This window comes from Rhinolophus sinicus, chromosome 17 (genome assembly GCF_057876585.1).
Source record: "Rhinolophus sinicus isolate RSI-liver-muscle chromosome 17, RSI-T2T, whole genome shotgun sequence".
Lineage (NCBI taxonomy): Eukaryota > Metazoa > Chordata > Mammalia > Chiroptera > Rhinolophidae > Rhinolophus > Rhinolophus sinicus.
Genome location: NC_142517.1, coordinates 131,536,669 through 131,608,757, shown reverse-complemented (window position 1 = coordinate 131,608,757; position 72,089 = coordinate 131,536,669).

The following is a 72,089-nucleotide window of genomic DNA, read 5'->3' as shown; positions in this document are numbered from 1 at the left end:
CTTGGTCTAGAATGGCAGAGGGCTGACTCACACCACTTTGTTGCTGCAGGGTAGAAGTGAAAGCTCAGCTCCTCACTGGTTCCCTTTGAGCCAAGAGGAGGGGGTGAAGCAGATTGTCAACTACCCTACTTCTCACCATCTCCTTCTGCCTCCTTATTGTTGGATAGAGGTGGATGCTCCGCCCGCCGCTGCACACGGCCAGCACTCTCCCGGAAGGGGCATCAGAGCATTGACTATTTCTGCCAGGTGGGGAAGGAAAGTTAGTTCTCTGTTCCCTGAGGACACCACTCAGTGGGAAACTCTAGTGCACCTATGCTTCCACTGATATGAGTAGAAGGTAAGTTTTTTGCTGGGTCAGGTGAAGTCTTGGAGAGGGGAGGTGCAGTGTTAACACTGGTCATTAGTTGGAGTAAGGCAATATTGCCAAAAATGTTTTCTCTTATTAGCTCACTTTTGTATCAGTTCTTTGGCCAGGGGAACTGGATTTTCATGGACTTATTTTAGCCTGTGCCTCTTGGCAGTTCAAAATATGTGGGAAGCAATAAAGAAACCCTAGAGAATTCACTGCTTTGTCATTCCTCCATCTTTTAGAAACTTACTATGCTTTTTAGTTACAATGGGGAGGACCTGGGAAAAATGGGCTGCCCATTTTAAAAGAAACTCTTGAGTGATTTTAATGAGCAGCCAGTATTAAGGACCTCTGATTTAGGCCAAATGGTTATTATGGAAGGTGTGTTTCCCATATAATTGTTTGAATATGATGAAATTCTACAGATATTGATTAAATAAGTTATCATTGATTTCTTGCTACATGCCCAGCAGCTGTCTAGGTGCTGAAAATTGAGAAGAGGGAAAAATCAAGTCCTTTTCACAGACATTATATGCTACTGACTGGGATGGTTGGAGGGTGCTTGGAAGATAGAACCATCATCCCAAATGCCATCCGTGGCTTTCAGTTAATTGAAACCTCCTATTGGAGCTACTGAAATTACCACCTAACAGATCTTTCCTTCTTTGTACCTCCCTGTCTGAAGGAAGTCAAGAAATGACCACATCTGTCCCCAATCTAACACACTCAACTGACTGCCTATCACTACAAGATAAAATCCAAGGTGCCATTGGCGAGACTTTAAAGTACCTCCATGGTGCCCAGAGATGCCTCCTGTCACAATTTCCAACATTTGTGACTCCAGTATCACGTGGTGTCCCACTTCTTGAGCCTTTTTCACATGTTGCTCTATCTGGTACTCCATCCTCCTCCTGGACTGTTGGGTGAACTTCTGTATTACTTTTCAGTAGCTCCTTTTCTGTAGTCCTGGAACTTTGGGCTCTTCTGTCCTTAAAAATAAGGACAATCTGGTTTAAAGGAACTTGGAAGGCTTTATTATTCATGGTTACATGTGCCACAGAGACTAACAGTATCTGCCTATCAGAGGTAAGCTGACACTTGATCAAAGGTCCATGTTTTTAAGCTCCTTATTGAGGCAAAAGAAATCTCTCTGCAGAGCACCAGGCTTGCATAATCTTTTTTCCCCAGGGCCAACCACCTTTCCACACAGCAGTTTAACCATCTATAATAGTGTGAGGGGGATAGATGAAGCATTAACAGGACAGAGTGAATCACTTCACCATTGTAGCCTTCCCTCTCTCTCATGGGAGAATTCTCCCATCTTTCCTGAAAGTTCTCATCAGTTTCTGCCATCCACCCAAAAACACAGATGGACCTGAGCTTTCAAAAATTCTTAACATTGGTTCCCTTCACTATGTCAGTAGCTATACATCAGCAAATGAACCCTATGATAACATAGATCTAACATATCAACTAGAGCAGCGGTATCCAAACTTTTTTCAACGTTTTCCACCGAGGGCCGTATGGGGTAAAATACACAAACAGCCAGGCCACTCACTCGAGGTGAAGTACGTATTTCCTCACCTGGTTTATTTAAGTAAACTAAATATATTTTTGGAATTTGCTGCAAGCCAATTAAAAATGGATTGTGGGCCGCAGTTGGCCCATGGGCCGCAGTTTGGACACCCTGAACTAGAGCATGGTTTCTCCATGGGTGAACTTTGAGATCCACTGACTTACGTATTAAACAGAATCACCTGGGGCCACTCCTGTTGTCTTAGAATACTTCCTGCTTTTCCCTAGGCCGGTAGCCTATGTCAGCATCAGAATGACGCAGAGAAATTGTTAGAAAGGTGATTCCACATCCTCATTCCCACATATTGGATGCATTAGTTCTGGGTGTATTAAAAGAACAGAAAAGAGTATAACAGAATAGAATAGAAATATAAGACTAGATCACAAGTAGTAAGGTTAAGAATTGTTTCTAGAGATTGTATTTCTGGGAGTGTGTATAGGCACATACAGGCATACCCTAAATGTAAAGTATATTTTTTTAATTGTGGATAAAGGCCAAAAAGTTTGAAAATACAGAAATATTAAGTTTTAAAAAAATGCAGGCAATAGGGATGTCTTAAATTTAGAGCAGCTAGGACATAATAATGTATAGGGCCCAGAATACACCCTCAGCTCTAATTGGAGACATTTCCTCCAGAAATTGCCTCTTCTGTTAGGTCATCTCTGACCTCTTCTCTCCCGACAGAGTTTGTCCTGACCTCTTCTGAACTACCCTTCCCCTGTCCTTGTTGCACTTGTTACTCTGACTATAATGTATTTCTTCACGTGTATGTGTTTCTAATAGACTGAGGTTAGAGCCTGAGTTATATTCATCTATGTGTCTGGTCAAATAGCCAAAACATAGTAGAAAAATATTCATTAAATTGGTCATTCAAAAATGAATAAGGCAAGAATCATGAACGGATGCTCAAATTACTGAGTGAAAGCTTGATGAGAAACAGGACATTTATATATTGTACTGTGCTTATGTTAGAGAATGCTATTATTTTTAAGAAATACACACTAAAATATTTGAAGGGGGAAGAGACAGAAAACTTAACTTCTATAAATCTACAATTATTTCAAAATCAGTTAAAAATGAATGAATAAACGAATTAATGACAAACTTTATTAATAAGTAGAAAGCGTAATGATGTTTTGGCTACTTGGTCATAGAGACACTTAGTCTGCATTTACATAATTCCACACAGTCAGCTTAGGTGTTTTAGGCTCCTAGACCACAAGGCAGGAACAAAGTTCAGATTTGCTCTGTCCATAAAATATCAAAAATAGAGTGGATAAAGAAGTTGTGTTATACATACACAATGGAATACTATTCGGCGGTAAGAAAAGATGAAATAGGACCATTTGTGACAACATGGATGGATCTTGAGAATATAATGCTAAGCGAAATAAGTCAGACAAAAAAAGCAGAGGACCACATAATTTCACTGATAAGTATATATAAAACAAAAACAATAAAAGAACAAGACAAACAAATGAGAAACAGAAACTCATAGACACAGACAATAGTTTAGTGGTTACCAGAAGGTAAAGGGGGTGGGAGGTGGGAGATGAGGGTAAGGGGGATCAAATATATGGTGATGGAAGGAGAACTGACTCTGGGTGGTAAACACACAATAGGATTTATAGATGATGTAATACAGAATTGTACACCTGAAATCTATGTAATTTTACTAACAATTGTCACCCCAATAAACTTTAATTAAAAAATAGTATATATGTATATCAAAAATAGGAGCCTTAGCTATGCCTACATGAGGCACAAGTCCATCTGGTGGTGAAAGTAGAAAATCCACATCAGCCAGGTCATTTAGAAAGAATTCCCTTGCAAAATGTCCACCTAAGTTTATGTACATATGCTTTATTATGTCATCAAAACTGTATGAGTGCAAGGCTTGGTTTGGTGCTCTGCATGTATTGTAACAGCACAAAATTGCCAGACTTAGGGTCCTATTCAAATTGCCAGATGTTCCAGACACTAACAGATTCAGCCAATTTGGGTTTTATTCAGGGATTTTACCAGGCGACCAAAGAGCATAAATCTAGTGTTGTTTCAATACTGGGCAAACTTAACTACCCAATGACAAAAACTCCTCTTGGCCTAGGATGTCTGCAAAAAGATGGCCTTCGGAGGTGAGAACAGAAGACCCTTTGGCAATTATATACTTCTTATGAAGCAGAGTAACTGTGTTGCACAATTTCTGGCTGGCTCTGATACACAGGGGGCAATGGGGAAATAGAAAAGTGGGAGAAAATGGCGATTGTATGGTCTTCCTTCACCAAAGCCTAGGGAAGGGGTGCCTCTGAGTAGATGCAGCTCCAAGTCCGTTTCCTGCTTACCATGTTGAATACGTTCCTTCTCACCTGTGAGACTCTTAATTCTCTGTCTCTGTCTTCGGTGTCCCTGGACACTCTGTGGCCCTGGGAAACTTCAGAGTCAAACATGATCATTCGTAGCAACACCCACAATAAAATGTTATGGGATGATGATGTTAAACTCTAATTTTAATTTCTCTCCAAAAACATGGTATTTCCTGCAAACAAAGATACACATAGGGAAGATACTAAGGGACACAGGGGAGGAATTAAAATGGAAATTAGGAAATCCCTCAGCTGCGATCGCAGTTGAATCATAGTGTGTTGGATGATGTTAAGCTAATTCCATAAGTTTTATCTTCTTAACTACAAAATAAGAGTTCGCAATTAGCTTCTATGTCCAAAATTCAGTACTTCTAACTAAAAGATCCTCTTTGTATAAATAACCCTTTCAGGGGACTGAGTAAGCCAAACTGACTGTGTTCTCCCACAGGCACTTCATATTCCAGGTTACTTTAGGGTTGTTCTCATACCTAGACCTCAGGACATAGCCCTGTGTGTAAGGTACATGTGTGTGGATGTGAATAGATGGATGGATAGATGACACATACATAAATATATGACACATATATATAATACACATATATGCTATGTAATATATACTAAGTACTATATATATATATATACAGAGCATGCCAAAAAAACATATACACATTTTAGGAAACGAAAACTCTATTAAAATTGTAATACTCATTATATACTGATAACAAAAGATGAATACAAGTCATGTTTGACTTCTGCAATTACAAGGGGTGCTCAGAGTGGTTACCATCAGCATCCAGACACTTCTGATTATGGCAAACTACTGCTTAAGCAATGTTGACAAAAATGTCCACGTGTATACATGTTTTTGGCACCCCCGGTATATGTGTGTGTGTGGTATTTTTAAGTGTCTAATCACATACTGCTTTACAAACAAGAGAAATCACTCTTCATTAGTACGAGGCCAATTTACAAACACTGCAAAGGTCACATTTACACAAAATGTACAGGACCTCTGTGTGAGTGCACTGACAAGAAGCAGAGACAGGCAAAAATATCCAGAATTGGGAGGACAGGAAGCTTCAAGGAAGACATCAAAGGCATCTACATGTAGACCACACCTGTCTGTGCATATGAAATGGGAGCTCAGACACACAAGATGGTGCTAATGTGGATAAAATATGGATAAGGAGAGACCAGATACCAGCTAAATGAATAAAATTGAGACATTGGAAAAATGAAACACAGCCCTTCGAGCCAAGTGGCCAACGTCAATATCCAATTCGGAAAAGTTTGGAAAGGTGATGTGCAGACTACCAAACAGAGCAGAAACTCTGAATGATTTTAAGAGTCTGCTACTTGCTGTGTACCCATAGACAGATAGGGTTACAGAGCCCTACTGTGTGAGCCTGTGTGGTGGGGCACACTAAGGGCAGGGCTGTGGGCCAAAACCTGGGTCCTAGACTTGGTTCTACCATTACCTACAAGTGTATTACTTAATTTCCGTCTGTATCTCTCTCCACAAAAGCATGGCTATGAGTAGTACTTCCCTCACAGAGCTGTTGGAAGGACTAAACAAGAGAATGGATGTGAAATCCCTTTGGAGAAATGTATCATCTACAATGTATACAAACGTAAATAGTTATTTTTATTGAATCACTAGAATCTGATTAAACTGCATTATTCAGAGAGGATGTCAATATGCAGGCAACAGTCTCGTCTGGAAGGAGTTAGGGCAAGAAGCATCTTACATCAGCAACCAGAATCCCCAGTGAGTGTTTGATATTATCACTTCCAAGTGTACGATCCATTCTCATCCCCTTCACCACCACGGCCCTCATGACAAAATGGAGCATGTTCTTCTCACAGAAGTTGGCTCTCTCTGACGCTGAATTCTAAAGGACAGGGAGTCCACTTCATTGCACAAACCTCACTGATCAACTCCCTCAGGGTTTCCCCACAGAAGCGCTCTGTCACCTTTGTCATGGACCCTCTGTCTTTCTGCTCTCCTGATGTCTCTGATGTCCCCTGCCCATCCACCCTCACACGGAATGGGTCTCATGAACAGTAACTTCCGTCTTGTACCTGCTGCCACCCTGGTCCAGGTGTCTACGGCTTCACTCTTGGCTGATGACACCAGTTTCCAACCTCTTCTCTGCCTGCAGTCTCTAATATTTTCAACTTATTCTAAGTCTACCACCAGATCCACCTTTCCAAGGAGTTTTATCACATTATTCATTTTTGGGTTTTTTTTAACTACAAGTGTAACACACTTCCTTTATAATTTATTTTTCTATCAATTTAAAAATATATGAGGAGAAAAAATCATAAGGTCATTCTTCTCTTGCCCTTGGGATGAACAAAGGACATAACCTCGACATTGCAGTTTTGCCTGAGCTAAGCTAAGTGAGTCCTGGTTGTAGCTTTCTGCTGTATGTTTACAAGGGCAGAACTTGAGGAGGAGTGAAGACCTTGCGTTTCCCTTAGACCCGTGGCTTCCAAACTGCACTCCTTAGTGGCAGTGGGGCCACATGCAGGTGCTTCAGGGACCAAAGAGGAGCTGAGGACTTTCAGGGCCTTCTCATCTCTTCAATCAAAGCACCTCCACTTTTCTCCATTTCCAACACTGAATTTCCAGAGAAGATATCATTGGGGGGAAAAAATACCTATTGCAAAAAAATAAAAAATAAAAAATAGTTTGAAAACCATTCCTTAGAGACTATCTTCCTTTAAATATCTCTTCTCAGATTGGATTCTGATAAGGGCTAGAGAGCTGACAATTTGAGGTTATTTTCTCTGATAAATGTCTGGACGGCAGATGGTCTATGTTATTGATGGAACAAAGACTGATACTTTTAAAATAAAAGGCAACGAACTAATTGGTTTAATATTGTTATGAAGTCCTCAAAACTGTAGTGTGAGATCCCTGGGGAAAAGGATGGTATCTTGTACGCCTTGTCCCACACGCCCCACAATCACCCAAAACAGTGTCTTGCAGATATTTAATAGGTGCTCCTGATCAAGTTGAACTGTAGTGAATCCATTTTGGCCAAAAGGCTTGTTTTTGCCTCAGTTTTCCATCTGGGTTTATGCAGGGCCTCTGTGTGTGTTTTCAGGGCTACTGATGTCAAGGTAGACCCAGGAGTTTTAGCCCATCTTAAAAATTTCCCAGCAGAGTGCCAGGTAAAATTTGATATATTTGAAGACCCCTCCCTTCAGCCTACATTCTCCTGGCTCTCCAGGCAACTGACTGAAATGTTCCACCCAGACCTGCTCTGCCATGACAGCCCACTCCACCTCGGTCAGATGGCCAGCTCATCTGGTTTCAGCCCCCACGGAACTGTCTTCCTTTATGCTCATCCTACACTGAGAACCAATGTATAAAAATTCTCCTTTCTTCCTCATCTTTACCAAAACCTAGCCATCCTGTGTTCCAGGCCCACATATTATTTCAACTGGTCTGATGTTAAAATCAGCAAGTCCGTGGCTTATGAAGAATCATCATGCCTCTACCCCATGATATACATTTTCATTTTGATAGAAGCTGATAATGACTAACCCAAATGGTGAGTGGCAATATTTTGGTGAGTCCACAAGAGCCTTCTAATCAGAATAAGTAGGTGACACCATAGTCATCTCTTCTACCTGGGTCTTATACAGACATAAGAAAATAACTTGCACCCTTATCCCTCTATGACAGAGGAGATAGAAGACTCTTCCTTCCCATGGCCACAGTACATAGCCGGCATACTCTCAACTTGGCCCCATTTATTAAACAAAGTGTAAGCCTCCAACTGGCACAAAGATTTTCTTCAAACAGTATAAATTTATTATTTCATGCAAATAATTGCTGAGCATCTGCTATGGGTCAGACACCGTGCTAAGTACTAAGGTTCTAAACAGGAAGAGGCCCTGCCTTCATGAGTGAAGAGTCTAGTGGAAGAGATAAACATGAAAAAAAAAAAGCAATTACAGTAAAGTATACTAAGAGATTTTATGGGGGAAAACAGGAAGTCCATAGCGAGAACACCCATCCCAAGGTAGAATACCCACAGCAGAGGTTTAGTGCATTTTCCCTCTCTCTGCCTTCCACTACATCACCAGTTTCCCCTCTATACCCACTTCCTATTCCATGGGGAGAAGACTGAGGCTTGTCACCATAGAAACTACTAACACACGCCTTCTGTGTACGGAAGACAGTCCCTAGCAAAGAGATTTTTAAATATCTAGTGCCCAATTAATATATTTTGACTTAAATAAAGGTATTAGTGGGAAAGAAGAGTCTAAGCATACGAAATCCCAGCAATATCCTCAGGGATCTATAGTCCTCACCAAAAAGAGGAAACTCACTCGAGTCATGCTAAGGAGGTCCAATCAGAAATTAAACAACACAAGGAAATTTGTTTTGGTCTTTACCAGCGGGATCTTCTTTCCTCCACTCATCAAAGCTTGGATCCAGCCCCTCAGCTTCTCCCCCTCTGATCTAAACCCAGGTAGAGCTCAGATATGCCTCTGGGGCATAAGGGAAACCAACTGGGGCCACCATATTGGTCACACTGGACATGGAACTTCCGGTTGAAGGATTGAAGTAGGGGATAGGGGAGGAGGGACGTCCTCACTTGTTTTCAGATGACACACTTTAGGCTGGGGATATCTTTTCCTGGGATGCCCTCAGTCTAAGAGGGCCAAATAAGGACTGGGGTAGGACCCAAAAGAGGAAACAGCTAAGAGGCTGCTTACGGGTTAACTCTGCTCTAGGTTTTAGGTGAGAAAGATCAAACAAGGGTAGGAAGAAATTCAAAGTTCATAAGTGGTTCAGCCACCTAACCAGAGCAGAAGTACAGCTAGAACTTGGTGTAGAAACTGGGAAGAAATGAGTCTTATTTTTCTGAAGTAATCTGTCTTGTGTCTTTTTTAGTATCTCAGGGTAGCTAGATAATGATGTGAGATTTAGGGATTCCAGCCATTGGAATCATTTGAAAAAGTGGATCAAGGGACTAAAGGGAGGAAGTGAGGACAGAAGTGGAAAATATCAGACAAAGTAAGCAGTGAGCACGAAGAGTTGTTAGTGCCGAGTAACGTGGCCCCTCCCCTCCAATATCCAAGAAGAGATGAGTCAGTTCTCTCACCCTCCAGGGCTGTCACTTTCTTCATGGTTCTCTGAAAAAACCAATTCCATTTAGGTAAAAGTTTGAGCGTCTCTGCATGCCAGGCATGTGGTAAACAACAGGAATACAAAATTTTTTTTTTAAAGCCTCCTGCTATCCAAAAACTTATAACATGGTAAGGGACAGAAATACACAAACAGGTGATTGCAAAGTGTCATTATAATGGCAATAAGAAAACTGTGAACCGGGTCCTTCGGGTCACAAAGTGCTCACTCTGCTTGGGTGGGTGCCAGATGTCTCCTGTTTGCCCTTTCAGATCCACTCCGCAGTGTTATTTATGCTGCTTTGTGTTCCCAGGAGCTGACCAATATGGTCTCTCTCAAAGGCTCCCAGGCCTCCTGCCCTGCTCTTGTTGGTTTCAGGCAATGGTGAGTGCTGGCAGGAGACTGAAGCAAGGAAACACAGTACTGTTAAGGTATTTATTCTTTTAGTTTCTTGCCTGCAAATAGGGTAGGTAGCTGGCTGTGGGCTAACTGTATCCCTTCCAATAGCCATCTTTGTCTCTGGGTTCAGGTAACAGCCCCCTTGTCCAGGAAGAAGGCAGATGACAGCCCCTGTTTTAGCCTCAGGGTACTTACTACTCTATCCTTTGTGATTTCCTCACATCCTGCCCATGTCTTTGTAAATATTCTCTTTATTAAACTCTTCTTAAGTTACCCACTTTGAATGAGCTATTTCCTGCCAGAAGTTGACTGACACAGATGATTCAAGAAGGAATTCATGGAGAGATGAGTTGAAGGGGTTTGACAGGGATGTTGGAGGAGAAAGAGAAATCAAGCAGCAGAAAGAACACATGTGAAGGCAGGAAGAAAGACCGCAGAGTATATGTGACGAATTACTCACAGTTAAGTATGCCTGGCGCACAGATATATGTGAGGAAATAGAAAGAAGGAAAGTTGGAGGGGAGAGTGGGGCCAAATGACAGAAGGCTTTCTATGCCATGCTAAGAGGTTCAGACTTGGTCTTAGAGCCAAGTCTAAAACATGATCAGTTTCACAAATCTGGGATTAAACTATGAGACCAGAGGCAGAAAGACTCATGATAAGATACTACAGAAGTCCAGATGAGTGATGTTTTGAAATATGATGTAAAAATGGTGATTTTTCTCAACGAAGAGGCTCCATCTATTCATACAATCACAAAGAAAATAAGGGAGAAATGTGAAAACAAAAGTTAAGGAGATGGGAATAACCGTCACCCTTTAGGTAAAGAGATTAACAACAATGAAAAGTGGGAGCTGACTCCCAGATTTCTCACACAGGAAGACGGCGGCATCGTTAAAACTGGGAATCCAAGACGAGGAAGAGACTCAGGGAGGACAATGGACAATTCTGTGTTTTTCCTTCTGCCAGTAGATAGAAGCAGGGACAAGAATAAGACCAGCCTAGAAACAATACTTGTCATTTTATATTTAACAGCTTTGGGAGGATGGCCTATAAACATCCTACTTACCAGTTGATTCTTCCTGGCAGGGCCTGGGTTAGAAAAGGGGTGCAGTTCTCACAGTCAGTTCAGAGGTCCTTCACCCCATCGGCCTCTCACACAAATGCCACGTGAACCCTCCCTCTCCCCAATTCCTAATGCTCCCAAAATGAATTCTGTGCGTAACTGTGTGAAACGGCCTTTTAAAGTTAAGTCTGTCAACTGTGAAACAGTGGGGACAGTAATAGCAAAATAGGAGGGAAAAATGTTTTCATTTTCCATCTGAAAATTGTATTTTCACTTGTAAGATGTGCCACATTTAATTTTAATGAATCGGAAATCGAGGGTTTTTCTAATCCATTTTTCACGATGACAGTATGTTGAAAGACAGGCAAATGACAAGGGCAGAAGAAACAGAGAAGCTGATTGTGAGAATTGGTACTCCCATCCTCCGGTCTCCCCCTCATAAAGGAGATGGTTACGGTTTGAAATGCATAAGTTGTCTCAATTTTTTGCCACTCCATTTCTCCCAAAAGAATGAAGCTTGAATACCTAAGGATTTGGACTTGATATGCAAACAGTTTCTTCATTTGGTTTGGCCAGAAGGTCATGTACAAGGACATAATGAACCAAGTCTAGACTCCATCTTTGGAGAGAAGCCAGTGGTCTATAAATGGCAGGTGACCTACATCTGGACAAGAGCATGCCAGTTCCCAGAATAGGAGGAAATCCACAAGTTTGACTCTTCCATTAGGCATGCAACTGTTTCCAAACTTAGATTAAGAACTGGTAATACCCCAAAACTGTAAATCTCATGGCCAAATCAAAGAAACAAAAAAAGAAAGTTAATGTATTTTTTCTCCCTTATTCTTCATTCTATACTTGCTTTCTTTAACCCTTTTATTCTCCCTCATCTCTCACACTCTTGACAATCCAACTCCTAGCCATACCTCAAAACCCAGCTGAGTAGTTAAAACCTCTGTAAACCATTTCCTTGTAAACCGTCTAAATCAGAGCCAAGCTGGCTTCCATTCTACTATCTCTGGAACGTTATATCTATCTGTCTCTGTCATTCCTTTCATCACACAGAACTGAATCCACCATTTGCATGTCTGTCTCCTCCACTAGACTTTAGTTTCTTTGAGGCAGAGTGTCTTACTTATCATTGCGTTCCCAGTGCCTGGCCCAGGAATGAGTCAGTGTTCAGTGAATGTGCACTGAATGCCAGTGGGTTGAATTTAGGTCAGACCCTTTGCTAGAGGGCCAGACACCAAAGGAAAAAGGAGAAAAACTGGGTGGTTATGTTGCAACAGGCAGTTTCTAAGCCCTCTACACACATTCAACTCATGTGACCCTCACAACAACTCTAAGAGAGAGGTAACATTAAGATCCCCATTTACCAATGAGGAAACTGAGGCACAGTTAGGAACTAGGAAGTTCGAGCTCAAAGTCTACCTCGTTAACCTCAATGCAATACGGCTTTTCAGTGAAAACTAGAACACTCATTTGTGTACTACAGTGTACGTTAGTACAGTGGACTAAAGTTTTCTTTTGGACTCTCTAACACTCATTTAGACAGAGAATGATTTTCCCCTGAAATCTGTCTTGTGGCCCAGTCCCCCAGCATGCCTTGGGGCTGTCTAACCCTGCCTGGCAGTCTGGGTGGACATAAGGACACGAGTTGTGCCTAGGCCTGTGGTAAGGCTGCTGGAATGCATTTATCTCAATCCTGGCCACTCACTTGGCCTCCTCCTGAGAGCTGGAACATACACAAAACTCCTTGGCCAGTGCTTGTTTGTTTAGCGGTATTGACAACATTATCCATTAAAGACAAAAGGAGACAGTAATGGGTGGCATTAAAAGCCAGGAGGCTCTAACACAAATCTGAGTTGAAAAACATTACAGTGCAGCAAGGAAAACATTCGTCTTGGAACATCTATATTAACAAATGTAATCACATTTATTCTACCCTATCAGATGTATGATTCAGTATGCAAATTAAATATTTAGATAACAGGCTGTGGAGAGTACTGTTTGCTTAAGAAATTAGTATTTTCTAAAACATTGTATTAAAAAAAAAAGGAATGCAGTGTAATCAACCTACGAGGCATAACCTCTGTTTAACAATTAGTCACCAGTTTCCACAAAAGGCTAAGAAAAGCCTGTATGGACTTTAATTTTAACATCAAAATTAGATTCCCGAGGATTAACATATCTTTTCCTAGTTAACTAATATTGGACATCTAACCACTATTTGTTTTCAGCTTCGAAATCAAGAACGGTGCCAAAATGATAATAAAACCAGCAAAAGACAATGAAGAACAGAAAGGATCAAAACTGATGTAATCCCTCCCTTTCTGAGCAATGACTTGTGCTTTTGTAAACTTTTTAATGAAAATAAATCCCTCAGGTCAGACTGACCTTCTCCAGATGGTTCCTGGAGGGGGGGAGATGTCTCCGCCGACTCCAACAGTGGTTCTAGGGAGACACAAACATGATCAGCTTAGCTCCAGCCAGGCCAGCAAATGTGCTGACAGCTGGATAATCCCCCAAATGACAGTCCTAACGAAATATTCAGGTTCAGCACTAGCGCCTTCCTGCAGCACTCTGGTCAGCACAACCAGCTCCCCTCCTTGCTAACAAACCATCATTGTCCTTGTTTGGCCCTTGTCGTTTATCAACTGGATGGCTGCAAACCCTACCACTTGTCTTCCTGTGTCTAATTCCATACGCCTCTGGGCCATTCTCCTTGCCGCGAACAGATTCATCTTTCTGAGGTAGACATCTGGCTGTGTGAATCTCCCTTTAAAACTCCTTCAGAGGCTCCCCCACCCCAAGGAGAATGGCCAACCTTTGAGGCCTGACCTCCAAAGCTCGGGAGAACGGTACCTTGCCAGACACATTTTTGTGCTTTCCAGACACATGTTCTTTGCTCTGGATTTCTTGCTTACGTTTCCAACATGCGCTTTTGCTCATGACACTCTTGATCTCAAGTGTTCTGCTCTCCACCCTATTCCCTCAAGATAGCCAAAACTTGTATTAGCCGAGTCAGTTCAAACATCTCTCACATTAAGGTGGGGGACATTATTCTATGCCTCACTCCTGAACTTGCTTATCTCTCTGTCCATGACTCTACTAAAACATCTATTCTACTCTACTCATTCAGTCAACTAATACTTACTGAGAAACTGACAACTAAGGGTCAGACCCTGTGCTCACTTAGCTGATATTCTCTTAAACAAAGGTGCCTCTCTTAAGAAGCTTCTAGAGAGAGAGCCAGGGAAGTACACACCATTGCAATACCACACGATAAGTGCTACACTAACAATTGTAGGAGGGACAACTAACCCTGTTTTGGGAGGAAGGGAGGAGGTAGGTGAGAAAACAGTTCTTGGTGGAAGCACTGGAGGTGTGAAGAACAAATAGAAATAGATTAAATTAGAAAGAATGGAAGGGACGTAGGAATAGCCAAGGAAAAGAGCTGGAGGTGAGAGGGGAAGCAAACCAAAGGAATGAAAACAGACTTCGGAGGAAAACTGAGGGGCTCTGCTTGGACATTTTGGCTGGAATGTCTGTGGTACTTAGGTAGTTGGATTCTTAAGTCTAAACTGAAAAAAGAGTTCTGGGCTAGAGATACATATTTGGAAGTCATCAGCATAAATATGATATGTAAATCCCACAGGCTGTAACAAAGTGGCCTAAGAGAGAAAAAAAGTCAGCCCAGGGCCACTCATAATGCACTATTATCTATTTTATATGTTGCTGGATGGATTTTGGGGCTCTTTAATGAGGACATTAGTGTATATAGTCCAAGAGTGAGATTAGTCTGCAATTGTCCTTATTTGTACTGTCCTAGTTTGGTGTTAGATTCAAGGTTTCCAGTTTCTCCACCAGTTCTAGAAAATTCTCATCTATTATAAATTTGAATATGGACTCACCACCATTCTCTCAATTCTCTCCTTCTAGAACTTCAATTAGGTAGATGCAGGGTTTTCTTCATAGTTCTTGGGTTGTGATAATATTCCTCGGCTCTTTGTTGTCTTGAGGGAAAGAATTCAGTTGAGAAACAGTGTTTTGTGTGGGTAAAGGTAGAAAGTAGTTTATTAGTAAAGGCAGAAACATTCCAAGATGTGGAGCAGACCTACCCAAGAGAGGGAAATGCCTCTCCGTACATTGGCTTTTATTTTATGGGTAGAATTGCCTCCCCCGTCCCTTCTCTTTGTCTCTCTTGCTCTCCTGCTGAGGTGCCTAGTCCTCCCTTTTGGCTCTCAAGGCAGTTCCTGTCAATTTTCTTTTTAGGATTTGTTTGAGAAGCTCACTAAAATGGCCCTGATAGGTAGGATGTAAACTCGGATAAGCGGGATGTCTTCCTTCCTTCTCTAGCTTCCAACAAGACATCCCTTTGATTTATGGGCATGTGCAAGCCTGGAATTCTGCTGGGCTAGTAAGGTGCTGGTGGTCCTGACAAGCAAGATATGTACTCTGATAAGTGTGATATCTTCCTCATTACTCTGGCTTTCAACAACATATCCCTTTGATTTAGGGGTTTGCATAAGCCTGGAATCCTGCTGGGCTAGTAAGACATTGGTGCCCTAAGTGAGGGCAGCTGCTAGGGGTCTCAACGCAAGTAAGAGCTGCAGCCAGGGACTTTCTAATCGGAGCTAGGTCTCGCCTTCTCCTGCCCTTTTCTATCTATCTGCCTACCCTATTAACACTGTCTTCTGTAGCTCTTAACTCCTTTCAGATTTTCCATTCCTTTTTCTCTACACTAAATTCAGGGTAATTTCTTCAGATATATTTTTTGGCATATTAATTTTCTCGTTTGTGGCCAATCTGCTGTTTAGTATGCACATAATGTTTGTAAATTTCAATTACACTTCTCTTTTTTCCTAAGTATTCTGTTTGTTTACTTTTCCCCAAATCTTTCTGGTCTTATGTTTTATCATTTTTTCATCCTTCTCTTGTCTTTCTTTAAATATATGAAATATACATGTGTTATATTCTTTAATTATTTCAATATTTGCATTCTTCATTGATATGACTCTATAGTTGATTGTTTCTACTGATCTCACTTATGGTGGTTTCTCTCTTTGTATATTTGGTGATTATTGATGGACCTTCAGCTCCTTGAAACTTTTGGGACCTGGGTTTTAAGTGTATAATTCCATAGAGGATTTGCATTTGTATCTGCCAAGCTCTTCCGGGCACTGTCAACTTGGGGGCAGTTTACGTCTGCTGTGTTTGTGTGTTTTGTGTCTTACTTTACAATTACACAGGTGGCATGAATTCTATCCTCAGATCTGAAGAGTAGGCACATGAGGTAGGAATTCTTAGTGGAATTTTCTGTCATTTTCTTTTCAGTCTACACAGAATCAAGGCAGAGACACACAATTCTCGTTTTGTAGGGCACATGATATTCTAGTTCACCTGCCAAACATGTTGACCTTTGAAGATTGAAACTTTGTGCAAGACTTTCTAGTCTAACCTCCCATCCTGCTCAGGCCCCAAGCTTTATTACCCACAAATGTGCATCCTCATGATACCTGAAAACCCAGGCTCTAGATTACCGGATCTCTGAGCTCTCATGTGATATGCACAGCCACGTGTGGTCTGCATCAAAATGCTTCTGACCCAGTCTTCCTAACACGCCCTCAGGACAATCACCAGTTCTAATGCTTACTTACCTGTAGGATATTGTATTCTTGTCATTTATAGTCTTCCATTGTTCCCCTTATTTCACTGCCGACTCCACCTTGCTTTACAAATATATGTTCAAGTATTTTATCCAGCATTTTTATCTGTTCTATACCTGAAGGGGTTTATCAGCTCATCTAATATCATATTGCTGGAGATGAAATCTGCTCCATTATAATCTAATTTTTACAAATTTCTGAACCATCCATCAGTCTGGCCTTGCAGTTAATCTGAATTGAGCAGGCAATTTCTCCACTTGCAGAAAGACAGTGAAGTGCCTCAGTGTAGCACAACCATTTCTCAGACCACTTCAGGGGGCTGCAGAGAGCTGGTCACTCTCCTCTCGGCCCCTCCCCACTAGCTGGGACTGGCACTTGCCTACTGCCAATGCATCTACGTGCTGTGGCTTCTGCTGCTCGCCCTGTCGTTCCAACACACACACACACACACACACACACACACACACACACACACACACGCACACACGCAGGAGAGCGCCACTTGGCATGGATATACACTGAGTATTTTTAAACAGCAGTAAAGCCAAGCACTTGCAGTATTTTCAAAGATTAATTATCACTCACTTTTAAAAAGTCAATTTTCTTTAAACTAGGGATGCAAACAAACAAAAAAAAAAAACAAATGAAAAAAATGGATTTCCAGAAGAAACACATTTCTTGCTATTCAGCAGGAATCATCCCCATACACTGATTAAAATATTGGAATTGCTTCATATCTTGTTAATCTCCAGTGAAGAGGCAATGTCATTTAAAATTAGCAAAAACCCTGTGATATGGGAGGAAAACCATAGCAAAGCACTTATAAATATTAATTCACTAAATAAATTTTTACCAGATCAGTTTTGGTTTGCAGTAGAGTAGCCAACCACTTGCATGAGAAAATGTGAAAGAGGCCAGGAAGGTCTGTACTACTTCCTGTCAGTTCCCCGGGAACTAGTCATTGGAGCATAACAATTCCACCATTGCTTTGGATTAAACCTCTGTTTCTCTGTCTAATTTTCCTTCTCATGAAATTTAGTTTATCCCTTTTTAACTCACCTTCTATTAGAAAGCCGAGTAGGCAAAGTGCAGGAAAAATGGGTTGTTGTAGTAGTGAGATCAGGCTGCCGTAATAAAATACTATCATAGACTGGATGACTGAAACAACAGGAATTTTTTTGTCACTGTTCTGGAGGCTGGAAGTCCAAGATCAAGGCACCAGCCTATTGGGTTCCTAGTGAGGACTCTCTTCCTCGCTTGCAGATGGCTGCCTTATTGCTATGTCCTCACATGGGGGAGGGAGGGAGGGAAGAAAAGAGGGGAGAGACAGACAGACAGGCAGACAGACAGACAGACAGATAGATGATAGATAGATGACAGATAGCACGTGCTAGCTAGCTCTCTGGCATCTCTTCTTACAAGCACACTAACGCCAATCATGAAGGCCCAACCCTCCTGACCTTCCCTAATCCTAATTACCTCCCACAGGCCCCATCACAATAATGGTTAGGGCTTCAACACATGCATTTGGGGGGACATAAACAATCAGTTCATAACAGTTGTTAACGAAAGCATACTGGGACTTTAGTGGTAAGCAATAGAGAAAGAAGAGATTTCCTAACTCTGCAGAATATGGAATAGGAGAGACTACACAGCCCTGGGAGGTAGGGAGAAGTTAGCGGTTTGGATTACACAGTCCAAGAGGAATGATGCCCTTGGACCGTAACTACGTATGTGTCCACATCAGTGGGGATCTGATCTGTGAGGTGAGACGTAGGAACAGCAATCTTCTCATGGTTTGATCACACGGAGTCAGGAAGGGGCAGTGGTTGTCCTCACAGCTCAGAACAGGATGCCAGGCCAGCACATACAGCGCATGCCCCAGAAGGCAAGAACTAAGCAGAATGCCAGTGTCCTTGTCAAGTCTGGAGTCCAGACCAATATAGCTTTCCTGCCTGTTGTGGTTGGGGTGGAGTCATGAATTCCTAGGGTGACTCCTCTAGATACCGTACCTCCTTGACCCAGCTGAGCAAGCTGGAGAGGGCACAGCCAGACTGATGGTTTAGAAGACACAGAGATGCTAGGTACCAGGAGAAAAGAGAGTGTGCCAAGAGGAAAGAGAGCACAATCAAACTTTCCACCTACTTTTCCATTTTCCCTCTGACCCATCTCATCTTCATACTTTACTTGCTAATTACCAATTCATTCAGGATTGACTGGATATGGGCCAGAAGAGCCGTTCACTGCCCATTTGGTTTTAGTATACTGTGGAGACCCTGACACCAATTCACCTCCTCTCCTGTGGGACAGATGTGTGGTCAGAAATGCAGATGGTAATGATGTCCAGTGGTCTGTGACTATCATGCACAGTCCAGGGGGCTGGGACAGGGCCCTATTCAAGCTCAGATTGGCTCAGAGCAAGGCCACACCACCTTTGAACCTCTGCCCAGTGGTGCATTGCCCCGAATTTCAGATCAAAGGACACTGGTGCTTTTCTTTGTCTGTTCAGTAATTTCTTCTGAACTGTTCAGTGGGTCTGTGTTCCCTTTTTAACTAAGTTCACATTTCTTTCTTCCAAGGAATCAGAAAAAAGGTATAAAGATTCATGCTTAATTGAAAAGGAACTTTAGGTATCACACTTTATCTCCAGCTTGAAAACAATTCATTTAGAAACTGTTCATAAGCAGAAAAACCTCCCTTGAGTAAAGTACATGCTTCAGTCATTCTTACCTCATTCCTTCATTGGACATTACTGACAACCTTTTATGCATGAGCCCAGGCTGCACTAGCACTGAGAATGCAGACATTCTCTTTTGTGTTTCATCTATTCCTTCTTGAGCACTTACTGTATGCCAGGCACTAGGTTATATGCATTATCTTTATTGGCTCATTTAAGCCTCAACAACCACCTAATACAATGAGGACAACACTAACTCCCAATTGATACATGTGGAATCTAGGATTCCGAGAGGGTAAGTTATTTGCCTAAGGTCACACATCTAGTTAAATCAGTTCCAGGACTCATGGTGGATAAGAAAGCTCTCCACCCTCAAGCATTTACAAGAGTAAATTTACAAAAGCAAAATGGACACACAGATAGACACATACAATAAAGGGTCACAGGTATTATGACAAAACCAGCGATACTGGGTAGAGCAGGGCACAGAGGTCTGAGTGGGCAGTTCTAATGCACAGGAGTCTGAAGGCATCATCAAGGAGCTGGCTGGAGCTGAGGGACGTTCACATCACTGGGTGGCAAGTGTATGTGTGTTGGTGACAGTTGCCTTTATGGGGTAGGAGGTAGTTTGAGATTTATGTTGGGGAAAAGGTAATGAAAACGGGAAAATTCATCCAAAACGTACCCTGTATTCTAACGGGATTCTACACGGGCGTTTTGCAACAGACACCATTGAGCATCATTCTCTAATATTGTCCTTTGCGTGTATTATATTTCATATCCACAACCAGATGCTAAACTCTCCTCTGACATTTGATTCACAACAGTTACTAGCATGGTTTGTAGAAGACACTACAACATAGTTATTGGTTTCTTGTTGAAATATCAGCAGTCAGGAGTGTTAATGATCCTTAGTTAGGGAAAGCCCTCCAGAGAAGCAATGGTCCCTGTTCCAAAGGGCAGTTCCTTTTTCACCCTCCTTTGATTTTGCCAAACATCCAAAGTGCCTCAATCATTTTTGGTATTGGGAGGAAAGAAAGAAAACAAAAACCTTCTTTATAATACTTCAACACTGAGCAACACTGCCCCCTTTTCCTATGTTCCAACCATACCAGGATGTGTGTGTCACTTGTGAGTTTAAGAAGCCACTGGTTATTAAAGGACAATGGAACAGCCTACGTAGGGAGGACTCAGCACACCAGCGCAGAGGAATGCAGATCCAAGGTCACACCAGGTGATGAATGACGCCAACCTGAGAAACCTGAGCATCACGGGGCTCCTACCAGCTGGGCTTGTGGTGGTAGCAACGTGTCTCTTTTTCCTTCTTCTTCTTTTTAATGAACTGTTTCTTTACACTCCCTCCTGCCTCTTTCCCTTCTCTCCTGTTCTACGAACCTTGTCAAAAACAAATAGAGAGTGATGGTAAAAGCAGCAGGAGGACATTCTAAAAATAAAGACAAATACCAGGGGTGGTTAAGAAGTAGCCTGTGTTTGTCATGGCCCATTAATATGTGCTGCTGTTTCTTCCCCTGGTTTTATATTATTTAGAAATAAAAAAAAAAAGTCAAATATGACTTTCTAGAGTTCTACCAGATGGAGTCTGGGTCCAATTTTAGAAACTGGAGACCGTGGGAAAAGACTGGGAAAAAACGGAGTGTGGAAAGCCCCTTTAGCATCAGAGAATGGGGGTAGAAGATTCTGGGACTGCCAAGTGAGCGCATTTTTAACAAGAGAAAAACAGGTCCGAAAACTCGGTCAGAGGATAAGGTGGAGAGCTGGGAGATGTGAGCTGCTAAACTGGACAACAAAAGTCGTGAGACTGTGTGAAGGCAGAGACCAAAAGGCTGGAGAAGCCCAGCAGTGAGAAGGGAGTTGGTGAAGCTGAAAGGTCAGGCCTGAGAGCATGAGCTCCGGACAGCAAGTGAAATGCTATTGTCTTGGCCAAAAACAGACCTTGGAAAATTCTGGAACATGGGACAGCCCACGTCTATAACACTGGCCTTTTGAAACCCAGTTAGCCAGGATAGACCCTCAGTTTTACCAAAATCATGGATTTTTCTATCAAACTCTCTTAAGTTTAGTTCAATAGATCAAGTTCATGATCTGGCATAGGGTTTCTAGGCGGGAATTCCTGTCCATTCTCAGGAGTATTTTTCCGCTTTCCCGTTCCCAAATCCCAAGATATAAACTGTTTTCTGTTCTCCACGATGAATCGTTTCCACAAAGTGACAGCCAATACTACCAACCACCTGGGTTCAAGGAGCTGATTTTCCTGATTTCCTGACCAACTTCTCTCAGGATTCAGGAACCGTAAAGCAAAAAGAAATTCCCGAGAACAGGAGGGAATTCCCACCTGGAAACCCTAATCTAGCATAAGAGGATAATATGAAGTAGCATTTCTTGTTCTTCTGTTGAATCTTAGAGATCATGCCACCTGGATACATGAGCCCAACACTCACAGGCTTGGAAGAGACAAGCTAACAAACTGGCACTGGGTCAGGAGACTGAAGCAGTTGCCACCCTCCCAAATGCATCCTAACCTGGGCCATCAAGGCTTCATACCTGTCACCTTTTGAAATGAGTGCTTCCTTTTCTCAGGTTAATGACCTTCATGCTGTATCCAGGTGATGAGGGAATTTGCCTCATTTGGGAAGATACTAGATAGAAAGTGGATGTTCTCGTATGGAGAACCAGTGTCTATTAGTCCTGACCAGGACTAGTTTACTGCCTCTTTTCAAAGGGACATCCTTTCAATGGAACATTATTGTTCTCTCTTCTAAGACTCAGACCATATCACACATAGATATCACACATCAAAATATGGAGAAGAAAGCCAAAATTTTAAATTCAAAGACTAGACTTTTAAAACCAGAAATAACCGAATCCAGTATTCCCCAAACTGATTTCCACAAGTGTTTAAGTAAGTGTGGCAAACTCTTAATTCTTCCTTTTTCATGGAGAATTACAATGCATATTATTAGCACATTAAATGCTCTGAGAAGTCCTGTTGTAAAGAAAGTTTGTTTAACCTAAGCGTTCTCCAAAATTATTTGGCCACACAAATACAGTTTTACTTGTGTAACTGTTTAGAAAACAGGGATCAAGTAAAAAGCCTTTTTATTCCTTCCTCCCTTCCTCCCTTCCTTCCATTCCTTCTCTCTTCTTCCCTTAATGCGGAAGCTGAGATCAACAGAGGAAAAGTGACTTAGATAAGATTGTGCAGCTCAATAATGACAAATCTGAGACTGGAGCCATATCCTGGCTGCTGACCCTGGATTCTTTCAATCTCATCCTAATGGTATCTTATGACTTACATGATGGGGAGAAGGTGACAATAAGCTGATGCAGGGTCTTCTCATCATGGATGTCACGAGTCCGGAGGAGCTGCCTGTCTGTGAGGCTAACTTTAGCACCAGAGTTCCCTAGGTAGAGTTGGAAGCTCCGACGTTCAGAACTGTTGCCCAAGGCAGAGGGTCAAGGGGGAGACACCCCAGCTTCAGACATAACTCAATAAGCTGTTCCTGAAGATCTGACCTGGCTAGAAAATGGTCATTAGCTAGGTGATCTTTCCACCCAGGGTGGTCTCTGCCACCAAGCTGAGGTGCCAAGTGAGGCACCTAGGTGGGAACGGGGCTAGACTGCTCCAAACAGGCTCTACTGGGGAGGGAGTTTGGTGAGGGCTTCCTTAGAGAAACCTGGAGCATTCGTGACTGGTCAGAACTCAGAGATGGACCAAGGATAAAAGGATGAAAGATCAAAGATAAAGCCCAGACTTGGACCGTTAGATGGGAGAGAGGCTCATTCCAGGGAGTACTGAGTCCTGCAGCCAGTTGGCAAAGAGGACTCAGGAAAAACTGCTAAACAGCTGCTAAATCTGAAGTCTGGAAGGGAGTCTGCTTTACTGTTTACCGTCCCAAGGAATATGAGGCAGGGCCAAGAGCTAGCACCTCACTATCCCACAGGCACTGTGGGGGGACAAAACAGTGCCCCCAACAGGCTGCTCTTAACTCATCTCCACGAGACCCTAGAGCTTCTGTGGCCAAGCTAAAAACTGAATGCCATTTTCAAGTACTTTCTACCCCTTCTCATTCATTCATTAAGCCAACAAATACTTATTCATCATGATAACATGTGCTAGGTCCTATGCTTAGGATTAAATGATTCCTGACTTCATAGCCTAGTAGAGAAAACAGACATTAATTGAGTAGCTTTCACAATCATACAAAGATTGCAGTGGTGGCATATACTACCGTGTTTCCCTGAAAATAAGACCTGGCCGGACAATCCGCTCTAATACGTCTTTTGGAGCAAAATTTAATATAAGACATTAAGATTTTGCTCCAAATGATGCATTAGAGCAGATAGTCCAGCCAGGTCTTATTTTCAGGGAAGCACAGTATGAAAGGGAAGTACCCAGTGTCTTGAGAGTCTGTATTAGAGTGACTTGACCTAGTAAGGCAGAGCGTGCTTGGCTGGCACCTGGAGGGGATGTGGCATGTACAAGGGAATAACACATGGGAGGCATAAATGGAATGCTGAGAGCAAGAGTGTGTGGGGCAAAAGGTGTCTGGAAAGGTCAGCTGAGACCAGACTTCACAGGAACATGAGGTTGTTACAGAATTTTGTCTTTATACTGTGAGCAGTGGGAAGCCAGTCGTGTTTTAAGCAAGGAGGTAGATGATTACATTTGCGTGTATGTATGTGTTGACTTTTTATTCTGGAAAATTTCAAGCATACACAAAAGTAGAGAGCGCAGTAAGATGAGCCCCTTTGGTACCCATTACCCAGCTTCAATGGCCGTCAGCATTTTGTCTACCTTGTTTGATCTTTCTCCTGCCCATTATTTTTTTTTTTCCTGGAACATTTTAAAGTAAATCCCCAACACTATACCAGTTCATCTAGAAATGTCTTAGTATGCATCTGCAAATGATAAGGACATTTTTTCCGATGTATGTTTTGAAATAATAGCTCTGAGTGTATTATGAGGAAAGGATTAGAAAGGACCCAAAGTAGAGGCAGGTGAACTTGCTGGTCTGGGGAAGAAGGGAGGTTAACTTGGACATGTTAGTGGTGCTAGCAATGGAGATAACTGTGTGGATTCCAGAAACACTGATGAGGTAAAAGCAGCAGGACCTGGTGATGGATTAGATACGGGGGTTGGGAAGGTGGAATGTGACTAGGCTGACGTGATGTTTCCCGAGGGATGACTGATGGTGCCATTCACTGAGAGAAGGAGTCCAGGCAGAGGACAAACCTGGGGAGGAAGACTGCAAGGTCGATTTTGGACATGCTCAGTGTGAGGGACCGCAGGACCTCCAAGATGCACTGCCTACGAAGCTACTAAACACACAGGGTGAAGCTACAGAAGCCGTGTGGCTAAAGATACACATGCAAGAGTGACCTGCAAGGAATCGTTTATTGAGGCCATGGGCCTGGGATTAAGTAAGGCAAGTATCCATAGCAGGGGGAGGGGAGAAGAAGAGAACCCAGGACAAAGGAAATCTGCATTTACTGGCTGGGGAGAGGAGAGTATTCCTGCCAAGAAGATAAAAAGGAGTGGCCATTGAAGTAAGAGAAAAATTCAGAAACTCAAAAATTCAGGAAAATATCTTCCCAAGATGCTTCCCCATCTCCTGAGCGAACGTCCAGTAGGGCCCAGAGCACACCACACTGACAGGTGGAAGGTGCGTGTGTCCCGGCCCCCATCCGGTCACTCTCACACACCTTACCCTCACATACCTTAATCCCCCTGCATCCTTAGTACCTAACACGGCGCCCAGCACATGGGAGGTTCTTAATAAATGTGTGCTGAACTAAACAAAAAACACACAGTCGGAGCACTGAAACACAGCTCCACCTTCAAAAAAAAAGAAAAGAGAAGTTACACATCACAATGGTCCCTGCCATGCCAAAGTTTCAGACCTCCGAGCCACCTGCAGAAGCCTCTCTCTACCTACTCTCAATGCCTCCTTAGCCATCCAGAGCATATGGCAGGCAGAGCCAAATTAAATACAATTGACATTTGGATTACCTGCACCACTGCTCCCCTCCATTAGCATCAACAGAAAGTTAAGCAAATTCCTTTCTTAAAAACCATTCTTTGCCGGAAGCATTGTGAATGGTATTTTTCATCAGAATTCAGCTGCAGGTTGCATCAGTGGCGTTTATCAGCTTCCTCCACTGGGCTTGGGCGCATGTGAATGACTCCTGTCATTTTAGTCAGAGATAGACAGAAATACACAAACGAATTTTGAAGGATGGGAGTTATCCTTCAGCATGGAATTCCAAGAGATGCCATAATTCACTGTGGCTACACCAGTGACAGAGCCAGGCAAGCTGGGTTCACGGAGCTCCAGATGAAGGGGACAATGACAAAAGGGAATTGTTGAGAAGTAGTAATCATCCAGACAAAATAAATGGGAGAGAGAGAAATCTCGGTTTCCTGAAGGATGCTGACCTGCATTCAAAGCTCCTTTTTGGTTTTATAGCATTATGCAGCCAGAGATTTCAGAATGTTCAGTTCCTGTCTGTGTGCCCAGACAAAGGGCAGGGGTAGGTATGCAGGCTCCCAAATGGTGCTAGGGACCGTTTCTACTTGGCTTTGGAAAGTATTTGGATCCGTGAATTTGCATGACATCCAGAGTGCTAGGAGTTCACAGGTAATTACGGATCCTAATGAAGAAGCTGGTATGCTGGCAGCCTCCCTCCCCTGCCCTCCTGCACAGCGTCTCTGCACGGCATGCTGAGGACAGGCTTCCTTTCTCAGGCTGATGCAAAGTGCCTGCCGTGGCTTAGCGACGTTTCTTGCCATGTGGCCATCTGCTCAGCACATACCATCCCTTCTCTGGAACAGGATCGGTGCGCTTGAATATTAACATCTAAAAGTGTTTTTTGTTGTTATGGTTTTGTTTTGTTAATATCAGAGGTGGCGTCTGGTAGCAACTAACTAAATAAATTCTTTCAGCAGCTAAACAAACAAGACCCCTCGTTCAAACCTGTGTTTTAGGATGAATTGCACTCCACTCTGATGTCTCCCTTATAACCATCAAGATACTGTATATATGTATATATCAGGGTGGTTGCTGGACTCTCTCTAAGTGAAGGTAAGCTCCTTGAGGGAGAGACTGTGTATGTCAATCTCTAAATTCCTAGATCTTAACACAGCCCCTGCCTCATAATTGGAGCTCGATAAACATTTTTGAATAAAATGAGGTAGACAAAAATCATCAGTGCGATGATTCCATCTTTCACTTAATGTGGGATATTATCATAAATGAGATCTGTAAGGGACCATAAACATATCTAGCTCCATCCTCTCGATGCACTGAGGAGAAAACTGAAGGTCACAGAGGTAGACTCAGTGTGACCTGAATTTGGCAGCTTCTTACTATCTTAAAGGTAGCAGCTTTATAAGTGTATCACATCACCCATGTTTGTGTTGTGTCTTCTCATTTGTCACCAGGAGTTCCTGTCAGGCAATGTCCCAGAAGACAACAAAACAAGGAAGGCACCTGCAGTTCTGCTAGGAAAGATCCTTGGAATTCCAGGCCATGAGGCTTTTCTGTTAGAGAGACTTAAGGGTCTTCACAGACCATAAAGGGTTAAGAGATTCATTAATCCCACTACCATATTCCCCCAAAAATAAGACCTAGCCAGACAATCAGCTCTAATGCATTTTTTGGAACAAAAATTAATGTAAGACCCAGTCTTATATAAGACCCAGTTTTATAGTAAAATTATATTATATCAGTAATATTAATTAATCATTAGAGTAAAATTATATAAGACCCGGTCTTATATTATAGTAAAATTATATATCATATAAGTAATATTAGTTAATAATTAGAGTAAAATTATATTATATAGGACCCAGTCTTATTTTACTATATTAATTTTTACTCCAAAAGATGCATTAGAGCCGATTGTCTGGATATATCTTATTTTTGGGGAAACACAGCAGTTAGTAGCAGAGACAGCTCCTAGTGAGTGGCAGAGACAGGACAAGATCCAAGCTAGACTCCTACTTTCATATCACCTTCCTCTCAAACCTCATGAATTTATTTTCCAATTTTGTGCCTTCCCGTCTTCAAAGCCTCACAGGAGTTTGTGACCCAGAAATCCGGAAGGAAACTTGTATTGACTCATCCACCTACAGGAATGTGCCACTGAATCCCTCCTTTAGTCCTGTAATAAAAAATTCTACTTGAGGCAGCTGCCATTTTTAGCACGTCTGCTTAGATGCGCTTCAGACCCCATCACCTCATTTTCCCCCAGGACGTCTAGATTGAGATTTTTCTGCCTTTCTGTCTAGCTCCTGTGCTTGAATTCTTGAACTTCATTTCTGTTGTTCTCCACTTTTCACCAAGTGCTATAATTATGTTATTTCAAGCAGAGCAAGTCTGTTCCCTGGCATGGATAGAGGGTCATCTCAGTGACACCCTGATACCTAGCCACTAAGAATTTTCAGACTCTGTTTTCAAATGCTAGTAACAATGTCACTCCCTAGTCGTCTCAGAGAGCAGTGTAGTTCTTACGCATTCACATCCAATAAATGGGAATTCCACAGCCATTTACTCTGGCTTCTAGCTGAAATCTTGAGATTTGAAGCCACCAGAAGAATGAGTTGGGTCAAAATGGGATCCTTTTGACACAGGGTTGACCAGTAGTCTCTACCCAGGAGTCCTATCCCCCCTCCCCACTTTTTATTGCAGGTTTTGCTTCTTTCACCATCGTGTTTAGCAGCTCCTGTCCTAAGAGATGACTTATTCTATGCAAATATCTTCCTCTTCTTGGCGCTGTCTGGAACTGTCAGGTTGAGTAAAGATTTGGGGGCTTAGGAATTCAGCTGTGATCTGTCTGAAGGTGATTCTTGTACTGGAGTTACATGAATCACTGCTCCAGACAGCCGAGTCCAAAACTAAACTCAGGATAAAGAGTGTCTATAAATTCAAAATACCCAAGGGAACTGGCAGAACTCTGCCGACTGACGCTAACATTGCAGTGTGGTGAAGTGAGTTTGCCTTTTAATTATTCCCAAAAAGATTGAATGTTTGTTTGCAGTACATCAGTCATTGAAAACAGAAGGAAAAAGAGGAGAGGGTGGTGGTCTGAGAATTTAGAGCATAAAGAGTTTCAAAAGACGAGAGTGATCCACAGACACCCTGTCAGACCCAGGCTGCACATTGACCAAGGAGAGCAGTGTCTTGTATGTATCGGACACTAAATAATGCTTTATCAATTAATGAGTGAACAAACAACAGCAAACATGCATATTGTGCTTTCTACCTGCCAGGCAGTGTTCTAAACCCTGTGTGTGTGTGTGTGTGTGTGTGTGTGTGTGTGTGTGTGTGTGTACATATATATGTATGTAATGTATGTATGTGTATATATAGTTAATCAGTTCATCTTCACCAGAACTCTATAAGATATAGGTATTATAATCCCTATGTGCAGATGAAGAAACTGAGGCTCAAAGGAGTTGAACAATTTGCCCAAGGCCACAAAGCTAGTGTGTAGTAGTAGACTAAGGTTTTGGACCCGTCAATCTGGTTTCAGAGCCAATGTTTTTAACCTCTATGTCATGCTTCCATATATGCATAAATGAAGTAAGAGCAATTTAAATTTGGGATTCATTGAATTATTGGTTTCCTCGAGCTCACTCCATCTATGTGGGATAAAGAAGTCCCTGGGAAGAGATGGGGCAATTGGAGGAATCACGCTTATGTTGCAACAGCGCCATGCATGAAGCACAAAAGCAGTATCATTGTGCTAGCAATCACGTAGCCCACAGCTCATTGACAGCATCAAAGGACAGGCCCATTTGTTTCACATTTTCACAGAAAACTCCATTCTCAGTGCTTCGTAGACTCTCCTAATTCCCATTGTTGACTTTCCCCCGACTGTGCTATTTAGTTTATTCCCCTCGGTCTATGAACATCTTTTATGTCCCGTCTCATACCCTCTCCGCTTCCTTTTAAGCTCCAGTCTTGCTGTGGCAGCTGGCTGCACACAGGTGTATCCTGACAGCTCCTTGCCTCAGTTATACCAGGGGCCTCTTGCATTCTGCCCAGGGTTTCTCTGCATCACCATAAGGGGAGCGGTGGATGCCCCTCGGCTGTGGAGGTCCATGAACTGACTCGAAGGGCAAGGGAGTTAATACCCTATACAGGGATCTTTGACCAACGAACACAGGAGTTGGTAACAAACAGTCTGTCTGCTGGACATTAAGGAGCATTCTACACAGTTCCTTAGATGGTCCCTGCATGAGTGAGCCTCACCTCTCTCCCCTCAATAACATAACCCTAGATTGGCTTTCTGTCCTTTACTATTTCAATTCCCAGACCCTCAATCCTGTGCCTGGGGGAATCACTTCCCAAAATAAATTATGCAAACTAAGCCATTGTCACAGGCTCTGGTTTTCAGGTGAACCCCATTAATGTTGGCCCAGTTGTGAGGTCAATAGGCTGACAAGAGAGGTGTGAGGCTGAGTCTTTCTTAACAGATTCACCTACAGCCCTCAAGATTTAGCCCAGTTTCCATTGCTTGCTTACTGTGTAACTACAGATAAAGCATGTCAGTTGTCTGTGACTCAGTTTTCTCATTTATAAAATGTGAAAAATAAGAACATCACCCTTCCTAGGGTGTTATGAGATACTGGATGTGATAATGAAGTGATGGATATGCATAGGCTTGGTAGATTGAATGGGGAAAGGGAGAGGGAGAGAGTGAGAGCGAGAGCGAGAGCGAGAGCGAGAGCGAGAGCGAGAGCGAGAGAGCGAGCGAGCGAGCGAGCGAGAGAGAGAGAGAGAGAGAGAGAGAAGGGGAGAGAGAGTTCTCTTTTTACCAAGCCACCTCCCAGCCATAACAAAATTATTCCAAAGTACATTTTCACCATTTGGTAGCTACTAGCCACACGTGACTATTTAAATTTACATGAAATAAAATGAAACGGAACTAACAATTCAATTCCTCAGTCACACTAACCACATCTCAAGTGCTCAATAGCCACATATGGCTAATGGCTACTGTATTGTTTGATAACACAGATATAGAATATTTCCATCCCCACAGAAAGTTCTATTGGAAGCATTTTTATTCAATGTACTCACTGCCAAGAAAGACACGATGGGTGTTGGGGGTGGGGGTGCCATGTCTCAAATTCTCAAAGCCTGTGTCCATTAATTAGCTATCCAGGAATTTTTCTCCCCAAAGCTTTCCATCCCATCCAGGCACATCTTGATGGTGGCACAGTACCTTGAGCCAGGATCTCTGAGCCTCTGCCAGTACCAGTTCAAAGCACGTGCCCCTGGGTAGAGCCGGCACAACACCTCTGAGTAACAGAATATTGCCTTCTCACCCACTGGTTGGCACAGTGGAAACCTGGCATTAATAGAAATGGAAGCAAGTCCAGTCGTGCTACAGAACCACAGCACCCTCCGTGTAGAACTCTCAACGCCGCACACGTGCAACATGCCTAAATGACACAAACAACATGGAAGACATGCCACTAGTGACACTACAGATCTAAGAGTGGAAAACCTACTAGGCCCTCCCCGATGCGGTTCCTTCCTAACCTTTTAGAGTTTGGAATGATTTTCTCCTGGGGGTGCTATAGATGCCCTCACACTTCTCCTGATCCACCCATAAACCTGACAGGTGAAGGCAGCATTGTTCCTGGCAGAGATGGGCCGTGGGAAATTGTGAAGTGGAAAGTCAGCCTTTCAAGTCCCACTTAACTACCAGCTAATGAGGTGCCCTCTGTTATCATGCAGGTCTGGATCCCACCTCTACTGAGCTAACCCAAAAAGTTAACAGACTTTTGTTTTTCTGGCCTCATCTTCCCCGTTGTCAAAATCTACCAATATGTCTGAGTAATCTATGGTAACATTAGAAATGATATCCCATCAAGTCTGAAGTTAACAAAACTATTGAGATGCAAAACCTTAACCTAATACTTTCCCAAGAAGGAATCTATTTGTTGACTTGAAAGTAATTAATCCCCATTAGAAATGCCTCCAATGTTTCCATCCACCTCTGCCTCCTATGCATGGTACACACACATTCACGGGGAGTAATAGTCAAGGGGACTGGAGAAGTCAAAAACAGCTTTCCATAAGGATAAGGGTTGTTGACCCTGGCCTTTACCTGACCTTTAAACATGACGGATCCAAGTGCCCACCAGGCGGACACACACAATGAAAGGGAGAATGGAGCTATTCTCAGCAAATACTCTGGACCTCCCCACTACCTTCTGTCCCCACCTCTCACACTGTCACTCTTGAAAGCTGACACCCTCTTGAATATAATATGCTCTTCCTCCCTCTGTTTTTCAGATTTTGATGACCACCTTTCTTCTCAGTGGCCAGGTCTGGAAAATGTTCCTAGCACTAGCTCCCTACCTGACATCCCACGTGACTTGCCTAGGCCCAGAATGCAAGACTCACAATGCAACTCCTAAAGAGTGGCACATCAAGCAGAGATCTCATCCAACAGGAAAGATATGGTTAGATTTCAGAGTGTCTCTCACATTGTACCAATACCAAACCCCATAGACTTTAGAGTTTAAAAATTGGGCTCACTACCTAATAGCTGTGAAATCATAGGTGAGTTACTGACCTGCTTATGCCTCACTTTCTCAACTGTGACATGTGATAGTAGCATTTCCACACTAGGATTTTTAGAGGATTAAAAATGGGATCAAGTAGAAAAAGCACTTAGCATAGTGTCTTCCCCGTAGTGATTAATGATAGCAATAATTACTAGGAGTATTACTTTATCAACATATTTATCATTTTCACTATTATCCACTTAATAATTATCAGGACTCCTTGAAAACTGATTAGAGTTAGCAGTCTAAAGGGATGGAAGCAAGAAAGCCAGGGTCTGGGCCTCTATAAGAGTAAATCTGCCCTCTTGACCCAGAAGCCTCCCAGTTGCCAGGCCACAGTGGCTGCCCAGACAAACGATTGGGCTTAAGTGCCCATTTATTTTGACACTTTTCTTTCTATTCTCCTCTTGACTGCTTCTAGAAATAGGTGTTTATTTAATCAGCTAGCCAAGGGAAATTGTCCTTTGTAACTCTCATTTTCCTTTGTAACTGAGGAATACAAAGAATGTGGTTATTTATAAAACCAGGTGAAATGGTTTATTTTCACTAAATTTTTATCACATGCTTAAGGTAATATTTTCATAGACACAGCAAAAAGAATAAACAGAAGGACGATTCACTGTTTTCTCAAACAGATTTTTGCAGTGACATTTTGCAACAATATAGGAATTATTTCCCAAGGAAAGAAAAATCTCATCTTCACAAACAAAAGAAAGGAAAAAACTCATAAAAGTGACATTTTCTTTTCTTCCTGGAGAATGTCTTTCTTTCTACAAGACCTGCCTTTCACCTCTGCAGTCAGCTCCACGTGTTAATAGAAAATGCTTTGGTGTCTCTACCTCCTGCAAACAATGAATCATCCCCAACCCCAGCAGAAATAAAAATTAACATCCTGAGTTTAGGGGGTTGGCATTCAGCTACAAAATCCAGGCCTCATGTTTGAATAGAAATATTTCTGGACAAAAAACAAGGCTAAGAGAAAAGAATCCCAGACTTCTCACAACTATTTATCTTCACTCCCCCTCCTCAAACTTTAAACACATGCACACACACACACACACACACACACACACACACACACTTTAAGATCCTTTGTACTGGCTCAAAAAACTACAGGCAGCACAGTAATCAAAAACTGAATAAAAATGTGTTCCAACAAGTCCCTTCAGATGGCTAGCTAGAGCAATTCATAGGTGTATCTTTTGTCCTTCCGTTTTAATAGCCACAGTAGAGGTATGAGGGCCATAAGTAATTATTTGAGGGTGAGGGAAAAGGGACAGATAAATGAGGGGGAAGGATCATTCCAAATAAAGACTTCACACCTTTAATGTCAGTGACCCCCAAATGAAAATGAATCTGCTTTGGCCTTTATGGTCAGTTAGTGAGCATCTCATTCTTTATTTGGTGTTGAGGACACCCATATTTTTCCAACTCAGTGAGTGTGGAGGAGGCAAAAGCCACAATAAAGACAAATACTCTCAAAATATACAGTTACCAAGCCTGGAATTCTACAGCAGGCAGAGATTATGGGGGCAGGCTGCCCAGGTTTGCTCCCCAATACCACTTATAATTCCAAAATTTCCAACACTTTCCACTGCTTCCTTCATTGACAGCTTAACACGAAGGCCAGTGGCTCACTGGCCTTGAGGACACTATTCATCTCGTGCCTTGAAATATTTAGTGATATTTTCAGGGAAGTCTGTACCTATTCTCTCCTGGCAGAAGAGTAGCTACAAGAGAAATCAATGTGAGCATACTTTTTGCACGATCTGGTCAATTATATATTCTTACTATTACTCTAACCTTGTGAAGAGCAAGTGATTCATCTAAAATTAGGATTTCCAGATAAAATATAGGACCCCGAGTTAAATGTGAATCTCAGGTAACAAATATTTTTAGTATAAGTATGCCCCATGTCATATTTGGGGTATACTTATACTAAAAAATATTTGATGTTTATCTGAAATTCAAATTTAACTGGGTGTCCTGTATTTTTATTTGCTAAATTTGGCAACACTATGTGGAATTGCCTTGTAAATTAAATTATTGCTCAGAATTACTCAGACCGAACCTCTTCCTTATCTTCAATGTGGAAATTTAACTTTCCACTCCACCAAAATTTGTCTTAGCCAGTAACTTGCTCTGACCTCATGGTAAGTAGAATGTGCTTCCTCCCTTAAATGGGTTTTGCCACATAAATTGTTTTGGCCAATGCGATGTTAGCAGTGGCTTGAATTGGGTCTGCATAGTTGGGCTTGAATTCTTGTACTTCTCCCATTGCCATGTTCTCAGGGAGCTCAGGTCCCAGAATGACTATGCGTGGAAAAACCCTGAGCTCAGGCAACTTCAAAGAGTCGAGCCCCATCAAGTCCACTACTTGATGCAGAGCTTCCCAGCCAAACCCAGCCTTAATCAGCCAACTCCTAGCCAACTTGTAGTGTTATTTCAGACACTGAATTTGGGGGTTGTTTGTTATGCAGCACTAATGTAGCATTTGCTAACTAAGACACTACTAAAATTGGTTTTAAAGATATGAAAAAAAATCTTTGTTTCTATACACAACTTCTCAAAATAGCCAAAGCTTCCTTCCAGTCTCTATCTACTAGAGATGTGGTAATGCCAAAATGTTAAAGGGGCTCTACCAGGGCTCTTCTTGCAAAACATTGGTTGAGCACCAGAAAAAGTAGGTTAAAATCCCAACTCTGCTATTTGCAAACTATGTCATTGTGGGTAAGTAGAGTGTGTTTGCCTAGCTGTGATACAGGGATAATTTCTATCCATCTGCTCACTAAAGTTAAAATGAAGAACCAATGAGCCAATGTGTTGAAAGTGCTTCGGCAAACTGTAAGGCTCTGAATAAATATGTGCAAAGCATTTAGAAACATGGCTAGCATAAGTGCTTTATATATGTGTTTGCTCAATAAACAAGTGTATACATATAGAAATGCATATGCATCTCCACTCTACAATCTTATCTATTTGACTTTTTCCTTTTTTTTAGCACATGCACTGTGCTAAGCATTGTAAATAATTATAAAGTAAGGAAGGTGTTCAGGGAACAGAGAGAAATGTTTCCTGACCCAGATGGTAAGGTCAGGAAAAGCTTTCCAGAAGAAGAAAAAGATGTGAGATATTATTATTGCATGCCACATTAAGTTACAATGATCTCTCACTCACATGCACTGATATGCCTACTGCACAAATGATGTCATGGAATTTCTTTCATAGGTCCTGAGACATAGTCATTTAGAGAATGACAGTCCCTCACTCTTCCCTCTGTAGATAGTTATATTGTCCCAGCATAAATACATATGGGTGGGTATGGAGGGAGAGAGAGAGCCACAAAAGCCCATTGCAAACTCTATAAATCTGGTTGACTGAAGTTGTCATTTTTCAAGAAAGCTAGATTAACTTTTATTGTTTGGTTTGTGTTTTAGTTGCATGAAATCCATTTTTCATGCAAAATATTTGAACTTTTCAATTTTCAATTTATGTTGTCTTTGATAAAGCTAAATGCAGGCTTTTATCTCCCAAAGGAAATAATCATTAATATTTTTTCCGCCAATATCCTTTTATGTAGCTATTGTCATTTTAAGCAGGGCTCCAGGCTTCATTACAGATACCAGAACTATATTTCAAAGGGAGACCCAAGATGTGTGAAATTTAAAAACATGGAAATTCAAGTACTAGCAACATGACTTATAGCTTTAACAAAGACAAAATGTCAACAACAACAAAACAAAACAAAAGAAAAGAAAAACATTAGATGTGGTAATAGTTGTAAAGAAAACCAATCAACAAACATTTATTGAGAACCTATGTACATTGAGTACCAGACATCTAAACCTAAATAAAATATATTTCCTGCCTTCAGGAGTTCACAGTCCCATCTAGGAGACAGACATATAGATGGGCAATTAAGGTACAGCAACACAAACTTAATAGAAACAGAAACAGATATGATGATGCAGTAACAGTAATAGATTGTGGAGACACAGAGGACAGAATATTTAAAAACTATACAGAAGGGTTGAAGGGTTTTTACAGAAAACATTCAATCAGGTGCAATACTGGGTTTTTATGACAAAGCTGTTGGTAACTCAGCTGACACCATTACACAGTTTCTTTCCTAAAAGAATTCTCTTTATGTTTAGGTATCAAACAGATTTCTGAGAAGACTGCTCTAGACCAAGGGAATGACTCAAGTTTGGTCTGACCAGTCATGGCCAACCCATTCCCCTTTGCCTGTGATTGGTTTGGGAGTAAACATGTGACCCATTTCTAGCCAATGAGACATAAGAGGAATCTGCTGGGCAGCTTCTGGGAAATTTATACCTGATTAATAAAAAAGAAGAAGCTCAAGAAAAAAAGTCCTTGATTCACCACTTCTGCCTTTCTGTGTTTGCACATTGTCCTGCCTACTTAACATCATAACATCTTTTCCTTACTAATAGAAGCTAATCCAGCAGTTGTAGCTGCTGCAGCTATCAAATAACCACGAAAGGAAACATTGGTAGCCCTCTGAGGTTGGCAGAGGAAAAAGGTGAGGACGAAAAATGGTCAAGGCACAGGGCCAATCCTGGAACTGCCATCTGCAGAGTTCTTGTTAAGTGAGATGATAAATTCCTGCACAGTTGAAGCTACTATACTGGTATCCTGTTGTCTGTAGGTGAAACATTCAAACTCTTACAGTGCAAATGTGAATGAGACTCTGTCGCTGACATCATGGACTCACAGTCTACTCAAGGAACTTACAGTGCAGGGACATTTGGTCTACATCTGGAAGTGTGAGTAGGCGTTTAACAGATAGGGTGATTGAGAGGATAAGGCATTGCAGTCCAGGAAAACACACGCAACAGAAAAGATAAGTAGGTAGCAGATTACGAAGGGCTCAGCCATACTAACATGTTCATGCTTTACAGTACAGGCAATAAAAGGCCAAGAGGGGTTTTAAGGGGAGGTTAATTTTATAGAACTTGCTCTGCCTGGAGTGTGAAAGCTGGACAGGCAAGAAGGGAGGCCAGAAGAAAGAAGCAAGTTACTAGGCTGTCTAATGGTAAATTTAAGACCTTCTTTCCCAACTCTCTTTTGCTTTGCTATAAGGTAAAACTTAACTTCCCACATAGAATAACCCAACCTCTTCTGATTTGGCCTGTTACTTTTCTTGTACTCAGTCATCTCAACTGATATTAAGCAGTATTTGTCATTTAAATTCTTCTCTCAGCATGTAATTTACTTGGCTTGAGCATCAACAATTATTCTAGGAAATTTACTCTGCTTTGCAAGGATGAGTGGCATAAAAAATAATCAGAACCAACAAAATACACAAAAAAACAGGAGCAGTTCAAGGTTGAACTCTGTTTCTTCAGGGAAGCAAGAAGACGTAGCAAAAAAACACAGAAGAGGGATGCAAAATTCAGAGGCCCTGCTGCTTATGAGCTATGCAATGGAGATAAACCACGGAACTTCTCTCATCACCACCTGCTCCACCTCTGGAACTTAACGGTTGGATTAGATACTTGAGAATTTGAAATTCTCAAAGTTTGTGATTCTAAAATGAGAATACTAACATTTATGAAAGTCTACTGTATGTCGTGCACTAGACTAAGCACTTTACATATTTTATTTCATTTGATCTTACTAGCAACCCTATGTGCATTATTACAACCACGGCACAGACGAGAAAACTGAGCCACAGGTCCTGGTGACATTGGTCAAGACCACAATAAGAAGTAGCAGAATCATGATCAGAAGCCAGGCCTCGCTGACCTCAAAATCACTGTCTGTGTGTTTAATAACTTTTACCCAATGATATTCTAAACTAGCATGATTAGTGAAGAAATTTTGGAAATACATCATGCAAAGAATCATACTGTGTTGTCTTATACCTGCACCAAGAATGGTGAGATTATGCTGGTTTTCGTTTTCCTCTTTATGTCTAAACATAAACATTTTATATATATGTATTTTTATTGTATGCAAGTATTCTGTCATCGTTGACATTGAATGCTTCATATAGCTTTGTACCATGCTCTGATTACTAAATACCCTTCTGAGCATTTTCTCTGTTATTAAACTTCTTCATAAATATTCTGTGGCTGTACCACATTTTTTAACCACTCCCCTCTTATTAAATATTTAGAGTAGATTTGTATGAGGTTTAATTTTTTAATATAAATAACATGTCAAACATCTTTTGGATTGATTTTGGAAAGATTTGCAAAGGGTATAAAATATTTTCCATGGTCCTGTTATATACTACCAATTTGCTTTGCCATAAAAAAGATTAAGCAATTCACCCCCACAAGAACTCTATCAAAGTGTCTACTGCATGCAATCCTGCTGACATCTTTTTTAAAAATCTTTAAACATTACCATAAAAAATATCTTTACTTTTTTATCATCTTTGATTTTTAGAGAGGTTGAAAACAGGTTTTCTATGTTTATTAATTTTGATTTGAGGAATGGGTTGTCCACTTTTCTATTGAGATCTCAGTGTTACTTATCAATGGTTATGGTCCCATTATACGGTAGCCCTCTCCTTATCTGCGCTTTCAGTTACCCGCAGTCAACCACAGTCTGAAAATATTAAATGGAAAATTCCAGAAATAAACAATTCATAAATTTTAAATTGCATGCCAGTCTGAGCAGTGATGAAATGTTGCACTTCCCTGCTTCGTCCAGCCGAGGGCATAAATCACCCTTTGTCCAGAATATCCATGCTGTATATGCTACCTGCCACTTAGTAGCCATCTTGGTTATCAGATCAACTGTTGGGGTATCACAGTGCTTGTACTCAAGTACCGCATTTTGCCATGTATAAAGCACACTTTTTTGCCCAAATCTGTGAGGGAAAAATAAGGATGCACATTATACGTGGGTAGTACCAATTCTGCATCTATATAACTGTTTTTAATTCTTTTATTTACACTTATGAGTTAAAAGTGTAACTCTAGAAATCAATAATGATATCTTCATGCGAAATAATACCCTGGAATACAATAATCGGTTTTGTTGAACTTACGACAAACTTGCAAAGATGAAGAGTTCTTGGCCTTCAATGATGCATAAATATCGTAAATTTGTTGCCAGTACATAAAATTTCTTGTACTTTGTATCTGTTCTTGTGCTTTGTAATATTTGTTACATAACATTTCTTGTACCATAATATGTTAAAATATAAAGGCTAAAATTCCTTTATGATACAAAAACAATGTAAACAAATAAAATTTAAATTAAAAAATTAAAACAAAAGATTTTTTCCCCTGAAAGTTTGGGCCAAAAAGATGGGTGTGCATTATACACGGGAGCTCATTATACACGGCAAAATATGGTAACCCTTGTTTTACTTAATAATGGCCCCAAAGTGCAAGAGTAGTGATGTTGGCAATTCAGATATGCCCAAGAGAAGCTATAAAGTGCTTCCTTTAAGTAAAAACATGAAAGTTCTCCAATTAGGACAAACAAATCATATACTGAGGTTGCTAAGATCTACTGTAAGAATGAATCTTACATCCAATAAATTGTGAAGAAAGAGAAATTCATGTTAATTTTGCTGTCACACCTTGAACTGCAAAAGTTACGGCCACAGTATGTGATAAGTGCTTTAATTAAGATGGAAATGGCATTAATTTGGGGATGGAAAACATGAACAAAAAAAATTTGTATATAGGGTTTGGTACTATCCATGGTTTCAGGCATCCACTTGGAACGATGCCCCATGGATAAGAGGATATCAGTATCTCCAACATAGTGTCTGTCATGTTTGTCAGTTGATGTCTCTTGCAAAATGCCTGATGTAAGAATTTCTTGTTGTTTTTCCCCACTGGTTCTAAAGAGCATAAATGTAGTGATGTGAACCTGACAAACAGGAGACTGTGGCTTGAAAAACTGACAATAAAAGGTTTTAAAAAAAAATCAGTCAATCTGTCAAAGTCACTCAATTGTCCTGCACAATGGCAATAAGAGGCGGTGCTGCACGTAACTAAGTTTGATCATGAAGGACTCCAGAATTCTCCTATGAGTGAGTCTCTAGGGCCCTGAGACAATCACACTGTCTGTGGGCTTTAATTACTCCAAGCCATTTGCAGACCATCTTCACAACAGGGACTTGAATATTTAAGTTACTGCCCACCTCGTCCTCCCCACTTGCCCAGACTGGCCACAACTGACGCGATGACGGAAATTTCTCGATTTCACCCATGTAATAGCTAGAGTTCATTGACGTACTCTGACTTGTGTGTTTCTAACAGCCTTCACATTAGTATCAGTGAGCCATGACCCGAATATCATTCATTCTATTCTCATCCATTCATTCAAGCAAATATTTATTAAACATCTATTACTTGCCAGGCACTCTGATGGACATTGAAGTTACAATGGTAAGCAAAAATGAACGAACTCCCTAACCTCATGGATTCCTGCGAGAAGACATTCAGCACATACTCATACAAATAAAGGCGGCTTGAGCACAGTGTCCTGGCGAAGCGTAGATTTTCTACTACAAGGGTGGTCAGTGCCACCAGCCCCCACCTTATTGAAGGATCCACTGTACTATGCTTTTTTCTATACCTACATACCTATGATAAAAGTCTAATTTACAAATTAGGCACAGTAAGCGATTAATGACAATAATAATAAAATAGAATAATAATATACTGCAATAACAGTGATGTGAGTGTGTTGCCAGAAGGCAGGTCCTTGGTATAGTTACAGGAAGGAATTCAAGGACGCATCAAATAAGCCAAGCAAGCAATAGGTTTATTAAAAGAGCACAGCACACTCCTAAAATTATGGGAGCAGGCAGGCCCAGAAAAGAGCAACTGCCCCAAAGAACAAAGAAGCCTAGGAATTTACTATTTTCAAAATGAGGGCACAAAATATTCAAGTTTTAGAGGTGGCATTATAGGGGTTCCTAGGCAGGTCCTCACTGACCACTCCTTCCCATCAGGAGGAAGGATTCTCTTGTCCTTATTTGGCCCTTGTCAGAACTGTCATGGTGACACAGATGTGGCCATTTTGCTAAACCACAATGCTAATGTTATGATCTATGATAATTAGCGAAAGTTCACCTTGAGGGGCAAGACGGCGTCCTGGATCTGTTCTTGGCCACTGAAATCTAGTTCTGGCCGATCTAGTAGCTGCATCTTTTCTTAAGGATGATCTCGTCTCCTCCCTCCTTTGTTTTCCCACATTCCTCCTTCCCTTCCTCCCCCTCTCTCTCCACAGCCCTATTCTTTCTGACTACAGTAACAAGTGTGGTCTCTCTCCATCAAAATATCTTATCGCATTGTACTCACATTTCCATTGAAAAGCAGCAGTTTATAAAGGCTTCTCTTTGGCACATCTAAATTGTCAGCATCTCTACTCCTGTTTTTTGGGGTCATTTTTCAGTAAAATAAAGGTTATATGAAGACAAACACTATAATACGACGAGAGTCAATCTGATAACTGGGAGGGCTACTAACTAACAGGCATGGAGCATCTACAGTGTGGAGATGCTGGACCAAGGGACGTTTCACACCCTGGGTGGACGGTGCAAGATTTCCTCATGCTACTCAGAATGGCATGCGATTTCAAATTTACCAATTGTATATTTAGGAAATTTCCCAATATTTATATTTCTGAACCACAGTTGACCATGGGTAACTGAAACTGTTGGGAGCAAACCGCAGATTATGGGGTGGGGAGTACTGTACGTGAACTGGGCATTTATGAGAGACGTCAGGGCATTTGGGAGTCATTGAAATAAAGTATTGTTTAAAGTGATGGAACTGAATGAGTTTATTGTGTCAGGAAGGTAAAGTATGTGGGGTAAAGAAGTTCAAATGCTGATGGATTTGGTCAGGAAAATATGAGGTCACTCTTCCTGCAATTCCTATTTCCAGTGAAGAATAAGATGTTTATCATCTAAAAGAGAGGCCTGTAGAAATGAGGCAGGAGATGTACATAAAATGTGAAGTCAAAAACTCAGCAAGAGAAAGGGGCTGTGCTAGGAAAGTGTAGTAGGACTACCTGGCAGAGCGGAATGTCCACTAGATGTGTGGTGAGGAAGTGAGACCCGTGTGTGCTGTTGGGAGATTTCTTCAGCAGCGCTCAGCTGCTCGGGTGCAGGTATAGAGCAGGCAGATCTGGATTTCAGGAGACCAGGGTTTGATCAGATGAATTTAATGGGAGCAGCAGGCAAAGAAGGATGGGTGTTGTATAATAAGGAATCTGGCCTCATTAAAAAAGGGGTGCAGCCTTTGTTCTGGCACCTGGTAGGTAACCTCTATACCCTTGAAATGCCCTCAGTGAAAAGTGTCTTTTGTTATTTATAGTGGGGCCTCAGACCACACCTACTCCTTCATGGGAACAAGATGGTCAGGGTGAGACTGGCCACAGCTAATGGTAGTGGGGGCCTGGCCACTGCAGAAAAGCAGCGCTATTTAGAGAGCAGGGGCTTTGGGTCACGTGATCTTAGTCAGCCTTGAGGCAGAGTTGAACCACCTGGGCAATCAATCAATCAATCCTTCCTACATAATGAAGCTCCAGTAAAAACCCTAAACACCAAAGTTTGGATGAACTTCTTGAGTTGGCAATACTTAGTTCGTGTTATTACACATCAGTGTTGGGAGGGTAACCTGTCCTGAGAATAGTGGATGCTTTGTTTGGAACCTTCCCAGACTCTGCTCTATGAGTCTCTTCCCCTGGCTGATTTGAATATATTCTCTCCTTATAATAAATATAACCGTGAACATAGTAGCTTTTCACGAGTTCTGTGAGCATTTCTAGCAAATTGTCAAACCTGAGGATGGTTTGATAAACTTCTTGGTTATGGGTTGAATTGTATCCCTCCAATATTTCATATGTTGAAGTCCTAAACTTCAGGACTTCTGAATGTAACCTTATTTGGAAATTGGGTTATTGCAGCTGTAATTAGTTAACATAAGGTCATAGTGGAGTAGAGTGGGCTCCTAATCCAGTATGACTGGTGTCCTTATAAAAAGGGGAAATTTGGACATAGACACACACAGAGAGAGAATGTCATTATGAAGATGAAGACAGATTGGTGTGATGACTCTGCCAGCCAAGGAATGCCAAAGATTGTCAGCAAAACACTAGAAGCTAGAGGAGAGGCCTGGAACTGGCTCGCTCTCACAGACCTCAGAAGGGAGCAACCCTCCCAACACCTTCACCGTGGATTTCTGCCTCCATGTTTGTATATGTCTGTTGTACAGAGACAATACATTTCTGTTGGTGGTACTTTGTTATGACAGTCCTAGGGAGCTAATATAATCCCAACCTTACAGGGGGTGTCAGAAGTCTTGGGCAGACTTGGCAGTCTGGAAGACTATGCCCTTAACTTCACAATCTGGTGAACGGCAGGAAGGTGTCTAGGCTAGATACGGAAGGATATTATGACATGAGGGGAGATGGATAGTGAGAAAGGAGTCAGAAAACATAGACTGAAGGCCCCAGTGTGGTTAAAGAATTGTTGTACTTGGGATACTCAAAGAGAGTATGACGGGAAGGTTCGTGATTCGAGAGTGCTCTACCCGTCTCTATCTTGTAATAGAGATTTTTTGGAGGTGATGCTATTACTGGTTATTACAAAGTCTAACATAAGACCAGGGGAAAGGGCAGCTGACGTGGAGCAGAGAGAAACATCATAGGAGGTGAGCAGATAAAAGGAACCAAGAGGCCATGATGTTGGCTGCGATCACCTACATAGATGTTGAAATTCCCAGTGATGATGAGAAGAGTAGGAGGGAAGAAGGGACTGACCAGGCACCTTAGTCTTTAAAGAATAACCGGGAAAAACTCAGCTGCCTATAGGTGACATCTGGAAGGAAGGGTACTTGGTAGTAACATCTGATGACACAGGCTTTAGTGCAACTTGAGCAATGACAGTAGGAAGAGTGAAAATTACTTGATAGTGTGAATAGGGAGGGATCAGGGAAGATACCAACCTATCGCCAAGTCTTACCCCTTGGGAGTCCGACTTGCACTAAATTATGTATTTATTCATCTGAGCACATACCCTATAGATTAGGAATAACCAAAGTAGTATTTTCAAAAAGTCCCTGTCCGTCCTAAACACAAATGTCATGCATGGGGGGATCCCAGACATGAAATAGGGAAATAACAACATTTTGCGTAACTAGAAAGTGAAAGCTTTGATTTGAACTCTGTTCTCTGTGGCTCCAGCTATAACAACTTCACAAACAGAAATATCTGCTGCCCTTCTCTGGGAACGATTAAACTTCCCCACTTCATTGACTTTGGTCAAAAAAGATGTGAGAAGGAATGGGCCTCACTCCCCAGCAGAAGTTTTAAGATCCAGTGTGTTATAACCATGTTCTCTTTCCCTTCTGCCAGTAAGGTAAGCGATGTTCCAGAGACAGCAGTGCCATCAGTCTGGTTCCCAGAGGAAGACCATGTGAAGCAGAGACTCAGCTGATTGCAAATAACATGCAGCATCAATGACAAATGTGGGTTGTTGAAAGCCACAGTGAATTTGGACTCATCTAGTGTTATTGCTACATAGCCCACCCTATCATAACACATACAGCTAGGAATCTAGGCTTGCTGTCCCTAGGTAGATGGAAGTACCCACTCACTCAGCCAGCAAATACAGGTGGGAAAGAGAAACCTTTTGCCCCATAATGCTGTTTCTCTATCCAACATGGGCTTCCTGATAACCATTTCCAGCTTTCCTCCACATCTTAGATATTCTGTGAATTGCAGTACTAATCTGACACACAGGAGGAACCCCCCACCCCTCCATTGGCATTCTCCTTCCAGCTTTATTCAGGGTCAGAGTAGGGGTGGGAGGGTAGAGGCATCTGTATAGATCCAAAGTCACAGGAAAATGTCTTCTTGCTTTCCAGAGTAACTTTCACAATATCCACACAACGGAAAGGGACTTTCTAGTAGCTAGACAACACAAAAAGAATATTTCCATGGCCTGGAAACAAGTTTTAAGACATGTGTTGTTTAGGCTACAAGTTCCGCACAGCTTTGCCTGGTTCTATTATACTTTGCTAGTTATTCCTGTTCAACAGCCATAAACATAATGTGAACAGAAGAATGCCTCATTTCACCTGGAGTTATATCCTCCCTCTTAAGTTTTCCTAGCAACCATTTTCTTGTATCTTTTAGGCAAGAGTTGACGGAGATAACAGCCCTGAAGGTAGAACCCTTACCCATTTGTTACATCACCCCACATCCTTCCCTGAGCTCAACTGATAGTGGTTCCTTCATGAAGCTTATCTCCGAAGACAAGAAGGAAGCACCTGATAGTCACTAGCCTATTTGTTCGGTCTTTGCTCCTGTCAGCCTTTCGTTATTTTGTTTCTTTATCAAATGCCTGCTGGAGGAGTCGAACATCCAAGCCCCATGTGCAATTACAAACACTAAGTTATTCTTTCCTCTTACAAATGGAGCTGCTATGCAGATGCTGCAGTAGGAGGCAGAGGGGAGGGACCCAGCTCTCACAATGCTCACCAGAGCCTCTCAGGAGTAAACCCAAGAGGGGAGCTCAGTTTAGAATCCTGCGGTCACTGCCTGTTTTGCAGAAATGGTTTCCTAAGTGGACCCCACTCTCAGCTCCACTGAATCAATCCATCATCCATGTTGCAGGGAGAGATCTTTCTATAATGCAAATCAGAGCATATCTCTGCCCTGCTTAAAATCTTTCAATAGATCCCAGGAGGGAGAAAATCAGGCGCCCACGCTTTAGCATTTATCCAAAGTCCCTCACAGTCTCTTCTTGGGCTACTTTTCTAGAGTTTTCCTTCTACATGCTACTGTCTCTGGGTATACATTAGGTTTGTTCTACCTGGAAACCACATTGTATCTTTCAAATCTGAGCCCCCGCGTTACCTCCTCTGGAAGCTACCGCCATACATCATGCCCACCCCATCCCAGATTCCATCCCAACCCCAATGGGATCAAGGGCTTCCTTGTCTCATGAAACGCTGACCGTTGCTCTCTTACTGCACCATGGTTACAGTCTCACTATTTGCTTACATAGCATCATCTCCATCCCATTTTTGTATTTATAAGAAACGGAACTGTCTTACTCTGGCATCATTGTAGTAGGTTTCATTTCTGTTTCTAAGCATGCTAAGTGGTGGGAATCAAAGGTTAGAAGGCCCAGTCTTTGTTGTATAGGAACAGGCAGAATTATAGCGAAAACAAGCACATTCACAAATAATTATACTAAACAATAAAGCTATATCACAAGAGGTCTATACATCTTTCTTAAAGGAAAAGGGTGAATGAACCAAAGAACAGTTAGGAGGAATTATGACCTCATTATTGTCTTTATCTGGAGATTAATTATAATTTAAGGGAATGCATAAGGGTGCCAAGTTGACAAAGGGCGGATTTGTGATGGTTAATAGTGTCAACCTGATGGGGCCACAGGGATGCCAAGATATTTGGTCAAATATTATTCTGGGTGTTTCTTTGAGGGTGTTTTTGGATGAGGTTAAATAGGTAGACTTTTTAAATTTTTAAATGGGCAGGCTGATTAAAGACTGATTAAAGAAGATTGTTTTCCCTAATGTGGGGTGGGCCTGGTGCAATCAGTTGAAGGTCTGAATAGAACAGAAAGGTTGACCCTTCCCCAAGTAAGAGAGAATTCTTTCTTGATCGACAGCACTTGAACTCGGACATTTTCCTGCCCTTGGACTCACAGAGAAACATTGGGTCTTCCTGAGTCTCAAGCCTGCCGACCTGCAGACTAAAACTACACCATTCGTCTCCTGGGTCTTCAGCTTGCCAACTCTTGGGACTTGCCAGCTTCCATAATTGCACGAGCCTGTTCCTTACAAGGTCTGACAATTAAGTTTGTGAACTTGTTGCAAGGATGTTGCTAACCTTTTTTGATATCAGAGGGATTGTTCATTATGAATTCGTACCAACTAAACAAACATTTAACCAAGTTTAATATTTGGAAGTGCTGAGAAGGCTGCGTGAAAAAGATGATCTGAACTTTTCTCCAACAATTCATGGCTCTTGAATCATGACAATGCACCAGCTCACACGGCACTGTCTGTGAGAGAGCTTTTAGCCAGTAAACAAATAACTGTATTGGAACACCCTCCCTACTCACCTGGTCTGGCCCCCAATGACTTCTTTCTTCACCCGAAGGTAAAGGAAATATTAAAAGACATTTTGATGACATTCAGGACATCAAGTGTAATATGACGACAGCTCTGATGCCATTCCAGAAAAAGTTCCAAAACTGTTTTGAAGGGTGGACTAGGCACTGGCATCAGTGCATAGCTTCCCAAGGGGAGTACTTCAAAGGTGACCGTAGTGATATTCAGCAATGAGGAATGTTGCACTTTTTCTAGGATGAGTTCGCAAACCTAATTATCAGACCTTGTATTTCAAGTGTGTGTGTGTCTCCTGATGTTTCTGTTTCTCTGGAAGACCCTAACACATCCTATTAAGTGATAACAAAAAAGATAGTTTTGCTTAATCAGAGCTTGGGCTTTTGAGCCAGATGGCCCAGCCCTACCGCTGATTAGCTCTGTGACCCTGGGCAAGTTATGTAATGATTCCAATCCCTAATTTCCTCATTTGTAAAGTGGGAATAATAGTGGTGCCTACTTCATGGGGCTGCTAGAAGGATAAGATTGAATGAGGAAACACACAAAAGGTGCCTAGAGCAATGAGTAGCACACAGTAAGCATGCAATAAGTACTTACGGTTAGCATTTCCAGCCCTCACCATTTATTAACTCAATAAAATGGCAGTCACTGTGCCATCTGCTTTACACACACTGGCTCGTTGAATCTTCACAACCCTAGTGCAGAGGGACTCATGCTGCCCCCAGGGTACAGTGAAGACAGCCAGGGCAGCATGGCCCAGGGGTCAGAGTGTGGCTTCTGGAACCTGACAGACCATCCATGGGCCCCTGGGCATGTGATTTCAACCTCAGTTTCCTTACAATAAAATTGATTTTATAGGGTTGTTGGGGAGATTACATAAGATACAAAAGGCTTAGCATTATACTGGGCGCATATTAAGCAGTCCACAAATGTTAGAAGATATTACTGTTACTAAGATGTTAATAATACTTATTGTGGTTAAGAGGCTGAGTCCCAGTGATACTGGAGCCGAGGCCTGAGTCCCAGTCTGGCTGCCTCAGCCGAAGTTTCTAACTCTGCACTGTCCTCCCCCGCAGCCCATCTCTGCCAACCCCAGGAAAGAAGCTGAAAACAGCCACCGTAATCGAGCAAAGCAGAAATCAGCACACAATGAACATGTGGAATGCTGCCTTTCCCCTTCTCAGTCTTCTCACTAGTGAAGATACAGCACTATTTCCCCTGGGTCTCGTTTCCTTTTCACTATTTTAGTTTCACAAAGTTGGTATCAATGTACCAATGTTTTTTTTTAACATGTCCTGATTTTTTTTCTTTGTGAAAATAAAAAGACAAGAAGAAAGAATGCCCTGTCAAAGATACCCTTCATTGTTTATATTCGATCCACCTATATATTTTCCCCCAGAAATTAACAAAATAAAAGCATTCCTCGAGCAGCCAATTCAGAGCAGGGTTTACGCTTGGGATGTCCTCGTCCGGAGATTGCTGTCTTCACCCTGATGACACTTTCTCTGGTACTTCCCTGCCGGAGCAGAGGGTAGGATGGCCTTACTGGAAGACCCCAAGGGAACGGAGTAGGGTGACATGTGTACTCTGAGTCAGCTGGCTCCCTGTTCTTGCCCTCAGCAAGAGTTTTCAAAGTGCTTTGCACAGATCTATTTTTAAGGGCTGTTCTCCTTACCCAGATATGTCCCTGACCTTACAGCTTCAGAATGCTAGCTTTGAGCTATTTTTATACTAGTGATGATGGGTTTTGGCGAAGGCACCAACTTGTCACCTTTGCTGGTCCTCTCCGTGACAGCACAGACCTTGGTGAGACAGCAGAGGTGCAAGCGGAGCAGCCAAAGCCAAGCTCTGGACTTCAGAAAACAGACCTGGACCCTGGATGCTTTAGCCCAGCACTCACCACCCACAGCAGGATCCACTAGGGGCCATTTTTTGTCCCTTGTCCCTCAGCCCCACTCCCCTTGCCTCACACTGTCTTCCTGAACCCTCCTCCCCATTTTCCCTTCCCTAAGAGGGGCCAGCCCCACTGTGCCAAGAAGCCTAGACAGTGGTCTTTAAACATAATTTGGTTTTGGTTTTTTGTTAGCATACTCCCTAAAAGAGTTTTTAAAAAAGATTTTAGATCTCCTCATAAAATTTTAAGTTTACATCTAAATGTTTATGTTTAACAGTTAAAAAAAACGTGATTTCCAGACTGTATACTGTGCTTGTGCTCTAAATATATTTTCATTAAAGCCAGGGAGCTGCAGATTTAGCTCATTTAATTTATAGAAAATGTCTGCCATATACCCTAATGGATCAGGGGGTCTTCACTGCCAAACCAGACAGCCAAATCAAGTTTGCCTTCTGACAAAAAGTTCTGCTTCATTTTTCAATGTTAATCCAACGTGGTAGTGTCACTGTGACAAATATCTCATTTCTGAACTCTACGTTTTAGACAGATGAGATAAATCGATCAAGCAATGGGTAGATGGATAGATAGCTGGAAGGGAGGAAGGAAAAGAGGAAGAAGGGTATCCGGCCATGATTCTGAAACCAGCTCCTTCCATACTTCTTAGCTAATGTCTCTTTCCTCAGGACCTATAGATTCCCAAGTTGTCCCCTTTTTTAGGGCTTCAGGGATTTTTGCACCCTTGAGAAAGGAACAACAATAAAATTGAATATGGATGAAAAGATATGTTTTCTTTTTAAAAAATGGACAAGGGCAATTTTGAAAAGTGGGGGTGAGTTCTCAGGCAGAGCAATTCTAAGAAAGAGGCCACATGGAGGCTGAGGATCTGGAAAAAGATTCCCCTGCAGCCCACATGCCCAGGTTCAAAGACCTATATTGCCCTGTCAGTCTGGGCCTTGGCATTACCACAGTGGGGCATGTAGCAGAAATGAGAAATGAATTTTTTGTGGCATTACATCACTGAGACTTTGGAGATGTTCCTTACCACAGAATAGGCTAACCTATCCTGACTAATACATATAGCATAAAGCTAATGTTCAAATTAGGCCCCTACTTGTATCTATGTCTATATTTTAACTGATGTGAAACTTAGCAGTTAGAAGAGGAGGGTTTATTGCCCAAGCTCTCTATGTATCCAGATCTTACCCTTTAGAACCCACCTTTCCCATATTTGCCTTAGTATCTTCCTTTTGTTCTCTCACCTCAAAACGTTCCCTTTTCCCTCCGAACCAGGACCCTGGATGGCTTTTTGCTGGAAGATGCAACTCCTATGCCGCCAGAAGTCAGGCAAGCAGCACAAATGGGTACCTGGGAAAACTGGAGAGAACTTGTCTTGCCTAAGGGCATCCCAATTTAATTAAAACAAGGGGAAAAAATGCGCTCTGCCACACAAATAAGCATAGCTCTGGTCTGCCGGGTTGTTACTTTTGTAAAACTCATAAGAAATTCATTTCTTCTACTGATGTTTTAAACTATTATTTTGAGCTTTCACTTTTTCTTTATAAATAACAATGAATGAGGTATTTAAATTCTATAAGTGGTTTACTGCTTATCTCTCCAGCAAGAATATAAACTCCCTGCAGGCAAGGACTAAGTTTGTCTTGGCTGTGTTCTACATAGATTCTGATCCGATGCTTTCATAAATGTTTTTGATGTAATCTGCTCTGAAGTCTTATATGGGAATGGAAGGTACATTATAAATTATAATTAGCGTAGCATAGTATATTTGGCTAGTCCGTTTTAGTCACCAGGTTTATTTCTCCTCTTTGGTACTCCCATCAAGTTACAGCACTGCTCAGTGCAATTCCATTATCCTCTATAAGGGTCATTGCCCCCGCCTCTGGATGAGTGAGGGTGTAGGGTGAGCCAGGTAGGCTGAAAAGGCTGTTCTCTCATTGATGTAAACCCTACGACAGCAATTTCTCTAGGATGTCTCTGAACTCTACTTGACATGGTCTAGGCTTCCATCGGGCTTAGGAGCAGATGATGACAAACGATTTTTTAGAAACAAGAATGCATTTTTGGTCCTTATGCATTGACTTCAATTGCTACTCCCTGTTAGGTAGGGCAAACGAGTTCTCTTTCCCTGTGTAAGTTTTAGAAGTAAACCTATGCCTCAGTACTTTTACCTGTTTTGGTTTCATTTACTTTGACCAATTAAATTCACTCATTTTAATGTCTTAACAATTCCTGCTAGCATACATTACACCTATCACCGCAATACAACATTTTCCCTCCCCTTAAACATTAATCAAGATTACTAACTGCCTCCAAAAACATCACAAGGGTAGTTTCCTGTCAGGGATATACCTGACCTCAATTAGATTTTTCCAGTATTTCTCCACAATTTTATTATTTCAGAAAGCTTTTTAATCTAGCAGAGAATAAAGATCAATAGGAAAACTGCTTTGACCTTGGGAAAAAAGTGTTGCATAGTATTATTAAATTCTTGAAGTGGGCTCCATTCAGAGAATGTCTGGTTGCCATCCCTACCATCATATTCATTCTCAGCAGTGAGCTAACAACCCCTCTGTCCCACCCCCAAGTCCTGAGACACACACATTCTCATAGCCACTGGAGTCACTGTCACCGCCTTCACCAGCAACACCGTCCCTCTATTGGTGTATGTGTGTGTGACACTGGACCAGGGCTTGGCACCTGAGACCTGAGGGGGCCTGACTTACTGAACCATGATATGGAGTCAAGTCCCAGTCTGGCTGCTCACGTGCAAGGCTGTGACTCAGAGTTCACATGACTCTGATCTGGGGACCCCGATCTCTGGGTCCCCAGAATCACTCTCTGGGTCCAAGAATCTTCTTCACCAATCTCTGGCTTCAGTTACCATTTGTAATGTCTCTTCCCTCCTTTCCTAAGTTGTCTCTCAGGACTTATTTCTAGAACCTACTGATTTTATAGCATGAGTCAATCCCTCACCCCCAAGAGAGAAATAGCCTTATTTCCTCGTAGGCCTCCACGCATTGGCACATGCTAGTCCTCCTGCCTGGAACCTGCTCCACGACCTCTGAAATGTGCGTGTTGTTGAGGACAGAAGATGGGACAGGTGGGAGCTCTTGAAAATCTTCCCTGACCATGCCCTAAATGTGCTAAGGTGCTCATTCTCTGTGTGTCCAGTCCATTCTTCAAGCCATCTGTCAACCTTGTCACTGACTTTAATTTGACATCTTCCCTGCCATACATACTGTGAACTAGTTGAGAATACACAGCATTATTTATCTTTGTATCCAAGGCCCTTTGTAAAAAGGAAGGAAGGGAGAAAGGTAGGAAAGGAAGAAGGGAGGGAGGGAGGGTAGGAGGGTGAGAGGAAAGAAGGTAGGTATGTTTAAAAAAAAAAAGGCAGTTTTTGCTTTCTCAACAACTATGCCATCATCACAATAGCAGATTTCCCCTAAAATTTAATAAATGGTTTGAAAATCTGAACTGAAAATACAAAACACTTTAATAAAAAGGATAATTGTTGCATGATTACAATTAATTGCCGGCTTTTAAATAAAGATGATAGTCGGAAACTTTCTAATGCAGAACGTTACCTCTTTTCAACCATCTTTTGAGGCAGAACAAAACAGAGTCCCTAGGGTCAGGGATCTGACAGACTATGAATGCACACAGGATATTACCTTTGGAGACTCCAATTAATGGTGAGAAACCATTTGTTCTTTAAAAGTCAGTAGCAATAATGCACCAAAATACTCATGTATCTCGAGTTTGACCAACCAGCAGCTTAACCACAGTGGATTTTAGGCAGTGGGGTCCAGGAAAAAAAGAAGAGAAATCTATCTTACTGTTAGCTCTGGAAGATTTCACCTTGTTTGAAGATAATCTAGACTTTGGATCCGTTTTGGAAACCATTGTCTGTGGCCCTTCTGGGGTAAAAGCACCCCAAGAAAGCCATGGATTTGAACTGGCCAATCTAGTTAATGAAAATGGTCTTTAATTTCAACCCAAGACTATGAATAATGCTTACCTACCTATTTCATAATTTAGAGCAGTAAGACTCATGAGCCACTTGTGGACCCCTTCAATTAGTGTTATGACTAAGGTTTAGATGAACAGAGTAGAGGTCTCAGGATTGGAGCAGCTCTTTCCATAACTGGTAAACATACATCAGACCATCTAAAAGTGCACAGAAGACATTCCTAGTGTTGTAGGGAGATTTAATCCTATTCAAGAACCTGTACTATATGCCAAACACATGCTGTGACAGAGACAGGGTACAAAGGTGGGTAGGAGGCAGTCCCTGCCACCAAGGAGCTCATAGTCTACAGGTCCAGAAGCTATTAATTCTTAGATTGGTGCAAAAGTAATTGTGGTTTTTGCAATTATTTTTAACCCTTTAAACCACAATTACTTTTGCACCAACCGAATAGTAATAGTAATTATTAACAATAAATAATTTAAATTTAGGATGTGTTCAGTAAAAGATAAATAAGGCACAGGATTTGTTGAGTAAAGGAAGTAATCATCTCTTAGAAACAAGGAAAGTTTTACAGGAGAGGATGGACTTTGAGGAACAAAGAAGAGTTCTCTAAGTAAAAAGATGAGAAGACATTCTTGGTAGAGTGACATCATGTGTAAAGGAAGAGAGGTCTGAAATACTATAACGTGTTCAGTGAATTGCAAGAAGAGTGCAAGTTCAGAACAAGGCTGAATTGAAATTTCGGGTTGCCTCATCTTTGGGGCACCCCCATTTAAACATACAGAATATATACATGCCTGGTTTAATTGTTCTTGGGCTTCCTGGGGATGAGGAGAGGCGTCATTCATGAAATTAATGAAATTGTTCTTGGGTTGCTCCTAAAATGTGTGTGAGAACTTCTTGTTGCTGTGCCCACATTGCTAGCCCTTTAGACGAGTGACCATGTCTAGGGAGAGGGCTCAAGGATCAAGCTAAATTAAGGGACAGAGTTGGAGAAGTGACAAAGATTTCTGATTCCATTATTACAGGAGTAATAAAAGGTCAGGTGACTCTTCAGAAATGAATCCCTGCAGTGGGTCTGAGTCACCCTTCTCAATAGGAATAGCTCCAGATCTTTGTAGATTATATGGGTTCTCTGCACAGGTGGGCTATGTACACTGCACTGAAAGCTTTATTTGGACCATTTTCTTCAGTTGTTGCATCGCTGCTATAAAGATGTGTGCACTGTACATCACTTGGAGCACATAATCACAGGGCACCGCAATGTAAGCAGAGAATAAACAGTTTACCATTATCTTCTCGGTGACAGATAATGTGAGATTTTATGCAACAGCAGGGCCTACAAGATGACCCTGTGACAGGGCCTAAATCATACATACACATGTACATGTATTCAAACACACCCACTAGTATCTGTGGAACACCTGCTCACATACCCACATTTTCCACTAGATATAATTATTTTTATTATCACCTTTACCTGGTACTAAAAAGATGTTCTGCCTGAAATTGGCACCAAAAGCAAATCTACATCCATCACCATCTTCCCTTTTCAAATAGACTTGTATTTAATAAATACTAAAAATTGCTTCCACCAATCTAGGACTTAATATTATATACTCTGAATCACCTGACTCAGTTGTTTTTAAAGTTTTCTTATTATCTGTAATTCAGTTGGACGGTGAATCTTTCCTTAATAAAATTACAAAATACATATATGCTATATTTCTAATTAATTGCCTCTTACTCTTGTTAGCCACTGAACTCAATTTCTACCTCAGAAAGTGTTCCTAGAATTGGCTGGATTGTTACTGGGTCCCAGACTTGTACTTTCAAGGGAACTGGGTAGATAAGAAGGTACCATTGCTCTAGTTTTCATAAAGTGGAACATGGTAGTGGAAAATCTCACCAAATAACGAGGTGTCTTTCAAAGGGGAAGAAGAAAAAATGGCGTTAGCCTTGCAAAACAGCTATCTAAGATTCATAGTTGTTTTCAGAAAACCTATTTGATTGGAAAAACCAAGACCACCCTCCAGTGCCTCCCACTTCTATATTCTTCTAGTTTCCCCTTTCTTCTACTGTACCCCACTTCAGAGGCTGCATGATCACAATCATATCTATTTATGATTACCGTAAGTACACAGTATGATTTTTAAAAATGAACTTCAAGATGAAAGAGAAGTTGGAAAAATGCTAAATTTATTTTAGGCCACCTATTTTATTTCAGTTATACCAACTTGAATATTTGGGAGGTTCTGGGTTGTATTACACAAACATGCATAGGCCATTTTTTTAGGGTTTTTTTTTTAAACTTTTTTAGAGCCAATTAACCAGCAACACTGATAACTGGTACTTGCTATATAAGCAAAGAAAACCAACCAATAAGTGGCTACACCAACCTCACATACTTCTATAAAGGCCTCTAAAAGTAAAAAAAAAAAAAAAGCCTCCAGCCTCCTTCCAGCAGGTGCTAAAGCTGCTTCATGCATCCACTGAACGCTCGCGTGGAACTCTGTGAGATTCTTACTCTGTCTTCCAGTTTGGGCTCTCATCAATCGGACCTGGATCTGTGACTCCTAAACTTCAGGTCCCTTTTTATTCATTCCCAAACTATGACATTCTGACCCAGGAAGGACACAATTGGATTTCATTCACATGCTAACTAGAGAATAGGGTTAAGAAAAAAGAGAAGTGTGCTTTGGACTTCTCTTTTTGGCAAGAAAGGGGACTAGATACTCTAAAAAACAAACAAACAAACAAAAAAACCTAAAAAAAAAACAAACAAACAAAAAACCCACTCCAGAGGAACTGGATGATGGATAAATTACAACAAAGTTAAAAAACATTTCTGAGCTCACAAAAGGAAAGCTCAGGCAAATCCCCAAAGGTAAAAACAAATAAACAAACTAACGAAAAAACAACATAGGTGGTGGGGGGGGGGATAAAATTAGAGTAGCAAATAATCAAATGCCCTTACCAGAAATTCAACAATTTGGAATTAATGGCTGGCAGTGCAGGAAACTGGAAAGCAGAATTGCCCAAGTTTGAGCAAAACTTAATCTAGGGGCATAAATGTTCTACACACACACACGAGCAAGCCAGGAAAAAATACTCTGCCTGCAGCAAATGGAGATGACAAGGCAATCTACCTGTCTCTGCCACAGCTCTTTGAGAAATAATGATAATAAACATACTATCTTCTCTGTGAAAAGGTAACCATGGGCCTGCCCCCACATGGGTGTGAATATTGAGTTTATATAATCTTTATGGCCATAAAAATTCAAACTAAGGAATTAAAAAGAACAAAGTTGGTAGTATTCCTTGGCTTTAGTTGAAAGCAATCACAAATCCTCTTTGGAGGAAACCAGGGCAACCTTGACCTTCACGAAACTCAGATTAAATGCAGCTAAATATAAATTCACAATTAAAAAAAAAAAGATCAAGCATAGAAGGAAACAGGCTTCCATGAGTAAGAATCAATAAGACAAGCAAATGAACAAACAAGATGTATGATCCCCAAAGTACCATAACTTAGAATTATCACATAAAAACACAGAAAATCTGTGAGTAAAATTGTCTAAAGAAATAATATATTATACAAAATATGACCAAGGACAAACGAGATTACTAAAAATAGCCAGGAAGATTTGGGGAAAAGAACCTAATAAAACTTTTAAAAAGAAAAAATAGAAGCATTAAAATTAAAAATGAGTTGGCTAAACAGCTGCCTACAGTCAGATGAAAAGAAAATTATAAACCTGGAAGAATTACCCTGAATGTGTCCAGAGAGACAAGGAGATGACAAGTACGAAAGAGATGTTAAGAAACATAGAGGAGGGAATGACAAGATCTAATGTGGGCGTTAATCAGGGTTCCTGAAGGAGAAAAGGAAGAATGAAACAGCATGAGATAAGAAAAGGGCAGACCAATCTCCTTCAGAAACACAGACTCAGTACACCTAAATAAAATATTTCGAACCACATCTGGACAAAATTTAAAAATGTCATACATCAAGATCAAATTGGAAGAAGATCCAAGATGATGGACTAGGTAAATGCTATGCCTGCTGCTTCCTATGATCAGATCAAAATTACAACTAAATTATAGGATAATCAACCTCAAGAATCATCTGAATACTAGCTGAACAGAAACCCTATAACTAAAGATATAAAGAAGAGGACTGGGATGAGTGTCAGCGACGTGAAACAGGCTGATCCCAAACCCTACAGATAGTGGCTGAACACTGGAAGGGAAACCTTGGTCCCCCCTGAAGAGGAAGGGATCCTAGCCCCACACGGGGCTCCCCAGGCCAGGAGTCTTGTACCAGGAAGAGGAGTTCTCACAGCATCGGGCAGTGAAAATCAATGAGGACCCTGTCCATCCATCCTGGTGAGATGGAAGACAGCTGGAAACCCAGACGTCCACTTAAAGACCCGGCATACAGACTCACTTTCTTGTAAACACTTACCTGAGCTCCAGTGGAGGGGCAGCAACTCAAGGGGTGCCAGAGACATGCAGGGAAAAACCGAATTGTGTGGATTCAGTACAAGGGCTGGAGAGACAGCTACCACAGCCTCTGTATTAAGCCTGCCTCATGTGTAGCTGACAAGAGGGCACCATCTTTTCTATATTGAACCCTCCCCCAAAGGGCCAAATCTGAGACTGCATTGGTCTGGTAAAACCCATGCATGTGCACCACCTTGGTGAAACTCTGGATCCCTGCCCCACCCGGCTGATGCTACACTGCTAGGGATGCTCCCTATAAGCTGAAGAAGCCTTTTACAGCAGCAGAAGGCCCACGGTGGTCTGGGGAACTTTCAGTGGCAGGCAGTCAGCCACAACTTGCACTGCACCTTCTTGGGTGGCTCTCAGGGCTCTGCAGACCTGAGGTAAGCAGAGGCTGGCTGTGGTATATGAAGGGCATTTTGTGAAGTGGTCACGGGCCTGGCACAAGCACAAGAACTCAATCTGCATTAACTTTGTAAAAACCACTGACCATGCCTTATGACTCCCTGGTACCCCACCCTGCCTATCTAACACTATATTGCTGGGGACACTCTCAACACCAGGTCAACCAGCTCAGCCTATGCACTAAAGAGGCTTTTTCAATGTCTGAGGCTGATAGGCAGCCAGCAGATGGCAACAGGCCTAGGGGAACCCTGGGTTTGGTGCTAAGCTGCCCCAGGCCCAATTCTGGTAGCAGCCAGCCTTGGTTCACAGCAAGGTCACCCACACATATCTCCAGGTCCAGCATAGGCAGCAACCAACCACATGTAGCTTTGTAGCTTATCAGAGCATTACCCAATTAGCAGCACACCCAAAAGGTGGTCTCAACAGGCACAAAAGCCCACTGGAATGAATTCCACTTGGAGGGGTCATACTCCACAAAGCAGCGTGGGTGTAACCAGTCCTCACAGCCTGTCAGCCTGGGAATCAATCCCACCCACTTATCTGCTGAAGGCAATCAAGGCTCAACCACAGCAAGAGAATATACACAACAAAATCAAGGGACAGTCCTGTAACACACACACAGGTGATCAGGGAGACTGCCCTGATTGCCTACTGGAACACAGAATACCTACTAGATAAGGCCACCCAGCAAAGACTGAGAGACATTGGAGAACCCCCTAACACAGAGAAGCAGCAAGAATGAGGAAACAAAGAAACGTGTCCCAAACAAAATAACAGGAGAAATGCCCAGAAAAAGAACTAAATGAAATGCAGGCAACAATATACCAGAGACAGAGTGTAAAACACTGGTTATAAGAAACTTAGTGAGAGCTTCAACAAAGAGTAGTAAGCATAGATAATAACATAGAAACCATAAAAAAAGAAGCCGTCAGAAATAAAGACTACAATAACTGAAATGAAGCATGCACTAGAAGGAATCAACAGCAGATTGTATGAAGCAGAGGATCAAATCAATGATTTAGAACATGAAGTAGCAGAAAACACTCAATTGGGACAATAAAAAGAAAAAAGAACTTAAAAAATAAAAAAGATAGTTTAAAGGACCTGTGGGCAACATCAAGCATAACAACATTCACATCACAGGAGTACCAGGAGAAGAGAGGGAGCAAGGAATTGAGAAGCTATTTGAAGAAATAATGACTGAAAACTTCCCTAACCTGGCAAATAAAATAGACATATAAGCCCAGGAAGTACAGAGAATCCCAAACAAAATGAACCCAAACAGGCCCGCACCAAGACACATTATAATTAAAATGCCAAAAGTTACAGACAAAGAGAGAATCCTAAATGCAGCAAGAGAAAGACAACTAGTTACTTAAAAGAGCGCTCCCATAAGACTATCAGCTGATTTCTCAGCAGAAAGTTTGCAGGCCAGAAAGGCATGGCAGGAAATACCATGTGATGAAAAACAAGTGCCTACAACCAAGACTACTCTACCCAGCAAGGCTATTATTTAAAAGTAAAGGAGAGATAAAGAGCTTCCTAGACAAGAAAAATCTAAAGAAATTCATTACCACCAACCTAGTATTACATGAAATGTTAAAAGAACTTCTTTAAGAAGAAGAAGGGGGAACACAAAATAATCAGAAGATCAAAGACATGAATAACAAAATGGCAATAACTATGTTCCTATCAATAACCACTTTAAATGGAAATGGATTAAATGTTCCAATCAAAAGACACAGGGTAGCTGAATAGATAAGAAAACAAGATATGCATATGCTGTCTACGAGAGACCCACCTCAGATCAAAAGACACACATAGACTGAAAATAAAGGAATGGAAAAAGATATTTCACACAAATGGAAATGAGAAAAAAAAACTATAGTAGCAATACTTATATTGCACAAAATAGACTTTAAAACAAAGATTATAATAACAAAGAAGGACGTTACTTAGGGATAAAGAGATCAATCCAACAAGAGGACATAACCCTAGTAAACATCTATATACCCAACATAGAAGCACTAAATATGTAAAACAAATATTGACTGACATAAAGGCAGAGATCAACTGTAACACAATCATAGTAGGGAAATTTAACACCCCACTGACACCAATGGACAGAATTCTTCCCAACAGAATATCAACAACAAGGAAACAGTGGCCTTAAATGATACACTAGACAAGATAGACTTAATATTTTAGAGCATTTCACCACAAACAGCAGAATATACCTTCTTTGCAAGTGCACATGGAGTATTTTCCAAGATAGATCATGTCAGGACACAAAACAAGTCTTAATACATTTAAGAAGATTGAAATCATATCAAGCTTCTTCTCTGACCACAATGGTATTAAACTAGAAATCCATTAGGAGAAAAAAAATACTGAAAAATATACAAACACATGGAGGCTAAATAACATGCTACTAAATAATGAATGGGTCGACAATGAGATTATGGAACATATCAAAAGATAGCTTGAGACAAAAGAAAATGAAAACACAACAACCCAAAATCTATGGAACACAGCAAAGGCAGTCCTCAGAGGGAAATTCACAGCAATGTAAGCTGACCTATAGAAACAAGAAAAATCTGAGACAAACAACCTAACTTTACACCAAAAGGAACTGGAAAAAGAACAGCAGACAAAGTCAAAGTGAGTACAAAGAAGGAAATAATAAAGATCAGAGTGGAAATAAATAAAATAAAGGCTTAAAAAATATATGAAAAATCAATGAAACCAAGAGCTGATTTTTTGAAAAGATAAACAAAATTGACAAATCTTTAACCAGACTCATCAAGAAAAGAGAGGACCCAAATTAAAAAAAATCAGAAACAAAAGAGAAATGACAACCAATACCACAGAAATAAAAATAAAAAAAATTAAGAAAATGTTTTCTACGAGCAACTACACACCAAAAAATTAGACAATCTGGAAAAAATAGATAAACTCCTAGAAGCATACAACCTTCCAAGACAGAATCAAGAAGAAACAAAAAAATCTAAATTGACCAATCACTACTAATGAAATCAAATCAATAATCAACAAGCTCCCAATAAACAAAAATCCTGGGCTGGATGGCTTCACAGGTGAATTTTACCAAATATTCAAAAAAGAATCAACACCTATTCTCCTTAAACTATTCCAAAAAATCAGGAGGAGGGGAGGCTCCCGAGCTCATTTTATGGGGTCACCATTACCCTGATTCCAAAATCAGACAAAGACATTACAAAAAAAGAAAGCTATAGGCTGATATCCCTAACGAACATAGATGCATAAATCCTCAACAAAATATTAGCAAACCGAATTCAGCAAGACATTAAAAAAATCATACACCATGATCAAGTGGGATTTATTCCTGGTATACAAGTTTGGTTCAATATCTGCAAATTCATTAATGTGATACACCACATAAACAAAATGAAAAATAAAAAATCATATGGTCATATCAGTAGATGCAGAAAAAGCATTTCACAAAATCCAGCATCCATTTATGATAAAAACTCACCAAAGTGGGAATAGAAGGAACATATCTCAACATAATAAAGGCCATATATGACTAACCCACTGCTAATATCATACTCAATAGGGAAAAGCTAAAAGTGTTCTCTTTAAGATCAGGAACAAGACGAGGATGCCCACTTTCACCACTTTTATTCGACACAATACTGGAAGTTCTAGCCACAGCAATCAAAAAAGAAAAAGAAATAAAAGGCATCCAAGTGGGAAAGGAAGAAGTAAAATTGTCATTATTTGCAGATGACATGATATTATATGTAGAGAACCACAAAAATTCTACTAAAAAACTATTAGAACTCATAAATAAATTTACTAAAGTAGCAGGATACAAAATTAACATTCAGAAATCAGTTGCATCAAAAAATAAATAAATAAAACACTTAGGAATAAATTTAACCAAGGAAGTAAAAGACCTGTACTCAGAAAATTATAAGATATTAAAGAGAGACATTAAAGAAGATACAAGAAAATGGAAACATAGTATGCTCATGGATAGGAAGAATTTATACAGTTAAAATGTCCATACTACCCCAAGCAATATATAGATTCAATGCAATCCCTAGCAGAACACCAATGGCATTTCACAGAACTAGAATAACCCTAAAATGTACATGGAACCATAAAAGATAGCCACAGCAATCCTGAGAAAGAACAAAGCTGTAGGTATCACGTTACCTGATGTCAAATCATACTACACGGCCATAGTTATCAATCAGCATGGTATTGGCATAAAAACAGACACATAGATCAATGGAACAAAACAGAGAGCCAGAAATAAAGTTATGCCTATATGGCCATTTAATCTATGACAAAGGAAGCATGAATACACATTGGGGCAAAGACAGTCTATTCAATAAATGGTGCTGGGAAAACTGGATATATGCAAAAAAAAAAATAAACTAAACTAAAATTGGACCACCTTCTTATGCCATACACAAGAATAAAGTCGAAATGGATTAAAGATTTAAATTTAGGACCTGAAACCATAAAACTCCTAGAAGAAAATATAGGAAGTAAACTCTCAGACATTACCCGTAGTAATAATTTTATTGCTATATCTCTTCAGGCAAGGGAAACAAAAGAACAAATAAACAAATGAGACTACATCAAACTAAGAAGTGTTTTCATAGCAAAGGAAACCAACAAAACGAAAAGACATCTAACTGAATGCGAGAAGATATTTGCCAATGATACCTCTAATAAAGGGTTAATGTCCAAAATTTATTAAAAAGAAACAAAAAACATACAACTCAACATCAAAACAACAATCCAATTAGAAAATGGGCAGAGGATGTGAACAGACATTTTTCCAAAGAGGACATACAGATGGCCAATAGACATATGAAAAGATGCTTAACATCACTAGTCATCAAAGAAATGCAAATAAAGGCCACAATGAGATATCACCTCACACCTGGCAGAATGGCTATCTACAATAAACCACCGAAAAACAAGTGTTGGTGTGGATGCAGAGAAAAGGGAACCTTGTGCACTGTTGATAGGACTGCAAATTGGTGCAGCCACTATGGAGAACAGCATGGAGGTTCCTCAAAACATTAAAACAAGTACTACCTTATGATCCAGCAATTCCACTCCTGAGTATTTATGCAAAGAAATCAAAAATACTAATTTGAAAAGATATATGCGCCCCTATATTTACTGCAGTGTTATTCACAATAGCCAAGATATGGAAACAACCAAAATGCCCATCAATAGATAATTGGATAAAGAAATGGTGGTACATATATACAATGGAGTAGTATTCTGCCATAAAAAATAAAATTTTACCATTTGCAACAACATGGATGGACCTAGAGAGTCAGACTGAGAAAGACAAATACCATAATCTCACTTATATGTGGAATCTAAAGAACAGAATAAACGAACAAACAAAACAGAAATAGAGTCATAGATACAGAGAACACACTGATGGTTGCTAGATGGAAGGGGGTTGAGGGCATGCGTGAGAAAGGCAAAGGGATTAGGAGGTACAAATTGGTAGTCACAAAATCGTCACAGGGATGTGAAATACAGTATGGGGAATACAGTCAATAATATTATAAAAACTGTGTATAATGTCTGATGGGTACTAGATTTATCAGAGGGATCACTACATAAATTATATAAATGCCTAACCGCTATGCCGTACACCTGAAAGTAATATGAAATAATACTGACTGTCAACCATAATTAAAAATACATACATAGTCATGGGATGTAAAGTACAGCATAGGGAGTGTAGTCAATGGTACTGTAATAGCTATGCATGATGTCAGATGAGTGGTAGACTTATTGGGGTAACCACTTTGTGAGGTGCGTAAATGTCTAATCACTCTGCTGTTTTGTACACCTGAAACTAATAAGAGAAAAAGAAAAAAAAGATCAAATTGAGTGTATCCCATAAATCTTAACATTAGAGAATGTTCATCACCCTGACTCAATAAAATCTAGCAAAAGAGAAATGATGTATGATAATAGAGAAAGGAAAATTATTTGATAAAATTCAGTATTTTTAATAAAAATTCTTAGAAACTTAGAAATAAAAGGAATTACCCTAATCTAATAAAGGCCAGCTTATCATAATAAAGCTGTATAGGTAATAAAGTTAGCTATACCAAAATCCGACAGCAATATCATTCTTCAGGTTGAAAATTTAGAAACATTCCCTTTAAAATAAGAACAAAGTCAAGGTTGCCCTATATCAGCATTTCTATTCTATACTGTGTTGAAGGTCCTAGCCAGTTTAGTAAAACAAGGGAAAAAATTATAACATGTAAGATCAAAAAGAAGGAAAAAAAATCATTATTTCGAAATTATATGTTCTATATAGAACAGCCAAAAAATCTAAAAAACAGTATTTGTAATTAATGAGAGTACAGCACGGCAAAGCTACAGCACCTAAAATCACTATGTAAAAATTAATTGTATTTCTATACACAACACCAAATAAGAAAAAGAGAAGTTCACTTTTAAAAAAGATATAATTTGTCATGGCAACCGAAATATAAAGTAACTTGGAATAAATTTAATAAAATTGGAGGTTAGAAAACATTACTGAATGGTATTAAAAAGACCTAAACTGAAAAATATATTATAATCATGGATAGGAAGACTAAGTATCATAAATATATCAGTTCTTTTCACAGATTAACAAAATCCTATTAAAATTCCAACAGATTTAGATGTGTACGCATCTGTAAAGCTGATTCAAAAGTTTCCTACTGAAGATTAAGGCCCAAATAACCATCATACAAGAATTAATTATGGTATTGTTACTTTTTATAACAAATGCATTAGATCCCATATTTCACTGGCTGGCGTATTTCTCATGTAACAGTTCAACATGAGTAGACTTGCCGTTCTTATCCATCAGAACTCTTACATGTGGTCCTTTGGACTCAAAGTCTCTCATATTTAGCTGGCTAATGAGGAGGGAGTAGAGAGAGTAATTTCTTCTAAACCGCATTTTTCCAGCAGTGACGCACAGCACTCCACCTGGAAACATCTAACTGCAAGAGAGGCTGGGAACAAAAGTCTAGCAACATGCTCAAGGAAAAGTGGAATTAGATTTGGGAAACAGCTTAGCCACTTTTTGCCTCAGTATTCCTAAAGAAAAAAAAAATAAGGTAAGGAAATTTCCCCTGCTGGACTTCATGACAATATAAAGCTACACATACACATATGTGTGTGTGTGTGTGTGTGTGTGTGTGTGCATGAAAGAGAGAGACAGAGACAGAGACAGAGACAGAGACAGAGAGAGAGAGAGAGAGAGAGAGAGAGAGAGAGAGAGAGAGAGAGAGGAACTGACCGATGAAATCTTTGAAATTCAGAAAGAGAACCACAAATATGTGGAAATTTGACATTTCAGATAAGTAGGGAAAGTATAATGAATATTCCCAAACATCAGATAAAAATAAAATTGAACCCTACCTTACACCATATGCAAAAACAAATTCAATGTGAACTAACAAAATGTGAAAAGCAAAAGTGTAATAAAAGTTTTAGAAAATGATACGGGAATATCTTTTTGTCTGTAGAGGAGGAAAAAAAAAAAGTCTTAACACATAAAACCATAAACCAAAGGGAAGATATTGATAAATTTGGCCACATTAAAATTTAGAACTTCCATTCACTAAGATACAATAGGAAAAAAATGTATATAAGCCACAAGCTAAAAGAAATTTGTTAACACATACATCCAGAATATATAAAAGAGCTCTTATACATCAATAAAAATAGGACAATCATGCTAATAGAAAAATGAGTAAAGGGTATAAGTTCATATGCCATTTCAAACCCACCAAATTGGCAGAAATTTTAAAGCCAAATCATACCAAGAGTTGGCAAGACTATGAAGTATTAAGAACTCATAGACTGCTGGTGAGAGTACAAATCATATAATAATTGTAAATAAGTTTATTGTTTTTGCTGTTATTTGGATGACAGCTTATTGTAAAGTTGAAGAGCACATATCCCACAACCCAGCAAATTTCACTCTTAGGTACTCACGCTAGAGAATCTTTTATACCTGTGCCCCAGGGCACAAATACTAAATCTTCAAATCAGCATTGTTTATAATTTCAAAACACTGAAAAAACCTCAATGTTCATTGACAAAGAGTGAATGAACATACACTATGCTACATTCATCCAATGGAATGCTTCATAGCAGTGACAACGGATGGAATGACCCCACAAGCGTGACCATGGATGACTCTCAGAAATAAAATGTTGGGTAAAAGAAGCAGGTTGAAAAATAATACAGATAGCATTTTTGTATACAAAGTTCAGGGACAAAACTCATAATATATTCTTGAAGATACAATACTGTATTGAAAAGGAAAAAGATAAACGCAAGTCAAGATAATGGTTATCATGGGAGAGCAGGGAGTGGGATGTGATGAGGAAGGGGACACAGGAGGCTTCCGTCACATTAGTAACATTTCACTTTGTACATAGAGTGGTCTGCATAGACCTTCATTTCATTGGACTTCATACCTTATTTGCATATTTCTTTATATGTATGAAATATTGATAAATTTTTAATTGAAATGTGTATACACACACATATAGAGTGTGTGTGTGTGTGTGTGTGTGTGTGTGTAGTCAGATTCAACTGCTTGCTTAATCTTTCATACCTTAACATCCCCATCTGTACAATACCCCTTTCCTTAGGTTAATGTGAGGATTAAACAATATAATGTATATTGTACGTATATCATAACAGAAGCGTAAGGGCTTATTTTAACATACTTAAAGATGTGCAGGAAATTTTTATGGGTTGAACTTCTTGGCCCTGTCATTTGCTAGCTGCTTGACCTTGGAGAATTTAATAGCGCTGAGTCTCCATTTCTTCATCTGTAAAACAAATTACAGTACCTACCTCTAAGAGTTGTTGAAAGGATTAAACAAAATGATATATTTAAAGAATCTAGCTTTTTTTAAGCCAGGAACTGTTTCTTGAACATAGTAGGAAACTACTCAGACTTACTTGGGCACAGAAGGGAATTTATTTTAACTATTAGTGATTTTTACTTCACCAAAAGCTGTACATACATTTGGGCCACCCGTGAGACTAAAATCAACATCTGAAGCACTTTTGTGAAACACAGTGATGCTTCAAGAAGTTCCTTTCTCTCTCTGGAGCTGCAAGGGCTCCTACTGTGCCTCTCTCTGGTCCTGGACCTCACTTTTCTTTATACCTCTCCCCTTACGTGGGAGAAAATACCTGCTTTCCCACACCTCCGCCCAAATATCTTCCCAGTTTAAGTACAAATAGCTAATGGCTATCCGTTCATAGTCACAATTCCAAATTCCCAGAATAAATTTAAATCAGGTCAGGTGTCCATCCCTGGTCCAGTCAGCTATGGCCAGGGACACAAAGTACAAACAGGGTCACTCTAGTATCCTTGTAGCACTGTTCAGGTGCTTAATAAATCCATTTTATAGTTATTATTGCCCCAAATGCCAGGACAAATAGATACTACCCTGTTCATCCTACAACATTGTCTCTCACACCTGTGAGATTACACAAATACCCATGGACATGGGTTGTTTATCATGCGTTGCAGTATATTACTGAATTCCAAGGAGGTATTCCTTAGGATGGAATCAGAAGACTGGGATTGTTCAAATGAATTGCAAACCCAAGTTCACCCAAAGCCTCTTAAGCCACAAGACTCTCAGCAAACACAATTGTTGATGGGAGGTAGCTTTGTCGCACCAGGATCCCTGAAGGAATAGACACTCAATGAGGGGCTATCGATATGTATGTCTTCACACTCTTTGTTGGAAGGTTTTATTTAATAAACCACTTATTTACAGGAGCATGCTGTGAAGAAAAATCTTTATAGATGCTGTTGGGTTGCTTAAAAGGAGTGGATAAACTCAGCAGGGAAGAAACAATGCGAGTTCAACATTTTGGGGTCTTCCTTGGAACAACCAAACCTGTGATCATGTGTCACCTGTCCAAGGACCATCATTCACCTGTCCCAGATATCAGTGTGAGAAATCAGGACACCATTTTCAAATCCCAGGTGGAGGGTGTTTCTCCAAAATCAATGAAGAAGAGCTGCATCTCCACAGCCAGATAGGGGATGCATCAAAGGGGAATGTGATGTAGAAAGAGCAGACATTTTTAGATTCAAACAGTATAGGTTCTGGGGTGGACGGGTGGCTCAGTTGGTTAGTGCGCGAGCTCTGGGCAACAGGCCTGCTGGTTCTATTCCCACATGGGCCAGCGAGCTGCCCCCTCCGCAACTAGAATGAAGTCAGTGAGCTGCTGCTCAGCTCCGGGTGGCCAGATGGCTCAGTTGGTTGGAGCGTGTCCTCTCAACCACAAGCTTGCCGGTTCGACTCCCCCTGAGCCCCCTGCAACTAACAACGGCAACTGGACCTGGAGCTGAGCTGTGCCCTCCACAACTAAGATTGAAAGGACAGCAACTTGACTTGGATGGAGCTGATGAGCCCTGGTAAAAACACACTACTGTTCCCCAATAAAAAGTCCTGGAAATACACACTGTTCCCCAATAATGTCCTGTTCCCCTTCCCCAATAAAATCTTTCAAAAACAAAAAACAGAAAAACAATACAGGTTTAGATCTTGACTCTATCACTTACAAGCTGTGTGATGTTGGACAAATCACTTCATCTCTTTGAGCCCTGGTTTCTTCATTTGTAAAAAGGAGAGCATAGAACTACTTGGATGAGTAGTTAACAGGGTATGGGGGCAGAGCCCCAGAAAGTAGTGTACAGGCTCTTGGCCTCACTTGGAGGGGTGCTGGCACAGGTGGCAGATGTCCGTAGGCTGTGGCTGATTGGCCGTCAGCTGTAGCCAGTTGGCCAACTGGCCGCTAGTATAACTGCTGTGGCTGCGGGGGAGAGCGGGGGAGAGCGGGGGAGAGCGGGGGAGAGCGGGGGAGAGCGGGGGAGAGCGGGGGAGAGCGGGGGAGAGCGGAGGGGAGCCGAGGAGAGTCGTCGGTCGGTTGGCAGAAAAACGAACAGCAGGTCGCACGTCCAGTGAACCCAGCCTCCAGTGAGACCATAGCGGTATGACTCCCCTACCTATGGCTCCGTGGGTGTTCCTTTTTGGCCTCACCATATCCTGCGTTCTTGTGTGGGAAGCGGGAGCAGAGAACCCGCAGGCCGCCACGCCCGACAAATGGTGCAGCGAGCAGGGTCTCCCACACGACACAGGGATTGAAGAAGTGGACGGATAATCAGCATCTGAGTTACCACAAACCAGCAAAAACAATTGTCATTAGGAGATGGGGAGGTAACACAAACAAGTAAAGCAGAGTAGATGTAAGGCAATAGAAAAAATGATAAGAATTGCAGTGGATTGGCACTCACATTCAATTTTTAAAACTGATTTTTGAGAACAAAATCTCATTCAATCTCTAGGTTTGTAATCTGTGCCTTGGCATTTAAGAAATGTTAGTTTACCGCCTTCTCCCTTCCCTTTTCTGTTCTATGCTGATGATTTGCTGTTTTTAAAATCTATGTCAGTGATTCTTAATGGAGTGAATTTTGAAAACCTATAATGCCATTTTTGATACTACTGGCAATTAGTGAGCGGAGAAATTGAGGGTGGTGACTCACATAATGAAGAATCCTTCCATTCATGAGGATGAAATATTACCTAAAATTATCTAAGCCTATAACCTAATTCTGTTTCTTAGGGAAACTTAAGCATTTCTGCACCACTTTGACATACGCTGCATTTTCAGGAATACAGCTATCCGGGAAATTGAGGGGGAAATGTGCTTTGCTTTATATGGAACTTTACCAGAAGTCCTTTGCTATGAATTGAATTGTGCTCCCCATGCCCCCCTCAGCCCCCCAATTCAAATGTTGAAATCCTAACCCTTTGTCATGCAGGGCGGCCTGCGGGGTCTCTGCTCCTACTCCCCACATAAGAACGTGGGATGTGGCTAGGCCCAAAAGGAACACCCACGGAGCCATAGGTAGGGAAGTCATACCACTGTGGTCTCACTGGAGGCTGGGTTCACACGACGTGTGACCTGATGCCCGCTTTGCTGCCAACCGACCAACATCTCTCCTCCACTCTCCTCAACTCTGCTCCCCTTCCCTCCGTAGCCACAGCAGTTATATTAGTGGCCAATGGCTCAATGGTTACAGCTGACGGCCAACTAGCCACAGCTGACGGCCATCTACCACCTGAGCCAGCACCTCTCCATATGAGGCCGAGAGCCTGGAAACTGCTCTCTGGGGCTCTGTCCCAACACCCTCATTTTCTATTTGCTATTTCAAAATCGCAATTATTTGGTCTTTGAGAGGTAATTAGGTTTAGATGAGTTTATGTGGGTGGGGCCCTCCCTATAGGATTAGTGCCCTTATAAGAAGACGTCAGGGAGTGCACTCTTGCAAAAGGCACATCTGATTAAGGACTATTATGCAAGATACGCAAAAAAAAAAAAAAAAAAAAAAAAAAAAGACCACCTTAAAACTCAACAATAAAAAAACAGCCCAATGAAAATATTGGCAAAGACCTTAACTAACACCACATCGAAGAAGATATACAGATGGCAAATAAACATATGAAAAGATGCTTTACATCATATATCACCAAGGAAATACAAATTAAAATGAGATACTACTGCACACCTATTAGAATGGCTAAACCCAGAACACTGACAACCCCAAATGCTGGTGATGATGTGGAGCAACAGGAACTCTCATATATTGCTGGTGGGAATGCAAAATAGCGTTAACAACTGGAAGACAGTTTGACGGTTTGTTACAAAACTAAATATACTCTTACCATCCGATCCAGCAATCATGTTCCTTGGGTACTTACCCAAAGGAGCTGAAATGTTACGTCTACACAAAAACCTGAACACGGATGCTTATAGCAGCTTTATTCATAATTACCAAAACTTGAGAGCAACCAAGATACCTTATTCAGGTAAATAAGTTGTGCTACATTCAGACAGTGGAATGATATTCAGCACTAAAAAGAAATGAGCTATGATGCCATGAAAAGACATGGAGGAAGCTTAAGTACATATTATTAAGTGAAATAAGCCAATCTGAAAACATAACACACAATATGATTCTCACTCTATAACATTCTGGAAAAGGCAAAACTGTAGCAACAATAAAAAGATCAGTGGTTGCCAGGGGTGGGAGAGCTGGGGGAGGGATGAGTACGCAAGGCCAGGATTTCAGGGCAGTGAAAATACTCTGTATAACATAATGATAGATTGTCATTATATATTTGTTCAAACCCATAAAATATACACCACCAAAAGTGAACCGTAATGTAAACTATGTACTTTGGGTGATTATAATGTGTCAGTGTAGGTTCATCAATTGTAACAAGTGTACCACTCTGGTGGGGCTGTGGGTAAAGGGTGAGCCCATGTGTGTGTGGGGCGGGGGATGTATGAGATGTCTCTGCTTGTCCCTCTCAACTTTGCTGTGAACCTACAATTGCTCTAACCAATAGTCTTTTTTGAAAAATAATATGAACAAATAATGCCATTTGGGTATCTGAGTTACCAACAGAACATACCAATAGGATTTTGTATTCAATGCGATCTTTTGTAAAGGTATGAGCCCTTGGCAACTTCATTATATCTGCCTTCTGACGTCTTGCCCAAGCATTCACATTTTGAAATACATATTACTGTAGTATAAACTACTTACCTTTTACATTTTCTCTTTATTGCAATAAGGTATTTTATTTATTTTTTTATGAATATGAGTAGGTAGATTATATTATCTATGCAATTTCTTTCAGGGTGGTGAAAGGGACGTAACAAAATACTTTCTGTAAGAAGAGTGTGTTAGAATTGTTAAGGTGAGAAACTTCTGATCTAGATTTTGGCTTCAGCACCAACACATGGAAATTACCTTCAAAATTACCTGGATCACCCTCAAGTCCCACCGATAAACTCTTCTGCAAAACTGTGAAAGTAAAGGGAATCATTCATGCAGCAATAACAGTAGAGACAAAACAGGAGTATTAAAAGACTCCTGGAACTATTGAAAGAGTCACCAATGCAAAGAAATGCAGATAAGAATCACACTTCTTCCCATGCCGTGGCTACAAGTCATTAAGGTGAGGGATTTGTCAATTTTCTGCCTATTTGCTCCTTCACTGAGTCTATCCTACAATGTTAATGTTATTTTAATGTGGCTTTTACTCTATAAATTTTGTGGGATAAAATTTTATATAGTTATCACCTTTCAAACTTAACTGCTCTAATTAAAGAAAATCATATATTTAATTAAAGAAATCTACTTATTCGTAGAGAGTGGAGCAAAACCAGCCGCCCGTGTAATGC